This window comes from Sphaerodactylus townsendi, linkage group LG07, assembly GCF_021028975.2.
Source record: "Sphaerodactylus townsendi isolate TG3544 linkage group LG07, MPM_Stown_v2.3, whole genome shotgun sequence".
Classification (NCBI taxonomy): domain Eukaryota; kingdom Metazoa; phylum Chordata; class Lepidosauria; order Squamata; family Sphaerodactylidae; genus Sphaerodactylus; species Sphaerodactylus townsendi.
The window spans coordinates 70902969-70963916 of record NC_059431.1 but is presented as its reverse complement, the minus strand read 5'-3'; the positions used below and the strand labels follow the sequence as shown (position 1 = coordinate 70963916).

The 60948-nt window shown below is 40.5% G+C and overlaps 3 protein-coding genes and 1 pseudogene across 5 annotated transcripts in view; 1 reads left to right on the top strand and 3 right to left on the bottom strand.

The window, feature by feature from the left end:
• Window positions 1–6187: 6187 nt before the first annotated feature.
• On the bottom strand, window positions 6188–32294 carry LOC125437246 (F-box/LRR-repeat protein 20-like). The gene is made up of 8 exons (XM_048504708.1): window positions 32171–32294; window positions 28404–28558; window positions 26121–26198; window positions 22783–22972; window positions 19385–19512; window positions 17156–17272; window positions 9928–10038; window positions 6188–7067 (listed from the first exon to the last, which is right to left on the bottom strand). Exons 4-8 carry the CDS (start codon window positions 22906–22908, stop codon window positions 6941–6943), a joined length of 609 nt encoding a protein of 202 aa, XP_048360665.1. The 5' UTR covers window positions 22909–22972; window positions 26121–26198; window positions 28404–28558; window positions 32171–32294; the 3' UTR covers window positions 6188–6940.
• Window positions 32295–42026: 9732 nt separating this feature from the next.
• LOC125437245 lies at window positions 42027–43006 on the top strand (annotated as a pseudogene).
• A 2539-nt stretch (window positions 43007–45545) lies between these two features.
• On the bottom strand, window positions 45546–55447 carry LOC125436999. The gene is made up of 2 exons (XM_048504372.1): window positions 53542–55447; window positions 45546–45687 (listed from the first exon to the last, which is right to left on the bottom strand). The coding sequence occupies exons 1-2, from the start codon at window positions 55445–55447 to the stop codon at window positions 45575–45577; spliced, it is 2019 nt and encodes a 672-aa protein (XP_048360329.1). The 3' UTR covers window positions 45546–45574.
• A 4456-nt stretch (window positions 55448–59903) lies between these two features.
• The window catches only part of FRMD3 (FERM domain containing 3), a 178454-nt gene continuing 177409 nt past the window's right edge, over window positions 59904–60948 (bottom strand). For all 3 annotated transcript variants that reach the window (XM_048504705.1, XM_048504706.1, XM_048504707.1), the window contains one exon: window positions 59904–60948. This exon is cut by the window's right edge and continues 2789 nt beyond it. The gene's annotated coding sequence lies outside the window, so the exon portion shown is untranslated.

Below are 60948 nucleotides of genomic sequence, written 5' to 3'. Positions count from 1 at the left end.
CTTCCTGCCATCTCACCCCCACTTCCTGCCATCACCACCACCTCGCTGCTTTCCGCTGCTTCTGCTACCTCACTGTGGGCGGGACCAGAGCACCAACTGGGCACAGAGGCAGGGAAGAACCAAGCTTCTGGGCTGGCTCCTTTGGGCTTCAGAACGGAACTGGCTGATGTTCTTTTGGGAGCCCCTAGACATATCAGGATTCAAATATCACAGGACTTCTCACCCACAAGTGCTCAAGGTTTATTGGAGTTGGGCGGGGGTTGGCTGGAGCAGTGGTGTGGCACAGGAAATGGGACAGAGGGAGTTCAACTGGGGTAGGGGCTGGGCACCACTTTGTAGCAATACGCCACTGTGGGCAGAGTGATTTTTGAAGGCCAACCTGTAATACCAGCACTACATTTGATTCATGCTTTCCTGGCACAAATTCAACATTATTAGGTGATAATCTAGTACTCATATTAAAAAAATTATATTATTCAGGCTCATTTTACAGCTTTTCAACAAAGGTGGTGGGGTGGAAGGGATTTCTGAAGGCCAACCTGTAATACCAGAACTATTTTTGAATCCATGCTTTTCATGAACAAATTGAACATTATTATGTGCCACTCTAGTACTAGAATCCAGGCAATTTGTATTGATGTTTATGCTTGTGATATTAATTGCAACCTTTTTAAGATCCCGAGACCATGTGCTTAGTATCGGAGCATGCTGTACAGGAAAAGGGAAGAGGTTATTGGAAATCAGTATTCCACGGGAATGAGACAGAAATCCACTTTGTTAAATACCAGTTAATTGGCTGCACTCTAGCCAAGACAGGGTGCCCTGACCAGAAAAGCTGCAGAGTGTTCAGCTCATGGGCTGCAGACAAAAGATTCAGTTTTTTGGCGGCCAAGGCACAAGTGAAATTTGCTTATTGGATTGTTACAGAAAAGTCTCATTACAGTCACTTTTGGTTGCTTATAGAGAAAAACCTTGTTGACAGTACAATTGCTGCTTGAATCATGTTCATCAGAGTCATTTAGGTGAGCTGAAGAAGGCAGAAGTCTAAGGGCTAGATAAGTATGCTCAGGGAACTAAGAGAGCATTGATGGCTTTCTACAGCAAGTGCCTCTGAGTAATTAATGGCAAGTAGAGTGAATGAGTCATAGCTGCAGCCGGCTGTTTCTGTAGTTCAAGATGGAGTCCAGGTTCAAAACATTATCCAAGAGAATTAGAGCAATATCTTAGTGGATAGATCAGCAGGCTTCCACGCTTACTGATATCAGTAACGTTATACTGCAGTTTCAACATACTGCTGCATTTTGAACTGATGCACTGACATAGCAATTGGAGTACACCAGTGACGCCTCGGGATTTGGCTGCAAGAGAACCACAAGACAGGACTTCTATTTGTTTTGCAGCGGCCTAACTGTGATTTCTGACTTTTTTGTGGGTTGATTCATAAGCTAAAGCATGCTTACATTTAGTGCAGTCACAGAGGAGGTGTAACCTACAAAACAGATGACACCTGTGATATTTTGCAGACAGCCCATTTCAACCTCAGCAGGCTTGGCACCTATGTAGCAGCCACAGGTGCCACCCATGCTATTCAAACAGTTGGCACTGAAAAACACCACACAAAAGATGATTTATTTTTATGAGCCTTAGCAGTGGGTGTTGAAGACAGAGCTTCCATCTTTAAATGGCAAAACAAGGCTTTGTTCTGAAATGTCTTACGCATTTGTTGTTTGAAGAGATTACCAATTTGAATGCAGCTATACTTAACATTAAATCTTTAAAATACAGCCAATTAGCTCCTTTTAAGTATACACTGTATTTGAATTCAGTAACTGATATGATAGTATGATCTTACCAGACCTTAATGTAACCAAGGCTGTTTCCACACAGCACAATTATACCAGGTTACAATTGATATCTTACAATCCAGGTCTATTTTATCCCAGTTTCTCCCTTCGCATAGCTGCTTGTTTCTGTGAAGGAATTGAGTGAAGACCAGGAGGAAATACTCCAGCTTGTTTCGCATGAGCCTGAGTCTTTTGTATTTATACCGCAAACTTATTTGCGTATGTGCAAACATCCCCAGTGTTCCGCATTCTGATTGGCTGTTGTTTTGGGGTGGTAGCAGGGAAAAACAAAGCCCTCCTTTTTTCCAGTTCTGGATAGGGCCCGGCGCAGCCCTCAACACAGCAAGTGGAAGCAAGAAACAATGGAGCACAGCATCACATCACATTCCCACTCACATTCTCATATTTTTGTGGAAAATAAAATAACACACACACACCCCCGATATGCCCACTAACATTCAGCCCAAAGTGCGCCTCTCCATAGCTATGCGTTCCAAGCAACCAGTACATGTACAGAAAAGAAAACAGGGACACGTGCAGGTCATTCAAACTCTCTTTGTGTCTGTTTTGTACCACATAGAGAGCCCATATGCAACCAATGCTCTTCCAGCTGAACTGGCTCCAGATTACATATTTGATCAGGTTCAAGGTTCACCTTCACAGCCTTAGAAGGTATGGGACCATTTTATCTTCAGGAACACCTCTACCCATATATCCTCAGAGGGCATTAAGCTCCACTGGAAATAACCTTCTAGTGATTTCTGGCCCTAAGATCATCCAGCTGACTTTAACCAGAGCCTGGGACTTTTCAGCCCTGGCCCTGGTATGTGGAACTCTTTGTCTGGTGAGTCTAGGACTTAGCACAATCCTGTAAGATTTAGCCCAATCCCCCAGGGCCTGCAAGACAGACATTTTCTGCCAGGCCTATGGTTGAGGACAGCAATGGAAATGCATCTCAACCTGGTCTCCCTTCCCTTTTTTATTCTCCTCTTTCCTTCCCTTTGCTTTTTTCTTTCAATTCCTTCCATTTCCCCAAAACAGAGAGAGAGAGGGAGAGAGAGTTTGAATGGCCTGCACATATGGGAGTTTCCCTTTCCTTTGTCCTACTGCCCATCTCTTTGAAAGAATGAAATTAAGGTTGGTTGTTGGGGTCCCCTATTGTCATTCCCGACTTCACTGTTGTTTGCTGGAATATTCTAAGGTAAAACATATATTAGTTTTACATATATTAATATATTAGTTTAATTTTATGATTTTAATGATATGCTAAAGCTTTTTATTTGTATATGTGTGTGTTGTCAATCAACCTGCGTCCAGTTTATGGAACATAGTATTGAGCAGATACATCGGATATCATGTCAGCAGCCAAGTCCAAGCACTGTAAAAATGTGTTCCAGATTTCCCACTCCCCCCGACCAGCCACAGATTATTTGTGTGCAAGCCACCATTCTAAAAACTTGCTGTTCCTAACATTCATTTTTGAATTTCAGGGCTTTGGGGCTTTGGACAGCCGCAGAGCATCACCTTTCCATTCAGAAGTTCCCAAATTCGGTCCCTGTCATCTCCAGTTAAAACAAGTGGTAGTCACCGGGATATCTCCAACTAAGACTCTGGAAAGCTGCTGCTAGTCAAAGTGAATAATACTGGCTCAGACAGGCCAATGATCTGTTCCCTATAAGATACTATCAGACGTTCATGCATTGGTTTTCTGAACCTAGTAGTTCAACAATTGGGGCAGCAATCCAGAATCAATTCTGCAAAAAGCCAACAAGTGTTCACTGCTATCTTAAGGTAGCAATTCCAGTTCCGTATTCCAAGCAGCAAGAGAGCTTATGATAAAATTCATTTATTTAGCCACTTCTGGCCAAAAATCTCTCCGAACCCTTGAGGACTACATGAGTGAGATGAGCCATTATCACATTTGCAAAAAATTGAGTAATGAGTCACAGGGGAATAATAAGATAAAGTTTGTTCTGTGTCACCGAAGTTAATGCAGATATTACATACATACATAAAACCTTTATTAGGCATAATACCCAATATAACAACCAGCATTATCCAGGCAAATGTTCCATACATATAACCATCACAGGTGTTATTCCAAAGTTCCTAAAAGGAACCTAGCTACAGAATTTAAAATCACAGAAGAAGAGTTGTTTAGTAGGAATGCAACCTTCCCGGCAACAGAGTATTCCTTAAACTTAGCAGGAAGAAGAGTCAAAAGCCTGGTCCTAGCTTCTTCGTATTTGGGGCAGTTAAGCATTATATGTTCCATGGATTGCACCACTATAGTACAGTGGGGGCATTTCCGCTCTTGCGAGTCAGTTTTAAGAAACCTCCCATGGATTACAGAACAAGGGAAGGAATTACAACGAGCCCTTGTGTATATCCATCTAAGCTTGGGCTCTTGGAGTATACTCAGATAGTCTGCCATCAGATTGGTTTTGAATTTGATGTTGAAAAAGAAGGGGGAACAGTTACTTCATGCTTGGTCTTGTAGAACTTGTAGCTCCTGGTCAAGGAGTCACCTTTTTAGTTGAAAAAAGAGTTTGGAAGGAGGTAGCATTTGCAAAGAATCCCAGGAGAATCCCAGGGAAAGTATTTTAATTTCAACTGCCAGCCACCACTTAGATCCATGGAGCTGGGGGAGGATATGATTGATAAGGCTACCAGTGTCCGAATTAAAGCACAGGCAAACCCAGAACTTAAGGGTGGCCAGCCAAGCTTTCATAACCAGAAGATGTTGTCCTGCTTCCAAACAGAGTGCAACATAAGGAATGCAATGTGGCACTCCGAATATTTTGTATAAGAAGGCTGACTGAATCCTTTCAACTTTTTGGCTCCAAGCATTAATCCAGAAGGGGATTCCATAGAGCAATTGAGGAATTGCTTTCATGTTAAAGACTCTAACTGCAGCAGGGATAAACCTATTGCCTTTTGTAAAGAAAAAGTTCTCCACACCCACCACAGTAGCCCTACAAGCTGTCATGGCTAGGTCTCTGTGTTTATACCAACAGGCTTTATGATGGAAAACGATTCCTAAATATTTGCAGAACTTGACTTGCTCAACCAATGCACCATCTAACATCCATCTACTGGGTTTATAAGTGTTAGCAAATACAACCACCTTAGATTTAGCAGGGTTGATGGATAAAGAATTCCGTGTACAATAATCACTGCATTTGGATAACAAGGAATTTAAGCCCCTCTTCGTTCTAGAGAGTAATAACGCATCATCTTCAAATAGAAGTAGTGATAGGGTCACATTACCAAAGCTGGGGCAAGGTGAGTTGACCGATTTTAGATCAGGGGACAGATCATTAATGAACAGATTGAATAACAAGGGGGCCAAAACGCAGCCTTGTTTAACACCTTTAAAGGATTGAATTTTTGGCGTTAATTTTCCCGATGGGTCACATCTCACTTGGAGGGTGGTATTTGTATATAAAGCCTTGATAAGAGCAAGCAGCCTACCATCGATACCCATTACCGTAAGTTTTTCCCATAAGAGTTCTCTGTTCACTGAATCGAATGCCCCTTTGAGATCCAAGAAGGCAACATACAAAGGGGATTTACCCCTTGTAACAGACTTGGCTATCATTGTATTCAGGAGAATGGCATGATTTAGTGTAGATTTCCCTTTGATAAACCCAATTTGTTCCGGTCCAATGATCTTATTCTCGTTGGCCCATAAGGTCAGTTTGTTCAATAGATATTTAGTATATAATTTACCTGCAATAGATAACAAACTAATGGGCCTATAATTAGAGGGAATGGTTGGGTCGCCCTTTTTATAAATAGGGACAAGGATGGCATTAGTCCAAGCATCAGATATTTTAACTATATTATTCACAGTAGTGAAAAGCAAAGCTAATAGGGGTGCCCACCATTCAGCGAAGCATTTGTAAACCTCAGGTGGTAGGGCATCTGGGCCAGGAGCCTTCCTAGATTTGAGCTGTTCAATTAGGGTTGTGATCTCATTTGCCGAGACGGGGTCCCAGCAAGGTAAGGTTGTGAGAGTTTCGGACCGGGCTAAGTCTATAGAATCCTTATCTACGGTATAAAGGTCTTGGAAGTAACTAGAGCAGGATCGGGGATCTACCGTTACAGCTGGAGTAGTTGCACGTGTGTGGCTAGCAACTATGGCCCAGAATCCTTTATTATCCTTCGTTTGGATAGAATGAAAAAGTTTGTCCCAGTTAGCCTTAGCAGTAGCCTCTCATTTTTCCTGTAAGAGCTGGGTAAGGTTCCTTTTAAAATCAAAGTAAATATTGGGGACAAAATCAATTTCACCCCTCTTGAATTTACTAAACAACTGTCTAAGTTGTCTTTTTAAAGCACTAAGTTCTCGTAGTCTGTGTCTATCAAAAGTTTTGGGCTTCCAATACTCAACAATGCAAGTTTGCTTTGAAAGAGCATCGGCGATGTAATGCAGATATTTACGTTTCTGTCCTTTTTAAATCAACTGGACTTAGAAATGGTTTATAAATTAAATATCACAGTAGACTACCAGCATTTTATATTACAAAGACTTTGACCAGTTTACCCTTATTCTCCTGCATATCTGTTAAAGAAGTTAGCAGGGGATGGGGAATATGTTTAAACTGTATCTTGAATTTCTAATGAACGTGTGTATATGTTTGCATTTTTGCTTATATAATTTCATCATTCTTCACGTTTGTTCTGATTGCGACTAATGCTATACTAAACAATTCATGATTTAAGTTACATATAGCAGTCAATTGTTGAAGGATTTCATGGCTGGAATCAACTGGCTGTTGTGAGTTTCAGCCTGTGTGGCCATGGTCCGGTAGTTTTTGCTCCTACTTTTTCACCAACTACAGTCTAGAAAACCCACAACAGCCAGCTTACGTAAAGCAGGTTTATTTTCACATGTGAAACTGTACTTCTTGCAGAGACCTGCAAATGAGACCTTTTTGTTTCTATTTTACAGATGTTCGAAATTATTACTGAGACAGTAAAAAATATCAGCAGACATAAATCTTGCCCAAATTAAAGTGTATACATCTTTTTAAATAAAGCAATAAAATAGGTACCAATAAACTAATATAACATCTTTTAGCAAAAGAAGTTCCTCACTCAGATGAGAGTTTAGCAGCTGGTATAGGCAGATCATGAAACACTTCAACATTTTTATTGATTTTTTTAATGGACTCTAGATCAGGCATGAAACTGCAGCCGTATAAATGAAGTATCTTCAGTCTGATGGAAGGAAAACAGAACATTAGTAAAATAAACAAATGTGGTATCCTCCAATCCCTGGCAACAGCAGAATAAATCCTTGAAATTCAGTTGCTTTTTAAAAGTGTCTGAGAGTCTTATGGCCCCGCCCAAAAGAGGAAGAATCTAATAGGAAGCCTCTATGGGACCGACGGGGCAGCACCACAGCCCACCGCCTCTGGTTTAGATGCGACTGCCCATTACTAAGTCCTGCAGGACCTCTGGACAGACAGGATAGAGAAATAAATGAAGGTGCAGTCTGTGGCAAAATCCTTTCTGTAGAGGAATATTACTTTCAGCCCTGACCAAAATTGTAACTTTGGCCACAAGTTTGGCTAGAGTCTCATGAACCTTAAAGGCTGGGAATAGTTTCCTGATGGTCTGAACTTCAATTTTTGGTTGGTAACATTATACAGAACAAGGACAATCTGAGAAACAGTTTGAAGCCAGTTTGCCAGTTTTAACTTTAGAAACACAGAATGCTATGAATTGGCTGAAGGTGAAACATCTTAAGGAGGAAGGGCTGTTCTTGGGAATTTGATTCAGGGTCGGTGGATTTTCTGCAAACCTTAGCAGTGCCAATTGGCTTTCACTGTGTGCTGATTATATATCTGTAATAAACACACTCTATCTTCATTCCTTCCCATCCAAAGGAAATGAAATCCTGTCACACCACTCCTGAAACTGGATGGTTCAGAAAAATGAGAATAGCAGATTAGTCTGTCTCTGCCTTAGCAACCTGTTTAAGAATTTAGAGAAACAACTCCATCAGCACTTCGGCCAGGTTCTTGGGCATGTTTGTTGTATAACTAGGATGATATAATGAGACATATTAGATAGGGAAAGGAAAGTTCACTTTCATTTCTTTCCTGACAATATACTAGAATAATAAAAAGCATGTGATTCTGCAAAGTCCAAATGTCACTTCAGAAAGATGAGAGTGAAATTCAGTGAAAGAAGTTTAGAATTTTTCTTCCTATGAGCAGCCACCTGGCCAGTTTTTGACATTCTTAATTTTTCTCCCCCACAGACATCAAATCTAGTCCACAACAGAAATGAAATTTGACTGACTCATATGACTAGATCTGCTACCACACTGTTCTTACGCTGGCTTTGAACAAAACACGTTTTAATATTGCAAAGGGGAAAATGCCAGACATCTGGAATGTTCCTACAACTGAATACTACTGAGGGCCGTGAACTTGTCCTTATTTACAACCAAGCAGTAACAGAACCACAGCATAGTGAGAAAAATATGAAGTCAGGACACCATTACTCCATCTCTAAAGAATGCATTAAATGAGGAAGTGTTTAAGGCAGGTTGAGCCATTCATTTACCTGAAAGGAGACTAAAGGTTATTTTACCCATAACTACAAAGTAAAGCAAACAATAAGGCTGTGGGATGTGAATTCCTTTGGGATGTAATATAACACTCCACATTCACTGGTCTTAATTTTAAGTACAAAACCAATACCTGAACATTCACAGATTCTTAACTCACGTTTGTTTTTTAAAAAACCTATAGCAATTGTATTTGATTCTTTTCTTGTGGCAAGAAAGCTTTTTTGTGTATTTGTTTCTACAGTATAGATGGGGCCTCCTAATTACTTATGTTTTCAAAGGTTCATATGAATTTCCTAAACACTGACACATGAAATAATAGCATTATGCTGCTCCCATGCAAGTAACAATCTAAATGTATGTTTGCAAAACTCCAAGCGCAAGTTAATTTTTAAAATAATAATAGTTTTCACATCATCCAAAAGAAGAGGGAGCAGATTTATAGTAATTAACTTAGAAAGAATTTTAGAGTTGTTCTTTAATGCTGGAATTTCAATTCACCCTGTCCCAGATACTTGGGGAATGGGATAAAGAAGTGGAGGTTACAATGCATTCATACCTATTATTTTCACTGACTGTTCAAGCAATATTTTAGGCATACTGATAAACCAAGAGAGTAACTCCAAGATCCCTCACCAGCTCACAAATGATGCCAGGGTCCATATTGTGGATCACATGATGCAGGCACTTGGATGGCAACTCCTCTCGAGCTGTTTTTCCCCCCAGTGAGCTTCAAGGCAGAGCACTCTTAACCTGTCCTTTCTAACGAGCGTATCCAAACAGCTCCTGTTCCATTTCTCCCAAAAGTGCTGCTGGAACAGCTATGTGTCATCTTCTTTGCTTTAATTTTCACCTTTTCCCCCATTTTGATACAGTGTTCCAGAAATGCATGGCATTCACAGCAGAAATATTGCCTTCTTATTTACAAAAAATGAAAATAAATTACCTATGCTTCCTGCTCTATGCCCGCAATTAGTCTGAGCTATTATGCTGAGAAACAGAATTATCTGTGCTTACTCTGTTTCATTCATTGAAATCCTAATACAGGATTATGTCCACATCTGCACAGCTAATTACGTCTAAAACCTTAAAAATACAGCATGATAAAATACACCTCGTGATCGGAAGCTTAAAATATCCACCAAAAAGTTAACTGTATAAATAACATTTGTTTTATACTGCAAATAATTGTACAACCTTGATTTGACCCTTATAAGATGGGGAGGGGAAGAATTTAAGTGATAGTATTATGTGTATTGAAACAAATGTTTGTCTCCAGTATTACTTGTTCAATGTACTTCCCTTTCCAATACATTTGTACTTTATACCATACTTATACTAATCATATATACTACTCGTGTATATCATGCATTTCCACATGTACAGGATATATATTTTAATTGGGTTTCTTCATCTTACCAGAATACTGTTAAGTCCATGAAATCTTCGTCAAACAGATACTAGAATTAATAAAATGGTATTATCATTAGCTGTACTCACCTTTTACAGTTTTTACATAGTTTTGCAACAGCATCTGAGGTTATAGCCTTGCAGAAACTAATCTTCACACATTCCAGAGTTCTGAAGCAGAAGCTAGCCAACAAACAAACTCTAAAACCCAAGAATGAGATGCAAATTACTTCCTTCTTTTGCCAAAACATTTGATAAGCAGTTTAGTTCTACAAAGCCAACTGTCACACTGAACATACAATGAATTTAAACGATCCAAGGAGATGAATAAACCCATCACACTTCAAAGGTAGAGGTAATTCACACTTCAAAGATCAATGTTGAATGTAATAACAGTCAGCCATTAATATTACCGTATGTACTGTATAGTACATAAGACTTTGCTAACTGATCTGATTAGTTTGTTTCCATGTCTGTCATTCATATGCAACTCTTATCTAACCTGTATAGGTATCTCTGCTATCATAGTGCAGGGGTTCTGATGCAGCCTAGCAAGCCCAAACGTCCTCTATCACAACTTACACACAAAGGGAAGAGCCTTGACTAACTCTAATAAAAGTAGCTGAAAGTTCATACCAGGAAAATTCTGAATGATCATTATCGGTAGCAGAATGATCTTCGGTATCTGTTCTTTTTATTTTATAAAGGTTTTGAAAGAGCAGAGTCGCCAAATTGGGGTAGGGGGCTTAAAGGACAGAATTTCTAAGGTCCAAGTCAGCTGGAGGGGCCCCAGGAGTCAGTATCAAGCTGCACTCTGCCAAATGCCTTTCCATATATTTTACTTCTTAATGCAGTTCTGGCTTCAGCTACTAAGGGCACAGGGAAGTCTGAGCTCAGTAAAAGCCACTCTGACCATCAGTTAGACTCACCTTTCCACCAGACTGGAGAAAACTTCCTAACAGACCATGCCAGCCACAGATGCAGGCAAAACATCAGGAGAGAATGCTACTAGAACACAGCCATACAGCCCGGAAACTACACAGCACCCAAGTGATTCCGGCCGTGAAAGCATTCGACAACACAGACCATGGAAAGCCTATCAACCAAGCTAACACTGGAGAAATACAAGCTAGCAGTGCTGATGTAATTACAGTCTGCACCCTGTTAAAAGGTTGTAGTCCCCACCAGACTATTCTTTCCCTCTTCCTTTACTTGCATCCAGCTTTCTTTGCACCCAGTTTTGCCTGCCTTGCTAGATCTTGCAAGGGGATAGATCTAGCTAGATCAATGGTGGCGAACCTATGGCACGCGTACCAGAGGTGGCACTCAGAGCCCTCTCTGTGGGCATGCACACACAGAGTTCATCATGTGGGGGGGGCAGAAAATTCCCCCCACACACACACACACACATCTAGGCTTGTCTGGGCCGCTGGGCACGATGTGAGCGCACCGCAGTGAGCAGGGAGGACTTGACTGGCGGGCCTGGTGCCTGTGCTCTGGGTGGCTGCTGCCCAAAGTGGGGGCAGAGGCAGAGGAGGCGGAGGTGCCAGAGAGGTGCAGAGCGGAGCCAACCATTTTTTCTAAACTAAAACGTCAATATTCCGGTTAAATTGCTGTGTTGGCACTTTGCGATAAATAAGTGGATTTTGGGTTGCAGTTTGGGCACTTGGTCTCAAAAAGGTTCGCTATCACTGAGGTAGGTCTATCCCCCACTGTAGGGATAGAGAGGAATCACCAGCTAAAGTTCTTTCCCTCCACTGTGCCATTCAACCAGACCAGGAAGAGCTAGCAGAGGACAGGATACTCTGGAATAATTCAGCAGAAAGCAGACCTAGGACCATTACTAATGGAACACTTACTTCAGGCCTTTTAGCTGCAAAGTGGGAATGAAGTGTGGTCTTCTCACATTTCTCTTTTAACAAGTGAGGAGGCAGCCTAGTTCCCACCCCTGCAACTAATCTCAACAGGCCTGTTCCCTGGTTTTCTTAACTCTGCTCCTCTTAAAGGCACATAATAACACTTAATAGTTCCAATATTATAGAGCTGATATTCTCTCTCCCCCAATATCTTCCACTCCTCTCTCTCTCTCTTCCCCCCCACCCCCCGCCTCTCTTACATTGCTGCTGTGGTAGAGAGATTTGTTTTTAAAAAGAGAGTTGTCTGGAAAACAGCTTTTACAAGCTTCTCAATCATCAGTGAGGCCAAAACCAGGGTAGGTGGGCTGAAGCAGAAACAGACCTTGTGCTGTTCCTTGCAAATTCAACTCTGTTATACTGATATATCGAAATGAGTATTAGAGAAGCACCATGGAATGGGTCAAGGGGGTGTTAGAATTTACAGCCTTGCTTGCATGCAACAGCACAGAATTCTGGGAGATCTCTATGAACATTCTAAAGGTGACAGTTGGAAACAGTTGCTCCCTGACTGTTGCTGAGGAAAGATGTTATGTGTTCTGTTTAACCAAAAGGCTCTGACTGAAATATTTAATATTGTAGACTATACTTGAAATTGTAACCAAACAATGAACTGTAAATGTATCGATGTATATATAAGTGATACTTTGTTTATATATATAGTCTATTTCTCTCAGTTTAAGTAAAGCTCTCTTATGTTTAATGATTTCTGAAATAAAAAGGCTGGTCTTTAGCAAGATAACTGTTCATATCATAAAGTGCTACACAAAGCTACATTTTGCTCGTTACTCTGCTAACAGGACCATATAGAAATATACCTGTTGTACTTCAGGAGGAAGGATGGCAGAGTAAAGAGTGGGAGGGGTGCAGCTAGGAAGGCTGGCCTTTGGGTGGAGGGAAGAGGTCTGGGCAAAGCTGTACTCACTGGCAAATCTCCCTGATCTGGTGATGAAGCAAAATCAAATTCGTGCTACAAGTGGTCTCGCTTGCTGCAGGGAGACTAAAAAGTGGAAGTGGGGCTTGAGGAAATCTGCCCGAACAAGAATGTTGCTCTGATAGCCATTTGCCCCTGTTGCACACCATATGCCTTGTGTGTAATTGGCCCTACACAGTAAGAAACTGTCAGCTAGAATGTCTTCAGGTCAGCTCATGGTTTCAGTGGCATACCAGACCTAAATGGCGCCTGGAAGTATGACCGGCTCCCTGCGCCCACCCACACCTGCCCGGCTCCTCGCACCCCACTTATGGGAGCCAGAAGAGAAGTCGGGGAGGGTGGGGCTCAGGGAAAGGGCAGAAGCCAGCCTGCAGGGAGCCAGGGAGTATGGGGCACCACAGTGGGCAGCTCAGGCAGGCGCTGCCACCTGCTGCAGAACCCTGCCCCTCCCCCCACATCCCTGCAGGCCGGCTCCTTCTCTTCCCAGGCTCTGGGGAGGGTAGAAGCTGACTGGCAGGGAGCCTGGGAGGGCGAGGTACTGCAGCAAGCAGCCCAGGTGGGTGCTGTGGAGCCCCATCCCCACCCCCCGCATCCCTGCAGGCTGGCTCTTGCTTTCTCCAGGGCTTGTGGAGGGCAGAAGCCAAGCTGCAGGGAGCCCGGGACAGGGGCAGGGCACCTTGGTGGGCGGCTCTGGCACATGGCGTTTTGTCACATGAGGGGGGTGCCTAGCACCTCCCCATGTGACAAAACAATGTGTGCCTGGGGGACATGGGATACCCCATGTCCCCATAAGTGGTATGCCTCTGCATGGTTTGCCTTCCTCTGAAGTCTATAATATGCATGACTCATCTAAAGCCAATTGTACCAGGTCTTTCAGTATTCAACTGTGCTCAGGTTGTGGCGCATTATTGTCTAGTGCGAATATTGTTTGGAAGAAGGCTGATCAATAGATGACAAAGCCTTGTAACAGAAGGAGGACATAGATAATGCTAAAATGATGGATGTACCAGAGGCCATATCTGAAAGTCTTTTATTTCATGAAATGATACTACGAGATAATGATCTTCAGACAACCATTAGAAATGGAGGGCAATAAGAATCAAGGATGTCCATTAAAATTATTGCAGTAATTTATGTAATTGTACGGCTGTCTAAATAACTGCAATGCAAACATATTTCAGTACAGTGACATTTAAATCCATCTAATGATAGAAAAAATTGCCATATGAGAATCAGTTGGAAACTTCACTTAAAATAATGGAGTAAAAGATAAATGGACTAGACTACACAGATGCAGTCAAGATAGCCCAGCAGCACTATACTGTATTAAAAGAACACAGAAGCCCACAATTATGGATGTTACCATAGCTACCTGGGAAATGCTATCTTAATGCCCTACAATTCAGAAAGGGACATTGAAAATGTACTGGGGAAGAAAGCTGTTATAGCATTTTGTCTCTTCTCTAGTCTGTATCTTAATTAGCAGACCCTTCTGAAAAACTCCAGCGGTGATGCAGAAAGCGCTCAACACTGGCAACTGTCGTGTTATTATGGAAGCCTGTAGCCATAGCCACTGGCACACTTTAAAATACTCCAGCAAGAAATATGCCTCCATTGGAAATAACCTACTAATTAAAAATATTTTAGTTTGTCACAACAGCCATATGAAAGTCTGTCAGTAATGAGAATGTATATGTTGCTAAATTCAAGTCCAATTGCAAAGATTTGCAGGGTATAAGCTTTCAAGAGCCAAACTCCCTTCATCAGAGATGAAGCGTTGACCCTTGAAAGCTTATACCCTGGAAATCTTGCTGCTCTTTAAGGCACTACTAGACTGAAATTTAGCAGACTATGGCTATCTATGTAAAATTCATCCCTGATATTGTGTTAGGCCATTGATCCATTTCATTCAGTATTGTTTACTCCGACTGGCAGAAGTTTTCCAGAGCTTTAGACAAAGAAAGGGCATTCCAGATACCTGCTAATTGCAATTCTTTATCTGAAGATGTGAGATCAAACCTGGGGTCTTCTGCATACAAAGCACATGCTCTATCATTGAGCCACAGTCTCTTATCTAGGAAACGCAGGTTATATGGTCTTAAGGAAATAATGTGGAAAAAAGGACACAGCCTTTTAATCCCTATGAATTTGTTTTGAAATTATTCATCTCAAGGTGTGAAAATGTTGCACTTATTGGAACTCATGAAATAACATTTAGTTATATCTATTTTTAAGTTTATGAAACAAAACAAGGCCATTTCAATCACTATTTCATGGGCAGTTACTTTTAAAGACCAGATTGAACTACATCACTGGCAGGGTTGTCTGAAGCATTAATTGTCCTTTACTTGGATCAGCCCCTATTTAATTCTGCTCAAAGCATTCCTCACAGGGAGATTTTTTTTGGCAAAAATTTCTTTGAATTTCCTCTCCTCACTGTGGTCTATTCTTTCCACAAATCCTCTTGCTCTACTCAGAGTTTAAAGAAGAGCTTGGATTTATACCCCGCTCCCTTTCTGTTAGGAGACTCAAAGGGGCTTGTAAGCTCCTTTCCCTTCCTCTTCATATATCAGACACCTTGTGAAGTGGGTGGGATTGACTAGTCCAGGATCACCCAGCAGGCATCATGTAGAGGAGCAGGAAAACTATTAAGTTCACCAGATAAAACTCTCCAGATTAGAGTTCATGGTTCTTAGCCACTACATCAAACTGGCTCTGTAGCAGTGGCGTAGGAGGTTAAGAGCTCATGTATCTAATCTGGAGGAACCGGGTTTGATTCCCAGCTCTGCCTCCTGAGCTGTGGAGGCTTATCTGGGGAATTCAGATTAGCCTGTACACTCCCACACACGCCAGCTGGGTGACCTTGGGCTAGTCACAGCTTCTCGGAGCTCTCTCAGCCCCACCCACCTCACAGGGTGTTTGTTGTGAGGGGGGAAGGGCAAGGAGATTGTAAGCCCCTTTGAGTCTCCTGCAGGAGAGAAAGGGGGGATATAAATCCAAACTCTTCTTCTTCTTCTGTAGTAACCATCAACTGTCTTTGTTTGGGATGGAAGTAGCATGACACTTTGAAGAGACTCACATCATATTTTGATTGACACAAATTATTAATAATAATTCAAGGTATTATTCCTTTATTCTGTAAAACTATCAATTAATTAACGGGGGGACACCATTTTACATGCGATCAGCAGGGGAAAACAATGTTAGCTAATGTTTCCGCATGTATTACTAAGAAATTTGTAATGAATTTAATGAGCAGATCTCCTCAAAAGCACCAAGAACATGATACATGGGAAATTTCTTTGGCACCATTCCCAAATACACTAATGGAAATAAGTGTTGCTTTTGTGCACATCTCATTGTTTCAAGAAAACTTCTCCATAAATTAGATCTTTAGTCTCTGTGTTTGCTGAGCTGTAGTTTATACTGTCTAATACTAAGAATGAATTTAAACGCTGCTCTGCAGACAGCAGTTCACACTGTGAAAGTTAAACTAATTCATCCTATTTATGAAAACAAGAGCAGAGACATTGGCATTTTCCACGTGGTTCAAATATCCTGGGATGGGGCAGTGACTTTTCCTGGTTTGTGCAAGATTTTCACACGGTTCCCAGTTCTAATTCAGGGGTGCCCCGGGGCATTTCCCTTATCCAGGGATTTCAAAAAATCGCCAAATTGGTGGTTCTTTTCATATATCCCATGCTGATCCTGCTGCCATGCGAACACTGCAGCAGCTGGGCCGATTTATTTTTCCCGCCTTGCCTCCTGATCTGCCCACCCCAGCAGCCCACTGCCCTAGCTTCCCTTTCTGACATCACGTTCTTCTCTCCCATTGACCGTTGCAGCCCATCCTACCCCGACATGTCCCCCCAAGCACATTTCCCGCTCAAGACAGCGGCCTGCCGACATTCCTCCTCGGTTAATGGGGAGTGCGGGTCCAAAATTTCCCCGTTCCCTCCTTTTTGCATTCTGCGTGCTCAAGAGGCTGTGCTTGGAAACCACACTCGTACAAAAGAAATGTGAGTATTTAATCCTGGTCTTAACTCAATTCCTACATGGAAACGTGCAGCAGTGCGAAGGGAGGAGCCAGGATAATATTGACCCAGAATTTACAATCCCTGTTGTACCCTGGTGTAATTATGCCATGCGGAAAATGCCATTCTATTACTAACTATGACAATATAGTTGGCCAGACTTAATTTTTGCTGCATATGTTCTCAAAACAGAAGCAGTGTTGTATGGTGGTTACAGAGCTGGATTAGGATCTCGGATACCTAGATTCAAATCCCCACTGCCATGGAAGCTTGGTGGGTGACTTTGAGCCAGTCACAGTCTAAACTACCTCACAGGTTATTATGAAGATAAAATGGAGGAGAGGATGATTAGATAAGCTTTTCTGAGTCCCACTGCAGAAAAAGAAGTAAAATAAATAAATCTTTAAAATTGTATTCTGAATGTTCAAAAATCTTACCCTCTTTTGCTTATTGCTGTAGAACTCAAATCAAGGTGAAACAGTTTCCAACAACTTCCTGCCAAAGCTTGAACGCCAGTGTCAGTCACCCCTTTACAGCCACTAACATCAAGATACCTAGATTTTTTTTAAAGCATTCAACATGGCAAGATCACAAAGTAATCCACAAATAGATGTGGCAGCATTATGAACACTGTTAAGTATGCAAATGATCTACTGTCATAACAGACTGCATCAGAAAATGATCATTTAGGAAGGGTATCTGAACAATACATTTACAACAATTTGAGGCAGGAAATAAAACGTTTCCTCCATGGAGTTCCACATTGTTTTTACCCCTAAATGTTTTATTTTCAGCTTCAAAATGTTTTAAATGAATCCCCTTTTAAAACGATTACCTGGCTGAAACATTTTTAAAATGTCTTCAGTTGCTGTGCAATCTATTGCTTATGTTTTCCACGCTTCCCTACTTCCTTCAACTTCCTCCTAGGCTTCATTTTCTGAGTTCACTCAGTTGTCCGTTATCTATTTATTTGCAGCATTTCTCTGTTTGTTCTTTTATTTGGGGGGGGGGGGTGAAGTCTTCAAAGCATTGCATGTACAAGGAGTATAGAATGCAGCCCAGGGCTGTGAAGCATTGATTCAACACAGAACTCAAAAAAAGTGGAGGGGAATCACATAATGGCAGCCAGGGTTAGTTTTGAGGAGGTGGGTGCAGACAAAAAGGGGGGATTGAAAATGTTTTACGTTTTACAAACGTTTTAGGAGATCTGTGCAGAAAGGGCCATAGTCAGTCACAGTCCAAACATCTCATGTAAAATGAGCTGTGTTTTGTGTTGCTTTTGATTATTCAACAGGCTGCTTCTATACTTTGGACTTGCATGGCTTTTGAAGTTGCAGAGTATCTACTATAAACGCTGCATAATAAAATAATGGGGATACAATTTCACTTGAAGTAATAGTAGGTTGGTTCCAAACTGCTGTGAACAGAAGGAATGGTGCAGGATGTGTTTTTAAGAACAGAAGTCAAAAGAAGGCATCGGTGAAAATAACCTACTCTTTTTGCAGAAATTCTTACAAAAAGTGCAAGAGATCTATACAAATGTGGGGCATTTTTCGCCCTGTACCCCTCTTCCCATTGCAATAATACACCCTTCTTCCGATGTAGTTCCTGAGGGACCTTAATTTCAAAAGCAGCAAGAGCTAAAAGGAAGATCTGTAAAGATCCTTCCACCAACTGCTTTTCATTTACAATAGCTTATATCCAAATGATTAATTAAATACTTATAAGAACATAAGAACAAGCCAGCTGGATCAGACCAAAGTCCATCTAGTCCAGCTCTCTGCTACTCGCAGTGGCCCACCAGGTGCCTTTGGGAACTCACATGTAGGATGTGAACGCAATGACCTTCTGCGGCTATTGCTCCCAATCACCTGGTCTGTTAAGGCATTTGCAATCTCAGATCAAGGAGGATCAAGATTGGTAGCCATAAATCGACTTCTCCTCCATAAATCTGTCCAAGCCCCTTTTAAAGCTATCCAGGTTAGTGGCCATCACCACCTCCTGTGGCAGCATATTCCAAACACCAATCACATGTTGCGTGAAGAAGTGTTTCCTTTTATTAGTCCTAATTCTTCCCCCCAGCATTTTCAATGAATGCCCCCTGGTTCTAGTATTGTGAGAAAGAGAGAAAAATTTCTCTCTAAAGAGTCCCAAACGCTGCAGCCTCTCCTCATAGGGAAGAGTCCCAAACGCTGCAGCCTCTCCTCATAGGGAAGGTGCTCCAGTCCCTCAATCATCCTTGTTGCCCTTCTCTGCACTTTTTCTATCTCCTCAATATCCTTTTTGAGATGCGGCGACCAGAACTGGACACAGCACTCCAAGTGTGGTCGCACCACTGCTTTATATAAGGGCATGACAATCTTTGCAGTTTTATTCTCAATTCCTTTCCTAATGATCCCCAGCATAGAGTTTGCCTTTTTTACAGCTGCCATGCATTGAGTTGACATTCCCATGGAACTATCAACTAAGACGCCTAAATCCCTTTCCTGGTCTGTGACTGATAGCACTGACCCCTGTAGCGTGTATGTGAAGTTTGGATTTTTTGCTCCTATGTGCATCACTTTACATTTTGCTACATTGAACTGCATTTGCCTTAATTAAGATTATTAAATACTTAAATACTTAACAAAGAGATGTACAATAATTCTCTTTTTCTTCAATCATACCTGATTGTTGGGAGGTACGTACTTATTTCTATTAAACTGAGATCAGTTACTTGAGAGCAAGAGTTGAGAACTAGACATTCTAGTTCAGGACACTTCATTGCAATAAAGCGAACTACACAGTCCTTCACCTGCAACACAGTGGAAATGAAAATGTGAAGATTTGGATGATAGTCCTTTGAATAATATAACCAATCCATTTATGAATTGCTAAAATAAATGCTTTGCCTCACACAACACACAATAAGGAAAATTGCTCCAATATATCAAAACACAAATCATGTTAATGTCCAAAATCTGTTAGGAAAGCAATTAGGTAGTAAAAAGATAAAATCCATCTTGCATCTCAGCTACTGTCTTGATAGAACTATCTATATCCTGTAAAATTTAAAATATGTTCTGCCATAACAATTACCATATATGTAGCTGCAGAAGCACCAAATACACACAGAACCAAGCTTTATCTTCCCACTCTTTACTTAAGTACCTTAAAAATGCTGCAATACAAAAATACTGCAATACTTTTGACTTCTTCAGTGGAGTTATATGTATTTTACAGCTTTAGATGACTCATCACATGACCATTCTTTGTTATAGTGTGATGAAGTATCCCCTTCAGGGATAGGTGGTGTACTAAATTTAATAAATAATAATAATAATAACCATAATTTTCAGTGTAGCATAAAATTCTTCAGGAGTTCATTGTAGGATTCAGGAGATTCTATACATTTCTCAGTGCACTAAAGAAATGGCAGGTCAATGTACAAGTCTGTACTCCACTCTCAATTAAAAGAGGGTCGGTCTTACAGAGGTTTTTTTTGCTACATCAAGCACAGGCTGAATGGAAAACAAAAAGGACATTGATTTTAGCTTCTTAATAGGGCTTGATTAAATTCCAGAATTGATAAACTAATTCTATACTTCACTGTAAATTTGCCTGAACAAGATAAAAGTAAATGAAATTGGTTTTCTGTGCAGTCTACATAACTATTACATTTGGACATAATGACAGTTGTTTTGTGTTTACAGATCTTTCATTCATCTTTCCATATTATTTCTTATCACTTAATTACCACACTTTTCACTATAATCATCTTGTGTGTATAAGCCTGATGGAGTATTTTAAAAGAACAATCCCCAGTTTTATGGTGGATCAATAGAACATTGCCTCCCACCAATTATACTTGGAAAAAAATATATTTCTGAGATCAGAACCGAAACATCAGCTATTGTTGATCTTTTAGGGGTCCAATATGGGATAGAGCTGGATTCTCATAAGACTCCCAGTAAGTTTATACAAAGAAAACAGATGGAAAAATGTTACAAAGTTCTGCTCCTATTTCATGCTTCATTGAAATGAATAGAATTGTTCTCAGGATCCCTATCAGTTCACCTTTGTCCTACAATTCCAGTCAAGTTCACTGATATCCAGCTGCTAGTAGACACAGGGGGCACTATTTGAGAAAAACCGCATGTTCCCTGGGATACATGTGGGCTTCCACAACAGGACCAATAGCACCCCTATCCCAGGGGCTACTCAGGAGGGTGTAACACGGTTTACAATTATACTGTTATTCTGTTGTTGAAATCAAACCCTTCTAAGTACAAAATGTTCTAATACACCTAACCCAAATGTCGGCTGTAAAAGCCACGAGAATGCATAGCCATAATTTTTAAATAGCTTCCTATAAAGGAGTGCTTGTGCGGGGGTGAAGTCTCTCTGTGTTTACAGGACTCTCAGTTTTTACAATGACTTCTGCCTTATACAAATAAAATCACCCCAACGTCAAAGCTCCTCAAGGTTTCAGCATAAATAAAAACACCAGAAAAAGTTCATCAGTCAGGTCAATATAAATTACTTTTTGACTATACCCTTTTCCACCAAAAGATCTTAGTGCATTTGTGCGTGTTGTGGTAAAAGTGACAGGAGAGTCTTTCCACGGTTGAAAATAGTCCTGATCCTCTATTAGCATTTTAAAAATTGTCTTTAAGCGCAACCTTTGTCAAAACCATAATTCTGTGCACTACTGAACATTTTACTTTGATAAGAGCATTTCTAGTGCCTCAAACAACTATTGGCAAAACTTGCCTTGTTCTGTAGTAGTGCCCACTATGTTCTGCCAGGTTCAGGAACCTCAGTGCTGTTGCAGCCATTTTCAGACTGGCTCCAGGAGTTTCCACTGCTTGCAATTCATCCAGTGGCCATTTCCATGTAAAACGTAGGAGAATAATTTTTGTTTATCCCGGTGACCCCATGCATGTGAGGTTTTTTCTTTTCTTTTGTTTACAGGGAAGTGTCTTTGTGCTTCACACAGTGTATATCTGAATAGCAGTTGCTCAGAGGACAGGTCTACCTCCTATTAAGAAGCACTGGGAAAACCTGGCCTCTGCAGGTCTACCTGCAATTGAAATGCTTTTTAAAAGTCCTCCAAACAGCTGTTACTATGTGAAGCTGCAAAGACACCTCCCTCAAAACAAAAAAGAAAAAAACCAGATCGCCAGGATAAACAAACTTTCTTCTACTACTTTTTACATGGAAATGGCCACTGGATGTGCTGCAAGCAGAGGAAACAACTGGGGACAATCTTAAAAATTACCACAACAGCAGGAGATTCCTGAACCTGGCAGAAAATGGCAGGCACTACTATAGAACAAGGCAAGTTTTGCCAATAGTTGTTTGAGGCAATATAAATATAAATGATCAAAGTAAAATGTAGTTCACAGAATAATGGTTTTGACGAAGGCTTAAAAATTATTCTTTAACATTCATAATCATTCAGGGTGGGAAGCAAAACTAGGTAGGCACTAGGACCATTAAGAAGCATTCCACTGAAAAGAAGGTCCAAGAAGAAGTGGTGAATTAATTCACAATTGAGCTTAGATCTTTCGGTGGAAAGGGGTATGAGTGGTGTTAAAATGATTCACAAACCTTGAACTTGAACACGGTGGAAGTTATGTCACATTTGGACAATGTATGGCACTGACTTTGGAAATAGGATTGTTTTGGAATTACCTCAATTTATTACAACCTTTGATATAGGATCTTTCATCCATGGAATACCAAAAGATGGTTCCAGTCACCTTTGCAAGTGTCTTTTTTGTCGCTGTCACAATTGTCTTTTTCAATTTTAGGAATTCCATGTGCACATAATTTGAAAGTAAAATTTTAGTTTTCTCTCAGATTGTTTTGCCATATCATTTTCAAACTTAGTTCCATAATACTACAAGTTTATTTAAGAACAAACAAACCTTGGCTTATCAGTATTCCAGTGAGAGCCCACGTCTAATCTAATTTATGCCTGACCACCCTAGGAAATAAATATTCTTACACTACCCATTTCTGACATATAAAAAATAATCTGTGATACATGAATAGAGAACAAAGTGCTAAATGGCCTTACCATATTAAGCCCTGTAATGTCAAGACAAATTAGCTTTTTCATATTATTCACAACTTGGGCCAAGCAGTCTGCTGTAACCTTGTGGATTCTCCCAATATTCAGTACCTTCATATTTGGACATTTCATGGCAACATATCTTATGTATTTTTCAGTAACAGCATGGCAACCAAGTATTTCCAGTTTCCTGAGACTGGAGAAAGAGAAATAAGAAAGTTAACATCATAGTCTATATTCAGTATACTACTTATGCTTGTCATCTAGACAAGATAAGAACTATGCTGGTTGGGAAGACAAAGTAACAAACAACAACAACCTTTATTTGGCATTTAAGGGAAGGCAAAGTATTTAGCAGGTATTAATTCACAAGCCTTAGATGTGATTATAAACGTCAGATTGGACTACTGTAACATGCTCTGCTAAAAGCATCTCAGAAGGTTCAGTTGGTACAAAATGCAGCAGCAAAACTCCTTGTCTGAGGTTAGCTGCTCAAAAATACAGCAACTCTTGGAACTGTGTGTATAGCAAGTCAAAGGATTTTTCTGTGGCAGGTCTAGTCCTCTGGAGTGGCTTTCTTCAGAATACATGGAGGGTACTTACACATTCCACTTTCAGGATGACATATCAAATGGTTTTATTTCAGAGTGCATGCGGTGGGGGGTGAACTATTTAGGCAGGCCTGGCTCTGTTTTTATCTTGTGAATTTTTATTTTGTGGGCTGTTACATTGTTTTTATCGTCTTGCAAATTACTACATTGAAAGCCACCTTGAATCTAAAGTGACAAGGTAAGACATACAATAGTTAAAGAAAGAAAAAGGACCTGCATTTTGATATTATAAATTTATAAATTCCTGATTTCCCATACAAAAAAATATAGAAGCAGTTATTAAAATTACTGGCTTAATAAAAAAATGCAATTGAAATATTCTAAGCATATTAATCATTAGTTATGCCACAAATTCAGTGAACCTCTCTGGCAGACAAACTGACCTTGTTCAAAACTCACAACCAGACTTTTTCTTGCTTTTTGTTTGCAAGCTTGACAAGTCTTAATTTAATTTTTTTTTTAAAAAACCTCACAACAAGACTAACCCATTAAAGATATGTTCAGACTGCACTGAGCAACCTGAACATCTGCCAAACACTAAGTTTGCAGTTACTCTTAAGCAGAAGCCAACTTGCGGCTGATCTTCATTCTTATGTACTCCCTTTTCACCTCTGCAAGTTGTTGGGGGCAAAAGCAATACTTTTGATCTTGGAATTGCACAAGGAAGAGAAAAAACTTGTTTCTCTTCTCTCCCTTCCAAGATGGGTGGGGACAGATGCAATACTTTTAATCTAGTCTCAAAGACCTGGCAGCTCGGGGAAAAGGAAACGGCACACTTCCTGGAGTAACAGCAAATGCTGGCAAGAAGGAGCAGCCAAGGGTATATTCAACTTGACAACTTAGGGCTTGCCTCCAGGGAGGTCTTGGCCAGAAATCAGGGATGTGCATACTTCTGTATCAGATCAAATGCCTGCACTGCAAACATCAGTATGGTTATGTACCCTTGGACACTGTAAATATTGGTCTGATGTAAAATTAATAAAATTGACAATTTTCTCATCCCAGCTAGTGGTGGAATAAGATACACCAAATTCTTCCCCTTTTGTGGGATGGAAGCTTGTAGAGAACGGCTGCCAGCCAATGTCACCCAACTGCTAGATTATCACAGAGCACCATCCAGAATATATGTGGATGATTAATTATAAATCAGCCCTAAGAACTCTGACTGGTTGAGTGGTGCCAAGAAGATGTAGTCCTAATTACTTCCAGGATAAAGCTAAACTGTTTTTCCACTTTGTTTTCAAATGCAAAAGATTTCACTCCAAAGACCAGGAGATGCAACTCTATGTCTATTAGCCTTTTCCCACCAGTATCAATTGCTCAAAAAAATTGCTTCCATCCTTCTTCAACCAACCTCTGGCTAAGTTATTAACCAATGAGAAAGGTTTTTGCAATCACTGGCACAAATAATTTCACATCCAAACATTTTAGAAGGAAACAGGAAGTTCTTGTTGCAAGGCAATGAGGTTGCCACGGAGTCCTTTATCTTCAAACAGTGGGATACACATCATGATTTCTACAGAATAAAATTTCCTTTAAGAAAAAAGGTGAGCTGGTATTATCCTGAACAGAATAATTTCAGCACTGTGTCTTTTTCATGCATTCTTTGCCAATTCATAAGTCGTAGGCTGTATTCCCAAACAACCAATTAACATACAGGGTCAAACCGCTGAAAATTGATGCAAAGTGCTTGATTGATGACAATATTATTAACATAAAGTAAGGCAGCCTGCAAGCAAAATCCTACCAGTCTTTCAAAGCCCAAGAACGTACTTGAAATCTTACACACTAGGTAATAGCAAGCATTCTTTTTATAGGCTGATTCTGTTATTAATCTGATTAACAAAGGTGCAGAAAGAATATACTGTACGTGTATTTTACTAACAGACCTCACAAGTTAAAAAATTACAATGATTGCTATTCTTGAAACTCTGATCATAAAAAGCATAATGACATACTACTTAATAACTTGTGATTTTTTTAAGTCTTAGCTAAAATAAATAATTCATTTCCCTCCATACAAAAAACAACTTCTTTAAAAATAAGCTACAATAAAGGATTTTGTTACTGGGAGTTACAGCAGTGTTAGGCAAAAGAAAACATTTGTTATTCACAAACTATTCTGTTCATAAACTACAGATTTCTTAAACTTAAACCTCCAAGCAGGTCACACAGAAGCAAGGTCCATTCAGGAAAGCACAACTTTAGCATAGTGTGTGAAATGCACCAGGAGGGGCTGGAGCCTATATCTGTGATTAATGGGTTCGGCTTTCAAGTTTCAAGATTTGAATGCCAATCATATCTAATCACTGCTTCATCTCATGTTCCCAATTATATAATGTTTTGAATAATGTCTTGGACATTCTTTCTTTTTGTTTCCAGAAAGTGACACTTGCAGACTGACAACCAATATGGTATAGTGTTTTAAGTGCCAAACTAGGATCTGGGAAACCCATGTCTGAATACCTGCTCTGCCATCAAAGCTTGCTGGATAACTTTGAGCCAGTCATATTCTTTGAGCCAAACTTACTCCCATAGAATTGTTGTGATAATAAAATGGATGGGAGAAGAACTACGTAAGCCACTTTGGGTCCACACTACAGAGAAAAGCACAGTTTAAATATCTAAACAAATGTACACGTAGAACCTTGTAAATAACATGAAATGGTGGTGATGGAACAGGGACTTGATGCTGAAATTTTGGTAGACAGATTGTGTTGAAATATGAATTACCTTTTCCCATGCTTTTCAACTAAAGCAGCAATCGCATAATCTGTAATCTGGCATCCATTAGCCGAAAGACACTGCAGACTAAAGCACAAAACAACAATTCTTTACATGTCTTTAAACAATTAATCAATGTATAGTTCAGATGAGGGAAGACTGTGACCCTTTCCGCACAACCAAAATAAAACATTTTGAGGTGGGAAATAAGAGTTCCATGTAGTTTTTAGCCCAACATGTTTTATGTTCAGCCGCAAAACATTTTATATGTATTTTAGCAATTCTTTTTGTGAAAATGTTTTCAAAACATTTTCACTTGCTGTGCAAATCTCTTTAAAATGTTTTACAAGCCTCTCTGCAGTCCCCAGACTTTCTTCTCAGTGCCATTTTCTGAATTTGCTCCATCATCTCACCTGTTTATTTCCATAATTGTTTTTTTTTAAGTGTGGAGTTATATCTTCAAAGCTATGAAGAATCACAGCTATGGAGAATCAAAGCATGAGGCTTTGAAGCATTAAAGCTACAAATTCACGGAGAAGACAAAATAAAATGGGAAAATCACAAAACGGTAGGCAGGAAGCATTTTGAGAGGGGTGACTGCAAACAAATGAGCAGGATTGAAAATATTTTGAAAACATTTTCAGTGAATTGTATGGAAATGGCCACTTTTGTATGGTGTGCTCTTGTCTACCCCAGACAAAATACATATGAATGATTGCATAAGTGCTTTTTCTGCTATGGACATACTGGACAGCCAACATATAACTTCATCTATGCACACACACCCCAACAAATTTTCAATCCACCATTCACAGAATATAAAGGAAACCTCTCCTTTTAAGAAAACTAAGAAATGGACAATTTTATGGCAGAAATGGTGGAGTTCCCAGACTCCAGGAGCATGATAAGTGAATCCTGTCATAATGTAGTTGTGAATTTCCTGTGATGTGCAGGGGGTGTTCTAGATAATCCTTGAGGTCCTTTCCAGCTCTATGTTTTTATCCACAGAAAAGACAAGCTGGAAAGTACCCCCACACAACTGGGAAAATTAGTAAATGAGACCATCAAGTCCGGTCACTGCTAATGTACAGTCCAAGTTGAAATAGTTATGACTTTATCTGAAAAGTATTTATAGCAAATTGATTGCAGTGGGTTGCAAAGCAGTCTCCCTCCTCCTGTGGGCCAGAACCCAATGGGGCCCTGATGACCTGGAACAATTCCATAGGTCTACACTGTGCAGACATATGACAGAGAAACATTGTTTCTTCACTGCAATCATCATCATAGAGTAGGTTTTAAAATTAGCTCTAGTCTGTGGCTTGTTGGATTCCTCCTGAGTCTTTCTCCATGGCTGCTATAGCTGTATCTCTTGTCGTTTCATCATCCACAGCTACTCTGTGTGACCTGCCAGCAGCTGAAGGGCAGGAAACTGCGAAATCAACTTACGTGAAGGAAGGGGTCTATTAAGGAGCCTGGCTCCATAAGAAAATAATGCCAACAGAAATTAAGGACGGTGGCCAGCAGGAGACTTAAGTCTGGACGGAACAGCAATAGTTGAAAAGTATCTGCTCATCCTGGTCAGGAAATGGCTTTGGTACCTGGGACTTACACCTAGCCATCAAAAGTACAACTCTACTGGCCCATCCCAACTATGGCATCTGATTGGGGGGTGGGGTGGAACTGGGCCACTGAAGACAGAGATGGCTCAATTCATGCCTCTGCAGCTGAAACAATGAGAACAAGGGAAGGAGGCTAATAAGAATATGGAGTAGAGAAGGAGGAGGCAGAACAGGAGACTGGATCAGGCAATGGAAGCAGCGGTCATGGTATAAAAGTGAGCTCCAGGTATGAGGAGTGAGGAGATATAAGAAAGAGTGACAGAAAAGAAGAAAAAAGCAAAGCCAAGGGAGGAATAAGAAAAGAAAAAGTGGAGAGGGTCATGTCTTACCCCAGGAATATGGAGGAAGGCAATATGGAAGGTTTTTTCCCTTGTAGAAGGAAGATGGCCTGCTCCTTACAGAGGCATCTTAGAAGGAACTCTAAGATGGTGAAGAGAATTATGCCTGAGGCCATGCAAGAGTCGCCAATAAAACATTTAGCACCTCAAACCCTGTGTGAGTCATGTAGAGGATCAATGTGCCTCTCCCCCCCACCCCGACTCTATTACACTTTCACTTATTCTCTAATTAATTAACCAATTATTATTCACTTGTTTCTGCAGATCTGTCATACAAAATGATGATGTAAACACTCAACAGCAGAAGAATGGGATTTGGCATTTGCTATGTGTACCTTTCAGAAGAAGTTACTAGGCTGATTATTCCACAATCAGTTGATCCTGTCCAGCTTACATCTATAGTAGTCAAAAGATTACAGAAAAGACTTGCATGAAAAAGAACTGTGTCCCCTCTTAATCCAAGGCCACTGCAGTTTTTTATATTCAATTCCTGGATAAAAAGAGAAACAAATAAAATTTTCTACAGAATATTTTCCTTCTCAAATAATACCAACCAAACTTTCCATATTAACAGTGAGAAAATCAATATATAATGTTCCTCAGAATATCTGGAATTCTGTTTTGTTCACCCTTTTGTTCTGAATTGAATTTTTGTTGTTTGAATTCTTTTGTTCACCCTTTTAGGAATCTACTTCTATGTTTATTGTCTTGGGCTCCCTTCCTTCAGATTGAGTTCCTTTCCTATCATCCTCCCAGTCCTAAACCTTCCGTCAAATTTCTTGCAAGTGTATCTTTTTTCACCAATATTATTTAGTTCTTATTGACCCTTGACCTGGTGTAAGGATTACTGCTCAACCACACCTCTTTTTTATTTCCTTCATGGGTTGTTGTATCCTAGTGAAAAGATCCTCATGATCCATAAGAGATGGGCCAACTTCCCCTCTTGCAGCATCCCTCTAGCTTCACCCGCGTGTCCCTTGACTCCTAGGAACAGCATTTTAGGGGGGCTTTGGGGAGATGAAAAGTCACCTCTATACATGGAGTGTAGAAATGATCCATTGTTTGCCAGCACTCTATGATAGTCCATAGTTTTTTGGTAGACTCTTGTAAACATTTCACGATAGGATGTCAGCAATGGCCAGGTGCAAGTGCAAGCCACAAGCAACAGCTGACAGCTCATTGTAGCCTAGTTATCCACAACCCTGCCCTCATTTTTTAAACAACATTAAATATTCACAGACAGAACTCAGAAATGGGACAAATTTTAAGAAAACAGTAAAAGATCTCAAACAGATAGCTTTTATAACATGTTGTTAACCTAGACACACAAAGATTCAAATTAGGAATAAATTCCCTGAAGTTAACACAATGACTGTGAATAAAGCTGCTATGAATGAGAAAAGAAAATAGCTTACTGTGGACCTAAAACTCCGCAGTTCATTGTAATACAAAGATATTATCTATGTCCAATAAGATTCCCGGCACTGTAACTACTACTATGCTTGTGCATCCAGTTCCTCAAATATGTAGAGCTCCAGTCATATTATTAGAAAGAACTATTACTAAATCAACTAGATCAACAAAGCAAAAGTCTTGCCAAGAAAAACACACAATCTTGCATGAATTGAGAAGGGTGGCTTTGACATTCTTAGTTTGCTGCATGAATGCAAGCACCACAATGAGGCCATTATACCTTTCTGATAGTAGAAAATAATTAAATCTTTCAAAAGTCAGTAAGATTCAGTATGCATAGGAAGATCAGAGTATGTGAACATTCCCCATTAAATATGTTAATAGCTAAACTGTTTATAAGTGAACGATTATGACTTTTGCAGTTTACATCAACATACAGGGCTGTATGTGAACACCTGTTAATTCATTGAACTCATCAACAGTTTCTTTGCTAATCACTTCCCAGCAGAGCTCACACCACTAGCTGAAGGTCAGAAATGCTTTGTGATGTGTCACAGGGGACTAAAATTTAAAAAGAAAATTGGCAAAAACTGCCTCTTCCAATTTTTGAATGTTTTATTCCATGAGCTCAGCAAGAAAAAAATTGAGAGTGACCAATTCCCCTTCCTGGTGTAGCCCTAGTGCTCATCTCACATCATTCACAAGGTTACCTGACCCTTAGGAGTAGCTGGGGAGTAAGCAGAATACTGTGAGCTAAAGATATTTAGTTAAGCAGAACTATTAACTTGAACAGAATGCCTGTCTCCAGGGAAGAGCCTTTCCCTGGACCACCAGAAATCAAGGGAGTTATCTGCAGGGGCATACTGTCAATGGGGACAAGGGGTATCCCATGTCCCTGGGTGAACACCATTTTGTCACATGAGGGGGGCCGGCTGGGTCATGCCGTGGGATCCAGCCAGCACCTGGTGGTTCCTGTCCTACCCACCCTCAGGGAACCCAGGAAGGGTAGGAGCCAACCTGCTACTAAGCCACACACATACCCAGCCTCCCTGCAGGCCGATCCCTGCCCTTCCCAGGGAGACCAGGGAGGGCAGGGTCTTATGGCATGTGGTCACCACAGCAGCAGGCCAGCCCCTGGAAGATAGGAGCTGGCCTGCCACCTGTTACCCAGTTTAACAGTAGAAGAACATATTTTAAGAAATCTCCACCAGCTGCTAAGAGTGTAACAGCACACAAATATCTTAAAATGGCAATGGGGAAAATCAGCTTGGCAATGCTTTGGGGAAACAGCTCACTTGGTAATGCGAGAGGCAGACTGGGAGGGGTGCATACAGGGAATATAGCATGAAGCAGAGTAACACGAGGAGTCCAAATTGAGTTTAAAATGTTTACATAAATTTGGTTTCAAACACACATACGGGAAGATATAGAGGCGCATACACACAAGTTCCTAGAGATATAAAAACGAGAGAAAAGAAGGTTTGGATGATAGAGAAGGAATTGGGAAGCAGCAGGGTGATATGTTACCTAATGGTTCCAGTGCAGCAGATGAAGTAGAAAACAGGGACTCTATGCCAGCACAGAGATCCAGTAGAAGGACGATATCGTGTCTCACACCAACTTGACCAAGGGAGGTTCAAGTTAGAAATGAGCAATGAGCTTAAGGTGAGCAGGGCTTTTATAGGGTGGATCACCAGTTTGACGGGAAAGGAGACCCTTTGCATTAAGTTTCGTTTCTTACAGCTGTGCTGGCTTGTAGGGGTTGAGCTAATCAATAGCTCTATCTATTGTCCTAAACCCAGGGGTTGGTAGCCAATTGTTTCCTTGATTACATTAGCAACACCTTGAATAGGTGGTTGGAAGAGTGAGTCTCTGGCTATTGTAATTTAGCTGAGGTAGCAAGATTAAATCAGGAATGGGAGCACTTAGGAGCTTTTAGGAACAGCTGAAGGGAAGGAAGGTTGCAGCATCTCAATTCAAGGGATATTTTACATTTGCAACTCTAATGATTGTAGCTCTGGCTTGGGTGTGGTCATCAAGGAGCAAATGAGTAGTTTTATTTCCTACTGATTGTTTGCTATTTCTTTGGGCTTGCTGTTAGCCCATTTTATCCTGCACCACACCATATATATTTGTTAGCCTTAATATCACTCAGCAATATATATATCTCACATATACTTTGTATTTATAAATATCCTGGCTTGGATGCGTGATTTAAAATGTGGGGTGTAAGGGGTACATAACACACCACAGTGCCCACCTGAGCCACCCGTCTAGGTCACCTGCTGCCATGCCCTGCCCTCCCTGGCCTCCCTGGGGTGGGCAGGAGCCGGCCTGCAGGGAGACTGGGGGCAGAGCTTGGTGTGCACCCCCCGCCCGCTCGATTGGAGGCCTCGCGGGCTCACGGCAGGCTCCCAAGCCACAAAGGTAAGTGGAACACAGAGATGGGGGGCATGGGGTGCCCAGAGCAGGTGTTGCCCCAGGCACCATTTCCCCCTGGGTACACCTCTGGTTATCTGCATCTATCAGCAGTTTCCACTGATAAACTTCTGGATCCAACCCAATAAGTTTACCTATGCTCATTTTGTATCATGTTTACATAGAGGGACATCATTAAATAAAAAGTCATTAGAACTATGTTGCTAATATAACAGCAAAAAGTCCAAGTCCCTTCTAAATGTAAAGTTACCTTGAGTGAGCCTTTACATTGTTGAAAGAACTGTTTCAGTCCCACCTCAGTAATCTTCTGGTTTTCACTGTGGCAATGATCAACAGTAAAACTCTGCGGAAGATGACTCCCCAAGTTGATCAACCAATCGTCATTTAGGCAGCGGCAGTTCACAATCTTGATGTCTTTCCCTGAAGAAAGACCACTCAGTTGCTTAATCTATAGACTGGATTTGGTATATCAGCAAATGACATGTATCAGCTTTCTACGGTTTATAAGAAAAATGCATGATGATAAGTAATAGTCATATTAGCATATTAATAGTCATATTAGCAGGTAGCATAGTAATAGTCATATTAGCAGGTAGCAAGTGAAACATGCTTTTTTTAAAAAGTGTTTGTGATATGTTGGAAATGTAGGAGCCAATGTATGTTGAACCTTCTCACCCATTATCCACATCTTGAACATTCTCCCTTCACTTATTACAGGTATTAATGGAATTAACTCATGTTTGGACTTGTGAGAAGAAAAACACTCTAGGGCAGATTCCGCATGAGCCAAAAACAGCAGTGTGAAAACAGTGTGAAAACTGTGTAAAAGGGTTTACACCATTTTCACACCGTTTTCACACCGCTGTTTTTGGCCCATGCGGAATCCGCCTAGCACTCAGTCTTCCTTACAGCTGAGGAGGCTTAAAAACACTGCGGGGCAGGGGGGAGAGAGAGAAGTCCTAGTGGCAGCAAAGATGAGGCATGGTGGTTGCCAGATAGTGGGGGAACAGCCAGAGACATGGGCATCTCCATCACCTATCAAGCACTTTTTTCCACCTTTGCTGCCTCCAGAGCTCCTGTTTCGCCCACCCGCACACACACATGCTTCTCAAGCCTTCTCAACAAGGGGAAGACTGCCTGAGTCTCTGCTCAGCTGGATTGCCATCAGATGGTCTTTCAGGATCGGGCCCTGAAATTGTTTTTCAAAGAAGAAAATCACAGCCTTAAAATGATGAGCCCTGAAATCACTTGGTTTAACTAGGGTTAACTCTGCTTAGGATGGCAATTATAATAAATGTGCTTAGGGTTTCTGCCATACCATAATAATATGAGGTAATATACACTACAAGGAAGTGTTTTGAAATCTTAACTAGAAAAACAAGGAGCACATGGAATGGACTAAATATCTTTGAGCTAGTATTAATTAGCATGACAGATTGACCATTCACAGGTTTATTTTGCAATGCATGAATGTGCACCAATGAATATATCCCAAGTCTAGTACTGGTATCTAATAATAATTAAATCACAAAAATTATATCAAGGCAGACAAAAGCCTTGGCCTCAAATTAAGAAATGAATACAAATAAAGAATAAAGCATGCCTAGAATCTTGTGTTCTTTACAGTGTTTATTAATAGCATTTGCTCTTTATGCCATTATCATCCCAAACGTCTGACTTCTGACTAAATACTTACTGATACCAATATGATATACATTTACTCTGAATCACAACTTTTCATGAAAGGGTTTGAATTAAAACCAGTTTTGTCTTGAGACAGCTGGTGACGATAGTATTTATGTCTCTTTTTATATTCAAAGCACTTCATATACATTATTTCAGTAATTTTTACAACAATTTTGTGAGGTAAACCACTACTACTATCCCTATATTGCAGATGAGGTAGTGATAGACAATGAATGGTCTAAGATCACCTAAACATTTATGATAAAGATTAGATTTGAAACAATCACCTCCCTATTTAGAGCTTATTCTGACATTAACTGGAGGCAACTGAGATATGCAAGATGTGATTTTGTAGTGCAAAATAACAAAACTAATACCACTAGCCCAGCCTCTCCCATTATACTATCACCATCACCTTATTCCTTATTGGCTGATACACCCTTACGGTAGAATTGACCATACACAGAGGTTCCACAGAAAAGAAAACCTAGACAAATAGAACAGCAAGTTTACTTTAGCAAATGTAGCAAACCGGGGCTCCCTGATAATTAAGACACTTGCTCTTGTTGGGTTCAGCTTTCCAATCAGAATAGATTGTGATCAGCCATAGCCTACTGCACCTAGAATCAGCCCATGCAATTCAGCTCTCTCACATCAACTTCCTCCACTGCCAATGAAGCAATGTTGCTGATGTCAGATAACTAGTTCTGCACTCCTTGAGTCTGTACACAAGACCTAGCTTATTAGGACAACTAATCCTTCAAAAGCATATAAATCAGAATATTTACATAGATTGCTCTAATATTTTTAAAAAGGTGTTCTTCAAAGTATGGTCTCCAAGGATTTAGTCTCAAAGCCATCTCTCCCCAGCCCTCCCGGCATTTAATCTTCAGCTGAAATGGATTTATCCCCCATGGTTTATCCCTTCTGAGACCTCTTTTATATCTTGGGGCCCCTTTCTTGTGTTTCAAGATACGTCTCATCCTACCCGACTGAGACAGGATACGTTAAGATACAGGTCACTGACTTGCAACCTCTGCAAGTAAAGTGAACAAAGGATTTGAGGGAAAAGACACAATCTTATCTTCTGAGTATGGTGGCAGAAGATCTGAAGAATTCACCTTGAATCAGATTTGCTTTAAAGCAGCAAAAAATGTGATTCCCACTGTCAGCAGAATGCCATAAACAGATATTTAATAAATGACTAAGAGACCAAGAAGTATTTGCAAAGAAAAGCTCTTCTTTTCCTTGAGTGTGTCCAGTTGTCACCACCCACTAGTGTACATAGCAATGGAATAAGCACTTGCTGGTGGATAAATTTTCAAACAGACTTAGTCACAAAACAGACAGTGTAACAAAAGGTACTTCACGCACTTTTATGTTGGTATACTGCTGTCACTTAAGATTAACTATCTGTACAGCAGAAACAACGCCCTGTGCTCCTTGGAGGAATGGCTAGCTAAAGATTTGAAATACAGATTTGAAAACTGGCTATTACTATGTTAAAATAAGATAGTATGGGCAATTAAATAATCCACCTCTTTTGTAAATTGAAATGTCAGTGGGTTGAATAACTATGAAGCAACACAGAATGTGCTAGGAAAGTCAGAGCTTTCCTGTCAAACCCTTCCCCATGTCCCTGCCTGAAAGGTGAGTCCAAAAACAATAGTCTTGCTTGGCCAAAAAGCCATGAAAAACAGGTGAATGCAGCAAAGAGAAACAGTAAAAATCATCCCTCCTCCTTCTTCTGTCAATGGGAAGTTTCTTGTGCTAGCAGAAAAAATGCATAGAATTCAAACCACTGCTTTGACTTCATATACACAGATGAGAAGGAGGATAAGGAATTTATAACTATAAATTTAACTGTATTTCATTAACTGTGTATTTCATTGGTCCATTCCGTACAACCCAAATAAAACATTTTCAGGCAGGAAACAAAATGTTTCCTTCATGGAGTTCTTCAACATTTTTAGCCCAAGGCATTTTATATCTCCCGCCTCAAATGATTTATCTGCATGCTGTTCCCTGACTATTCTTTTTCTGAAAATGATTTTAAAACGTTTTCACTTGCTGTGAGATCTTTGTAAGTCATTTCCTACACCTCCAGGACTTCCTTGTCAGCTCCATTTTGTGAGCATATGCTGGCAATCGCATTGTATTTCCATCTTTTTCTTTAATATCAGGGGGTTGTGTCTTTGAAGCTACAAAGACATGGTCCCTTGAAGCTGAGCAGATTGGATCCCTGGAGGTTTTTAAAAAATGGAATGACCACAAAATGGCAGCCAGGAATCATTTTGAGGGGGTGAGTGTGAACAAACAGGGCAGATTGAAAACGTTTTGTAAATGTTTTCAATGACTTGTGTAGAATGGGCCATTGCAAGAGATGAGGACATGGCTCACCAGTAGAAAAATTGTGTTGTGTGCAGAAAATTCCAGTTTCAGTCCCTGACATCTCGAGTTATTTATTTAGAAAAAAAATGCTTCCTCTCCAGGAACCTGCCCAAAGCAGTTTAAATAAAAATAAAACATTAAAATATATTAATTAAAATCCAGCAACAAAAACCAAGTGTAACATAAAAAACATAGACCATAAAAACAGACAATTAATCAGGTTCAATATCCTATGTTTAATGGCCTCCTACAGTTGTTGGTGGCTAAAGGAAAACATACTAGTCTGTTGGGATTAGATTGGTTTGGAAAATTGGGAATTGTTACTGGAATACATGGTGTGAGTGAATCAGCATGGGGACTGTTGTGTGAAGAATTCAAAGATATGTTTGCTGAGGGGTTGGGGCTGTATACAGGTCCTCCGGTATCATTAGTCATTGATCCAGCAGTGGTCCCAGTTTGAATGAAACCACGGTGGGTACCATTTGCATTGCGACCCAAGATCGATGCAGCATTAGACAAATTGTTAGAGCAAGGAATATTGAAATCAGTTTCACATGCTCGATGGGAAATTCCAATTGTAACGCTCCTGAAGGCTAATGGAGAGGTGTGGATTTGTGCTGACTATAAATGCACTATCAATAGGGCCCTGTAGCAACGCTCATACCCTGTACCCATGGTCAGTCAGTTACTGGCAACATTGCTAGTGAATGATGCCATAACAGAAGTTCAGACAATTGTGATCCATCGAGGGGCATTTAAAGTAAAGCACCTACAGTTTGGGGTCAGTGTGGCCCCTGGCATTTTCCAGAGTTCAATGTAAGAAATTTTGAAGAGTTTGCCAGGGGGTTAAACCATATTTTGATGAAGTTCTTGTTGTGGGTGCATCTGAGCCTCCTCTGAGCTAATAGCTCAGGTACAAAGCACATTGTAGCATTTCACAGAAGGGTTAAACATTATAAGTATGTATTTGGGAGCACATCAGATGGAGTTCCTGGGATATGTGATTGATGCAGATGGAATCCATTCAGTACCAGCAAAAGGGCAATTCATGATGCCCCAGTGCCATGTTCAAGACAGGAACTTCAGGCTTTCCTGGAACTCTTAACCTTTCCTCATTCATTTTTGAAGCATAAGGCCACCGTGGCAGAATCACTCCACCGCTTCTTGGAAAAGCAGGCTAGATGGCACTGGACCAGCCAGCATGATAAGGATTGCCGAGATGTGAAACAATTGTTGTCATCTGACAGTGTGCTCATGCATTTCAATGAACAGAAATCCTTGATCTTGACTTGTGATGCTTCCCCTTATGGATTGGGAGCTGTGTTAAGTCACCAGGTAGAGAATTCTCGTGAAGTGCCAATTGCATTCTCAGCCACTGAACAGAGTTATACACACATTGACAAAAAAACCCTAAGAAATTTCATAACTATGCGAATGGGCGCCCATTTGTTATCATGACTGATCATAAGCCATTGTTATCATGACTGATCATAAGCCATTGTTTACATCAGAGAGACAGACGCCTCAAATTTTGTCACCAAGGATGCTCAGATGGGCAATGTTTTTGAATGCTTATGATTATGTACTGCGGTACCAGCCAGGCAAGAGAATCAGTCATGTGGATACATTGATCTGACTACACGTGCTGACAGTAGAGGGGTATCACCCACCCCTGTTGGAAGTGCTAATGTTAGAATCATTGCCTGAGCCACCCCTGCATGCATCAGAAATAGTCGAGAGGTCATCGAAGGACCCCATCATTGCTTGGGTCCTAAACTGGGCATGGAAGGGGTGGCCAGTTAGGAAAGTGGATGAAAACTTTACACTATTTGTATCAAGGCAGCATGAGTTATCTGTGCATAAGGGCTGTCTATAGTGGGAAACATAGTGGTGATTTTGGCTGTCCTGAGGACACGCGTATTGGAGGCTCTATATATGGGTCATTCAGAGGTCGTGAGAATGAAGGCATTAGCATGCAGCTATGTGTGGTGGCCAAAGATGGACAATGCAATAGAGGGAAGGTTTGCAAGATGTGAGGAGTTCTAGGATTTACAGCCGGCACCACCACATGCCCCAGTTCAGCAGCGGGAATCAACAAAGACATTCAGTTACATATCGATTTTGTCGAACCCTTTCAGGGTCAGAATTTTCTAATCATAGTAGATTCATATTCAAAATGGTTAGAGGTGGTCCCTGTTGTATCAATGACATCCCGCACAGTGATCAAGGTGTTGCATCAACTGTTTGCTACGTATGGCCTCCCAGATGTTGTTGTGTTAGATAATGGGACACAATTTGTGTCAGAGGAGTTTTGTATATTTTTAGCCAATGGCCTTATTCGTTATGTCACATCAGCCCCCTTTCATCCATCTACAAATGGGCAAGCAATGAAAATGGTGAGGACAACAAAGGTTGCATTGAGGTGAATAATAGAGAGAGACTGGCATTGCTGTTTGCCCAACTTCTTGTTGACGCAACATATTATAACATGTACAGATGCTGGCAGAAGTCCCACAATGCTGCTTATGAACAGAAAGTTCACAACCCTGTTGGACCAGATGCATCCTGACTTGGTTGAGGAGTGATCATCTCAACGGACGATAGATCTGAAGGCACCACAGGTTTTTTTGAGCAAAATGACCAAGTCTACGTAAGAAATTATGGAGCTGGGCCATGCTGGATTCCAGCAGCACTGACACAGGCTACAGGGTCATTATCAAGTAAGGTGGAAACAGAAGATGGGTGTGTCCTTCTCTGACTTGTGGACCAAGTGAAGGAAGAGGGTATCAGCTCCTATGGTAACACCAGAGTGGAAGTGAGCAGATTGAACTTGAACTTGACTGGAAACGAGCAGCAAGAGGGTGAGGTTACAGTATCAGAGCAAGAGGGACTATTTCAGGAACAGGAAGTGGTAGAGAGTGAGTTAGACAAGGGAAAAGAGAATGAAGGGGGCATTTGAGGTTCTGGTATTAATGCAGGCGCAGGATGAGAGTTTACTGCAGAATCAGCAATCAGTGCAGGACTAGAGTACAGTGCAGAATAATAGATCGCCGCAACATAAGAGAGTTCGGTCAGACTTAGGGAAGGGGTATTGTGTATTGAGCTATTTAAGTTTCCGTAGTCAGCTGAGAACATGATATTTAAGTGAGTGTATGCATAGTTTCCCGCTCTCTGCCTGATGTATTATTGTGGAAGCCATCCATGTAAATAAACCTTGTTTTTTACCTTGCTGCTCGCCTGGTGATTGAGACATAACATAGCCATTGTTACCACCTGTAGTGTTTCTCCAAAGAGAATATTCTGCATAACACAGATCCTTCTTTCATAAAACAAACATACATGCTTTGCTTCTATAACATTTGCTCAGAGTTACTGAAACGCAACACTTGGCTGCATCTAATTGATAGCCTTTGTTTGTTCAAGGCGTTAAGTATTTATATTGGAATTCACTGTGGGAACATGACACAAGCTTAGATGGAACATCCTAAAGCAGGTGACCTTCAGCTTGTTTTCTTAGCCAGCCACAGCCCTAAACACAATCTTTTTTTAGAATTTCATTGCAGCAGATTGTTCACTCAAGTGCATTCTTTAAGCAATGACTGACTTTTACAGCTGCATTTGTTAAGAATTCCAAAAACTAAGCTAGAAACTTTATTTATTTTATTCAGAATTTTTAATGTCTTCAGGAACATGTCAGAGATGGTTCACAAAATAAACAAGAACAATAAAAACCAAACGGGAAAATATAATAATTAAAACCCAGTCTTAAAAATCAGTTCAGTTTAAAAAGAGTCCATAAAAACAAACTATTGGTAGCTTACTATAGCAATTTCCATACAAAAATAGTATTAAAGATTAATTAATCTTAATTAAAAGCTTGGGTGAATAGAAACATTTTGGCGTGGCACCTAAAACAAAGAAAACAGTGAGTTTTAAACAGAAGGTCAGTTGCCACTACAGGAAAAGCCCTATCAAAAATTCAAGCCCAATTTATCCCCTGGCAATAAGCAGCAGTAGATATGAACTATGTTCAGTAATATTCATCAAGACAATATGGAATCTGCTCTTTTGGAGAAAAAAAATGGGCTGAGATGCCAGCAATTTTTTCCCCATACAGTGGATCTTCTCTTATTACAAAGCAATAAAGAAAAAAACTCACTGATTATCAAATCTAACTTAATGTTGCGCTCTCAATTTTTAACCCACCGAACTGGAATCATTTCAGAAAGAAAACTGAGACATTTAGCTATAAAATAGTAAATTGAATTGTTGAAATAAAACAAGTATAGAATGGTTGATTACACTGAGAAAGTGCAGATGCTAGGGTTAAAGTGAGTTATTACCATTTTAGACAGGCTTCTTTGCCCATTTTCAATATTTGATGTCATCTTAGCAGCTTTGCCTACCTAAGGGGAACTGGATACCCATAAAATAAAATTTCCTTGCTTAACCAACTATCAGAATTAATATAGCAATGAATATGTGGGGAAACACGGTGAACTACTTCTTAAATGAAAATGCAGAACTTTCACAGAAAATCGATCTGACATAAGAATGGAAATATATCTACCAGGTTTTCTACTGAAAATATCAGAGCTCCTCTGTTTCTAACGGAGCCATAAATAAGACACAGAGGCTTCAACCCAGAGAACTGTGAATAGAATCTTGCTATATGTTCCCTAGTGTGGTTACTGGGTTCACATCTGTGGCAAAAACAAACAGAAAGCTTGTGGCACCTTAAAAACCGATTTACTCAAGCATAAGCTTTTATGGGCAAGATCCCACTCTGTCGGATGCATGAAATGTTCAGTTAACAAATGGGTGTGCTCATATACACATACACAAAGAAAAAGAGGAGAATGTTGTGAACAGCAGATCAAAAGGTCATGAAATTCAAGATGTGTAAGTTTATCATATTTCTGAGAAAACTCAGAAGTTGACAAGATAAGTACAGAGACCATTCTCAATAACTGCACCTGTTGATAACACAACACTGACCTATGGTGACTTGAGAGCTGTGAAAGAAATGACATCTTTTCTTACACCTTCAAGATTCATTTTGAGACTAAGGAGACTCCCATCTGGTTTGGCCCCTACTGTTTCTTTACTTTATTGTACTTACATAAAGATACATCTGCAGCAAGTTGATAAAAGCGATGACAGACTTGAGCAACCTGAGAAATATCTTTATGAGTCAGCAAGGAGAAAATGCACAACCATAGTTCATCAGGGAGCCATGACAAAACACTGTTGTCTCCATTACTTTTCTAAAATCAAAAGGACAAAAAGCAAATGCAAATACAGACTTGTACACAACAAACAACAAACACTTAGGCAAGACAATTAACAAAACAAGTCTGATCCAATTACAGAGCTATATTTTCTGGGTCCATAGGCAAGTATGAAGGTCAGCTAACAAGATAAAAACAGGGTGATTCCTGTTTTTAACAACGTGTATGCAGATTAACCTGATTTAAATGAGATGCCATCCATGTGTCCCTTCTTTGTTTCAGACCACAAAAGTTATTTTATATGTCCTGCATGAAAATTGGATCTGAATGATCAATGAGGTGGAGCTTGGGTGGCACAGCCAATAATAGTATAAAGCTAGGTCAGCAATCTTAATTTTGGTGGAAACTTGAGGCAGCTACTGGCCATGGTCTCAAAAAAGGGAGTTGTGGGAATCTGATTCTTGCCCTTGTGAAAGGTTTAGGGGTGTTCAGAGAAGGGTTTCACTAAAGGATGCAGCTGCATTGATGGTGAATAAGTATTATGATTTTTAGGTGACATCTTTCAGCCACTCTTTCTATGGCAAGTAAAGGCAGTCAGGCTGCGGTGGCATTGATCAAATTGTCGGACAGGATACCTTTAGAGAATGCTGATCATGCTGCCGGCATCCTGACATATTTGAATAAGACAAGGGCAGAGTTCATTCGTTTTTACCTTTTCACTCCATAAGCCCCCCGCAGCTTTCCACGCCGCTCTCGTACCCTTCATCTACTTCATAAAACCTTTGCCACGATAATAAAATGGTTGGATTCAAGCCCATGGACATCCCTCTGACAGCCATGGTGAAGTTTGTTGGGGCTGGGACACCCACTTGCATTGCAGATCTGGTCACCTTCCCAATGGACACTGTAAAAGTCAGATTGCAGATTCAAGGACAGAGCAAGCTGACCATCGTGGCAAATGCGGCCTAATACAAGGGTGTATTTGGCACCATTGCCACCATGGTGAAGAATGAAGGTCCCAAGAACCTGTACAATAGGTTGGTCGCTGGCCTCCAGAGGCAGATGAGATTTGCTTCCATCTGCATCAGGATGTATGACTCAATGAAGCAGTTCTACACCAAGGGTTTGGAGCATGCTGGTATTGCAAGTCGACTCCTTGCCAGCTGCACTATGGGGGCTTTGGCTGTCACTGTGACCCAGCCTACGGACATGGTGAAAGTGAGGTTCTAGGCACAAGCCCGAAAGGAAGGTGTTAAGAGGTACCAGGGGACATTGGATGCCTATAAGACCATTGCAAAGGAAGAGGGTGTCCGAGTACTCTGGAAAGGAATATCTCCTAATATCACCCACAATGCCCTTGTGAATTGTGTGGAGTTGGTGACCCATGATCTTATCAAGGATTCTCTTCTGAAATACAACTTCATGACTAATAATCTCCCCTACCACTTTACCTCGGCGTTCAGCACCAGGTTCTTTACAACCATTCTTTACACCCATTACAATTACAACCATCATTGCTTCCCCGGTTGATGTAGTGAAGACGAGATACATGAACTCTGCCCCCAGTCAATATGGAAGTGCCATGAACTGTGCTCTGACCATGCTCCACAAGGAGGGGCCCTTGGACTTCTACAAAGGCTTCACTCCCTCACTTTTGCAGCTGGGATCCTGGAACATGGTGATATTTGTGACCTACGAGCAGCTGAAATGGGCCGTGATGGCAGCCCGCAGATCTTTGGAGGCTCCTTTCTGAGCCAGTGACGAGTACAGTTTACAGAAAATCCACTGCTGGGGAGTTTTTCTGGCCTCTCTGCCTGTCAGTGAAATCTTCTCCTTCAGTCTTTATGTCTTTTTAAATTTATTAACTGCTTGTCTTTAACGCTTTGTGGCTTCTCTTGCTTGTCAATTGGTCTTGGGTGTCCAAGATGATCCAGAGCTCTTCCTCAGTACCTGCCAGGTGATGTGACGATGAGCCCATAGCTTTGAGTACGTTAAGCTGCTTCATTTTACTAATTTTTTTAAAAAAAAATACTGCTTCCCATTCTTACTGTATCTACCATTCTCTTCAACAAAATGTCCAGGAAACGGATCTTAAGTTCTGAAGAATGTTAGGCTTTAACTGATAAGTTCTGAACCTCTGAAAGCTACATGCAGTGTTCTTGTTCTGTTTGTTAATGGAGGCTGGTCATATAGGAACTTTTTCTTTTTTTCTTTTAAGGAACTGTTGAAATCTGGATTAGTATGGCTGCCTCACCCACATGTTCAGATTGTGCTTTAAATCAACCCCTCCCCCCCCCAAAAAAAATCCTGCTGTTGTACAGCTTTGGACAGTTTTGCATGGTCCAGTTTTGCATAGCTGGCCCTTAGATTCATGTTTTATGGAGTAGTCTGTAATCTAGTTAACTAACAAGTTGGGGCTTGGCCAGTCATGGCTCAGAGGCTCCCACCTCCTAATTCTCTAGCATCCCACCCACCTTTCTCTGAAGCTATTGCAGTCTATGGAGTCTGAGGGCATAGTGTGGACCGATCCAGTATGTGTAACACTTAGCTCAGAAGCCTCCGATTCTGCCTGCAAGGTTTTTTCTTGAGGGAAGGATACCTTTGTGACTCTTTTCTTTTAAAAAGCACAATTTCACAGCAGGACTATGTGCAGAAGACGCTATTAAATTTCATTAGAATTTTCCCCCGGTATAAAAATGGCCCTATTGCAAAGGTGCATGCAACCCCCATATCAAACACTCTAAAACAAAATCAAGGGAGAGCAATGACACTCATTGCCCTTAGGACAAACTGAATAGGGATAATAAAAGTGTTAGGGAAATAACATTGCAATCATGTGCAGGGGTACCCTGATTTAACCTGTTCATTTCTCTGAGTCTAGATTGGAGTAATTCTGCACAGGATCACACTGCAAGTACACAGTCTCTGGCTGGAGATTTCTTTCATTATAGAGTTCAGTGATATTGCTAATTATTCCCTACCAAATTAAATGATTATAGATTATAGATTATAGATTAAATTATAGATCCCCCGCCAAATTAAATGCAGAGGGACAGAACTGTGTGTGTATGCAACAGGAAGTGACTGGAAATGATGTCCAATTCTCAAACAATTTGTCTGCCTCTGACCATTAGCAGTGTCATAACTGGGATCTTCAGTTGGCTCCTCACCAATTGGCCTGCTGGCTACTGCAGCAAATAAACTACCCCCTTTAAACCAACCGGAGAACTCTGGCTTTATGCCAAATGAAACTTCATTCATGAAAACATCTGCATTGGAAGCAACGCTTCTGGCAACTGGTTCCAAGATACTCCCGAAACTATTTTACATCAAGATACTCCCGAACCTATTTTACATCAAGATACTCCCGAAACTATTTTACATCAAGGATGGAATACCAGACTTGAAAATTTGTATGGGTGTGTGGGGACAGTGGGATTTGCTTTTTGGGTACAGGATATGCCAAGGTGGAATCTGAATCTGATTGATTGTATAAAGCTAGAGCAAGTCAGCCCAACAGTTCAGTTTGATCCCGGCCTTAGCAAGGATTGGGTCTAGCTTTAAACTGCAGGCTGGAAACTTGAAGTTTAAAGCTGGACCCAGATGAGCTGAGACCAGCATCAAACAGGCCTGAACCGCTCCTGAACTCCACGTGAAGTTCTGGAGCCAGACAAGTCAGGTAAGCCTGGCTGGCCCAGCTCCTAAGTTCCTTGTGTAGTGTGGGAGAAAGTGAGCCCTGCTGGCTGGCTTTCAACTGTGGCCCTGTCCCGAATTCCACATGAAATTCAGGGATGGGGTGCAGTTGCAAGGGCACAGCTGTGGGCGGGTATAGGGTGAGTCATGGGAGCCATTTTACACAACTATGCCCCTGATGCCTACCCCGTTTCTCCGAAAATAAGACATCCCCTGAGAATAAGACGTAGTAGAGGTTTTGCTGAAGTGCTAAATATAAAACATCCCCTGAAAGTAAGATGTAGCAAAGTTTTTGTTTGGAAGCATGCCTGTCGAACAGAACACCAGAGCATGCAGCTGTGGAGCGGAAAAATAAGACATCCCCTGAAAATAAGACATAGCGCATCTTTGGGAGCAAAAATTAATATAAGACACTGTCTTATTTTCAGAGAAACACGGTAGGAAGTGAACCTTGAAACCAGTACAAAATGATGTGGTCAACAACAAAAAATTGGTTATGCTCAAGAGGCTCAAAGAAACATTCCTAACATATCCTTTCATATTTCAGCTATTTATTAATGTTCCATTTCAAAGGTTGATATCTTTTATACAGTCAAGATCAATTTGTGAAGAATTAGTTTTAAAAGATCATTACCGTTTTGCATATATTTCTTTCAAATTGATGCTATTAAAATCCAATTGCAGCTAGAAGGATGAAACATGCTTACCACATTCCTTTCCTCATCGCCTTGAAAGGTAGTTCCATGCTGCTGCCTGGAGTCTTTCCCTAGGAAAGAAACACATTTTCACTTGAATTTCCAAAACTGTTAATAATTAGGAGAGTACAGCAAACATCTTTGAAAACATTCAAGTCCAACAATTCACTATCAGACTGGTCAGTCATTACAGTTTACCATGCATATTGGGAGAATGTGCTACATGCAATACCCAGATACCTGCAATCTCCATTTTGTCTGACCGGAGCAACGCATACATGTTCAAATGCCATACACATCAACCAGAACCTGATCGAACACGATGAGTTATCCAGGAGGACCCCTAGTTGCTCCATCACCACCCTCTGAATTATCTTGACCAGAAAAGGTAGATCAGAGATATGGCAACAATTGATCACAACGTTCTTCTCATTCTTTCTTTTTGAAATAAGGCTGGATAACCATCTCCTTTAGCAATTGCAGAAAAACGCCAAGTCAGAGACTGGTTTCAACAGGTATTTGGGGCTTACTAATTCTGTGCTTGAAGGATTTGAATAACAAGGATGGACAGAGATCAACAATACAAGAAGCAACCTTTACAGCCCAAGATTCTGTCAAAGTGATCCATAAATGGGCTAATCGCTTCTATTGCTTGACATTTATTGCAACTAGTGACCAAACTGGAGCCTATTAGAGAAAGTCAGCAAAAAAGTTGCAGAAGTGTCATAATTAAATGTCAGTTCCTGGAAATTTAGGGACTCGGATCTAAGTTTGTAAGTTTGAGTTTGAAAACCCTCTTGAGCCTCCTTACAGGAGAGAAATGGTGAGTGTATCAATCCAAACTCCTCCTCTTCCTCCTCCTCCTCTTCTAAGAGTGAGGATATGCCAACCACAAACAGAACAGTAGACAAAAAGAATGATTTCATCTTTGCTGTCACTGTCACACAGTGACAAACCGCCTCTGCTACTCACTTGTTTTGAAAGCCCCTTGTTGAGGTCACAATAAGTCAGCTGCAGCTTGAAGGCACTTCACACACACGTCACTGTCACCTCATAACCTTTTAAATGACTTCAATAACTTGTCAGCTTCACCGATAATTTTTTACCAGTACTGTTCTAGTTGTCTCTCAGCCCCCCCAACATTGCAGTTAATCATGGCACCAGGTTTCACCTCAATGACTGGGGGGTCAGTCATAGTGACCCTAGGATGGGATAGAGACATTTCAATCTTTATGCATTTTAGTTAAGAGAATTGGCTGTGTTTCTATCTGTAAGATATACATATATGTAACAGAGGCCTTTATTGTGGGACCCTAGTTCACCTGAACTAACTTTTTTTGTGGTGGTGGTACCCCTTTTTACACCCCCCCTTTTTAGTCACAGAAATTTTTTGTCATGGTGATGGTGTCCTTTTTCACTTTTTGTGGTGCCCTCTTTCCTCTTGGTGCCCTAAGCATGTGCTTATTATGCTTAATGGTTAATCCAGGGCTGTCCTCAGACCCTGGGGAAGTGTACCCTGCATGGTGCTGGAGCTCAGAGGCTCAAAACAGGTAGATACTTTTTGGGGTAGGAAAAAGAAATAAGCTAGCAATTTCAGTGTAAATATGGTACAGCAAATCAATGTAACGGTTGACATTTCTCTCCATTTATTATGTGGAAAGAGCAACTAAGCACATCAAGGGAAACACTGAATTTGATATTCTAAAACATACAACTATGGCAAGAACCTCTGTAAGCAACAGTCCCAGACTTAACTGAGAACCACATTTGTGACCCAAGGCCAGGCTTAGCACTGGCAGCATCCACCATGTAGGGGTGGATGCCCCTCAACCCAGCTGCCAGAAAGCATTTTGGAAAGACTTGAGAGCCTAGGCAAGACGCCATATGTTCCCCCTACGCAAGCCACTCTACCCCTACCTTAGCTTAGCTGCAGCCAAGCCTTTCCATTCACTTGGTTCCGCCTTTTTTATTTCATATAATAGGCAACACAATTACTACCCTGCAATTCACCAGGCTCATATTGTAACTTCTATTAATTTCAGTCTTTTTGAAAGGTCATGTGTACCCCTTCTTAAAAAAATGAATGACTATTGCATTTGCTTAATCTGAAAGACTATGTAGCTGTTGCACTTATATCAAATTAAAAATATCCTCCACACATGAAAACAACTTCTTGTTTTTCCAGAAAGTATTACAGATTCTGAAGTGCCACCCATCATCCTATATTATTCAGTCACATCCATAAGGGGAAGTAAAAATGTCTGGCATGCTGAGCTATCCAAAAAGGCATTCTAATGTCACTCCTTGAACAGAAGAAATTGGTATGATTAAGTCAGCATGTGGGAAATGGTATCCTAGAGAGTTTTCTGTGGACAAAACCTCTTAATATGGTGTTACCAAGCATTTTTTTAAAAAACACAGTTTTAAATGAGCCCCTCGTCACACAATTTCTATCCCAGAAACCATTTCTGTAAATCAATATTATGAATAAACCATGAACCAGTTTTTGAGATCCCACTAAAAAAAATCCATGCAGCAAACAGTGCACTAGATGATAGAGCTTTATGAGCAACAGCTACCCCCAGTAAGCACCAACTGAACTTCTATGCTGCAATCCAAAGCCTTTGTTATAAGTACAAGACTATAATATGCATATAGAATACCCCCAGCTAATTCAAAGGAGATATATGATTTTTTCCCCTTGAAATACATGCAAAACCTTGTAATGCCATAGAGCTATGTAAGTTCCACAGTATGCATCGAATTCTTGTTTGTTATCAAACACCATGTAAGAAACATTGTACATTTTCTTAATATCTTACCCCAAACAATCTGGAAGATATATATGCATCAAATTTCAAACAAAGACTTTATTTGTTCAATTAACTTAAGCAACACTTTCATTAAAATATATAAGGCCAAAAAAGTATATAATGCAGATCACCTGAAGAAGGAAATTGTTATTTATTTAGTTATCTGTTCATTCAACTTTTACCCCACCTTTCCCAACACATCAGGCTCAGGGTGGCTTCTAATAAAAATTCTTAACAATTAAAATATATAAATAACATTAAAACCTTAATTAATACCATTTGATGCTTAAAACAACAGGAGACCAGTCAAACAAAAGGGTAGTGCAAATTAAAATTCTAATAGGAAAAAGAGCAAAACATAATGATAGATTTATTAACTGTATTAAATTTCTATACCATCCTTCCCCTCACAGTCTCAGGGCATATTAATAACACAAACATCACACAATATAAATCCATTTCCATGACTATAACAATTCTAAAAATCTACAGCAAGACTGAGACCATCACTTTATTCACCTCCATATTAGACTACTGTAACCAGGGATGTAGGTATGGATTTTTATGGGGGGGTTCAGGGGGTGGGCCAAGGCCCCCACCCACCCCTGGGGCATGGCCAGCCTCTCCAAGCCCCGCCCCAGCGTCAGTGCTTATAAAGGCAGCTCTCTGAGGCCAGGGACAGCAGACTCCCCTTCCCTCCCCTCCCCTGCCCTCCTCCGCCCCCCCTCACCAGCTGGGCCCCCAGCCAGCAGAGACATAGCTAGGGAAAATGGAGCCCAGTGCAAAATCTGAGTATTGCGCCTCCCCCCCAATGGGCAGCCGCTGTGATGCTTGAATCCACCCCCAAACAGCATCACTTTCAATGGTGTTTAAACTAGAGAGCCCAAATTCTCCTTTTAAATCCACCTTAAAGGAAGAATCTGGGGTCTCCAGTTAAAACAACATTGAAAGTGATGCTGTTTTGGGGTGGATTATCCCCATGTTTAAACTGGGGACCTCAGATTCTCCCTTTAAATCCATGCCGAAGGGGGTGGATTTAAAAGGAGAATCTGGGGAAATTTGGAGGGTGCCTGCTGTCAGGGGTGCAATTGTTAAGCTAGCAGCACCAAACTTTCAGGGTATCTTTAGGAGAATCTCCTAATGATACCACCCATGTTGGGTAAAGTTTGGTTCATGGGGTCCAAAGTTATGGACCATCAAAGGTGTAGCCCCGTCTTCTATTAGCTCCCATTGGAAACAATGGGAGATGGGGCACCCACTTTGGGAGTCCATAACTTTGGACCTCCCCTTTGGGAGTCCATAGCTTTGGACCCCCTTGACCAAACTTCACAAAGCCTGGGTGGTATCAGTAAGAGACTATCCTGATGAGACCACCCAGGTTTGGTGAATTTTGGTTCATGGGGTCCAAAGTTATGGACCCTCAAAGGTGTAGCCCTATCTTCTATTAGCTCCCATTGGAAACAATGGGAGATGGGGCACCCACTTTGGGAGTCCATAACTTTGGACCCCCTGAACCAAACCTGGGTAGTATCATCAGGACAGTTTTCCAACAAATCCCTGAAATTGTGGTGTTGCTAGCCTAAAGAATGCGCCTCTGCAGGCCAAAAACCAAAAAGCACTAAAAAAAATACAAAAATACACAAACGGGGCGGAGCTTCGGACATGCAATGGAGGGGTTGAACCCGAGAAACCCCCCCCCCTTACCTACGTTGTTAACTGTAACTCACTTTACACAGGGTTATCCTTGAGGCTGCTTGGAAACTCCAACTGGTCCAGAATGCAATGATGCAGGTCCTTATGGGGATTCTGTGGTGGGCACGCATTCAACCAGTGCTTTGCCAGCTGCACTGGCTCCAGTTGGGAGTTCCAAATCAGGATCAAAGTTTTGGTGGTGACTTTTAAAGAACTTAATTGTCTAGGACACTCATATATGATATGCCCCCCCAAAGAACACTCTTTGGAGAGTACCCTCTCTTGATATACTCCCCAAGTGGACTTGAGAGGCAGCGGGGCAGCCAGCAAAGTTGCATTCAGCTCTTTGGTGGGCATTCTTTGGGGTTCAGATTTTAAAGACCTGATTTTTAAAAAAATACTGTGGTTTGTAAACTGGTATTGCCCTCCCTGCTAGAGTTGCCAACTTTTCAATTGGACCGTCAAGTTGTCTTCTTAATATCAGTTTTGTCTCCAGCAATGATCAGTTATACTGTTTAGCTCCATGTAATGAAAAGCTTCCATTGAGGATTTCTAAGGACAGGATTATTTTCCTGGCTAGTTGGCAACCTTATTCCCTCCCACTGACTTTTCTCCACAATACAACCTCCCTGTTAGAACTCACCAAATAGCAGTGAGAGATCCAGACTCAGTAGAAGATTAAAAGGTAATGGGTCAAGAAGTGTGTTTAAATTATATACCAGCGTGGTGTAGTGGTTAAGAGCAGGTGGATTCTAATCTGAAGAACTGGGTTTGATTCCCCACTCCTCCACCTGAGTGGCAGAGACTTATCTGGTGAACCTGATGTTTTTTCCGTATTCCTACATTCCTGCTGGGTGCCCTTGGGCTAGTCACAGTTCTTCAGAACTCTCTCAGCCCCATCTATCTCACAAGGTGTCTGTTGTGGGGAGAGGAAGGGAAAGGAGATTGGAAGCCACCCTGTGTCTCCTTACAGGAGAGAGAGGTGGGCTATAAATTCAAACTCTTCTTCTTCTATTCAATGTGCCAGCATACACCATAGAAATTATGCCAATGAAATCACTGTTTCATTAAGAAATTCACAACCCACTTGATACCAAACATTACTGCTTGAACCCCCTCCCCTTTTATAATCCAAGAGAGAGTGAGTGAGGAATTTGACCATGTTTTTTGTCCCTTCTATCAAAAGCCTAGGCTAGGGAATGTAGCAAAAAGCAAGACAAAAAGGGGGAGAGAGGAGGGGGAAGAAATTGGATAGGCATAGGCTTCTTCCCCCTTTCCTCCTATAATTTATTGCATCTAGCCAATAGAAAAGTGCTGGTTATATAGTGAGACTTTCAACCCCATCCAAGAGCCTGGTGCCCAGCCAGGTTATCACCACAGTGCCCAGCTGCAGCTCCCAAAGAGCTTCCTGGTGGTATGGGGAGGCTTTGCAAGCATCACAAAAAGTATTTAGTTTTGATAATATGGATATATTTAATCTTATAGTGGATTCAGCCCTTGGAACAATTAGATAAATTGATAGACTCTCCTAATTCTTACATGTACTCACTCCAAAATAAGAAAGAAATTAAAGAACAAATCATAGCAATGCCCAAAAATTTTAATACACCAGGCCTCATTGAAGAAAACAATCTTCCCATGAACATTACAGTATTAATGACAAAATAATACATACAGGTGAGGAAGACTGCTACATCTAGTAACAGAGGTTCTTTAGCCTTCCAGTTCACATGGAACTACTTCTCAATTACCCTTCTAATTAAATGGAAAAACAGTGCAGAGAAAAGCATAATTAATCAGAGTTCCCTTTGTGGTTATGCTGCCTTTGCAAAACATTAATCCTGATGTCAAGTGAATTTAGCGCACATTCCTTTTATGCAGTTCTGATGACAGACCAGTCACTCCTCCTTAAAATTCCCTTTTCTCTGTATTTAAGAAGCAACAACTTATGGCTGTCACCAAACCCCCAGGGTGCTGCCATCTAGCTGGAAAGTTGAACTGTGAGGCAGATACATCCAGAGAGAAGTGACAGAGATGCTTCTTGTCTGATAGCTTCCATCATACAGCAGGGAAAAAACTATGAATGATTTCTACCACCGCTCCCTACATCTCCACATGACAATGTGAGGAGAACAGCAGCCACACTTCCCACTGGAATTAAGCCAGTGGGTGACTGGAAACAAGTTTTTCAAATAAACTAAAAATGAGATTGCGACAGGTGGACAAATTTCCTGTTTCCTTCTGTCAATCTCCTGGATGCCTGTCTGGCATGTACACAGAGCAGCTAACACCCAATCAGGACCCACAGAATGCTGGAGGAGCCAGATTTTGGAGGAGTGGGGGGAGTGATGAAGAAAATCCATAAAACTGTCAGTCAGATAGGATTTGTGCCTCTAGGGAGTTAGGCGGAGAGTGGGGAGTTGTTTCTCAGGTGACTTTCTCCTAGCTCAGAACCTGGCTCTTAATGAAAAAAGGCTAATTTGGGGAATGTTTTAGGAGGAACTACTGTTGTCTCAGACCCTAGCTTTTGGGTGAAGCTTGCTAAAGATCTGGAATTTCTAGGAGTTCACAATTATATTGTGCGATTCCTGAAGTTGTAGAAAAGTCAACAATCACTCAATTGTTTTAAAAGATTGACTGCTAATGGCTCTTTGCACCCAGTAATTTTAACTGCTAAATAATATGAACCCAGCAAAATGCCGTGTTATACTTGTTAATAGTTTCAAGTCAATTTTCTGAACATCCTTGTTACCCTGTCGCAGGATTTGTATGCCATCTGAGAAAGATGGGGTAAAAGTTACTGTTTGCTCCACTTTCTATCATGCCTCATATGAAGCCCTAGGGAGGAAGACCTTTCTAGAACATAACCCAGGCAGTACTAGAGAGAAGAACTCTAACCATAACTGTAATAGGCAGCAATACTAATTAGGCTGTAGCCAATTCCCTCACCTGTACTTGAATAACTGAAGAGTGTAGTCTCTACCCCAATCTTCACCTGACAGACCCCAGGTAGCTTCTAAAAGCAGGTGGGAAAAATAAAGTAGTTGAGCAACTGTGCTGTTCACTTGGGAGTTGGTTCAACCCAGAATTTTGTAAAAAGATTGTGATTTTGGCGATTTTTTAAAAACTCAGGTTGAGGGAAATATAACAATCAATCCTGCTTTGGGGGAGGGATCCATGGGATATTTCCCTTCATGAACCCATTATATTTCAACCATGCAGAATCCACCTATGCTAACTAAACTAAAAAAAGTGTGTTGTGTATATGTGTGTGAGAGGGAATTAAAAAGAGTGTGCCTATATTGTTTAAAGCCTATTCACAAATTTCAGGAGAACTTGTTTGTAATGATGGCCTTATTTAACTTTAAATGAAAGTAATTTATGTACACAGTAGACTTAGTAGAAAACATCTAACTTTACCTTTTGAACTGTGTAGAGTTCCAAGTTTCCCCTTGTCAGTCAATGCAAGATGAGGCATAGATCTGGGACTGCTGTTTGTAAAAACAGGTTTTGATTCCTGTTCTTCAGGAGGTTTTATAACCTCAGCTCTTTTATCCGTATGGCAATTCTTCCCACAAGGTCCAAAATCATGGTCAACAAGTTCAGGATCTGCATCCTTCATACTATTACTATTTTTAGAGAGACAGTGAATAGGAAGTGTTTCTTCTTGAGAAAAGTAATGAAGTTTTTCACAAGAAAATGAATGGTTGTCCTCTTCAAGTTGAGGTTTTTTAGACTGGCTGAGATAATTCAAGTAAAAATAATACTGAGCCAATACGTTATCATTATCGTGAGTATTAGATAAGACTTTATCATGCCCAGATAGCTTCTTAATGCTATCAACTTTTACTCTTGGGATGTGGAATTCCACTGAGCTATTTTTAGGACCTATTGGTGATTCGATAATGCCCTTGGACACATATTCATTGATATCATCTTGAACATTTATGGGGGCTGAATTCTGTATTACATTATCACCTTCAACACAGCCATGATTTTTATAATGACGGTCAAAACTATCTGGACTGACTTCCCAAGCAGTATTTCCCTGAGACTTCAATACAAAACTTGTACTCAAACTGTGAATTAGTATGGATGGATTTTTCTTCAGGGATAATTCTAATTCTGTTTCATCTCCAGTGTTATTTTCTCCTTTGAATGGATTATCAGTTTGTTCATTTCCTATACATTTATTTTCCTCAAACCTTTTATCCATCCCTGCCATATGCACAGATTTGGTTCCCTTTTTTTGAACTCTGGATTTCTTTTGAGAATGGAAACTTAGACAATTCAATCCATCTTTTTGTGACTCAGGATCAAAAAGGATATTTCTACTTCTAACCTGTTTAGTGGTGTTTTCAGCACCATCAATAAACCCACTGGAGTTGTCAAATTTTAAGGTCCATATGAAATCCTTGAACTTATTCTTTTCTCCAATCTCTGCTAGGTTCTCCGCTGCTAGAGTAATCTTTTCAAAGCTGGTAGCTCTTCTTGTGGAGGGAAGTCCATCTTCCAGCACAGATATACTAGTATGTATCATATGATTTGACTTTAAAAAGCTAGCACTGTTTTGAGAAGTTATGTGAGTCTTGGTCAACGTCTCTCTCTTTGCTTTTACAACATCTGTCCACTCTTCATCTGAACTATCATTAAGAGGAGGCCAAAAATAAGAGTCAAGACTTTCATGCAAATCTACTGTAGTAGAAAATGAATAATCTCTTTTGCACATGATATGAGAGTTTTTAATGCTGGTGCTGCATTTGTGACCTTCTACCTCACAATCTCCCCAAACTTTGGCCTCCCTTTGTTCCTGGAATTCCTGGTCATACTTGATTGTCTGAGCATGACTTATTTCCTCGCGAGAAGAGTCCGACAAACAAGTAGACCCTTTTTCAGTTTGTTCCGAGATATTTTCAGATATTTCAGAACTGCTTAATCCATTGGAAGCACCTGTATGTAATAATGTCAGATCCAAATATTCAGGCCTTTTATTTATGGTATCTCTGCTCTCTTGAATCACCTTTTTTTCACTGTCATGATCCAAGATAGCTCTTACAAATAACTGAGAAATTTCCTCCGGGCTGTCACCAGTATGATGCTCATCAAGAAGCAGTTCTCTCCAGCTGACAACATGATGGAGTTTCTGTGTTTCAAAAATGCTGATATCCTCAAATATCCTGTTAGCTAACTTAGAAGTACAGGTGCTGCTCAATTTTTTTCTGAAGGTTGGTTTATCTGTAATATTTATTTTCTGTCCTGTTCTTAGATGGTTCTGAACTGGATGTTTCCCTCCATTTACTGTGCCAGTGGATTTCTGAGGGCACATTTTAGTAACAGCTATGTAATGTGATGAGGAACTTTTAACCTTGACTGAATTTTGATTACTGCTATTATTAATGCAGTCAGACATTTTACTTCCGCAGAATGCTAAGCACTTACATCATAAGAACTGCAAGTTCTTAGTATCAGTTTCATCAAGAGTTTCTGCAGAGTGGGTCTAATGCTTTGTGACTCAAATGTTTTATCTGTAAAAGAAAACACAAAGAAAGCAATCCTAATATTCTAGATCGCAATTGTACTGAATATACACTAACTTAATAAACATTTTTATTAATATCCAGTGATGTACTGCAGTCAAAAGCCCAACTGCACACAATGCTGGCATGCTTACAAAAGCTGGACCACTGACATCCCACTGCATGCTCTATAACAGGACTTTTGCAAACAAGGACCTTCGCCATATTTAGAGAATTTGCCAACTTATATCTTTAGAATGGCATTAACCAATTTGAGATTCCAGGCCATACCAATGGCAGTGTATAGTGCATGATGTAGTAGTGTACTAGTACCTAACTACTGATGTATCTGTGGTTGTGACACAGTTGAGGACATTCTGCACTATGTTCTGAAGTGTCCCCTCTATGATAACATAAGAAACAAATACATTAAAAGACTTCTTCCAATTGCGAAGGACACCGATAACACTGGAAAATTGATCTGCCTATTATATATTACCAATCCAGTAGCACTTTTTGCTCATGCTGCAAGAAGAATCAAGTTAAGTATGGTGTAACGATGTTGTGTTGTATTATTTGATAGGGATATTTATATTAATACTAATTTAGTCTATTTTAACCATGTTGGTATACGTGGGATGTTTTTTGTGTATGCTTTCATTTTATGATGCTGTGTATGAGGAGTTTGTGAAGGCCTATGGCCAAGACAATAAACTTATTACTACTAGTAAAAAACAAAGACGGACAGAAACCAGGCAGAGCGTGGGTCTAAGGGGACTTCCACTGGGAATGAGTTGAGAAGTCACTGGAGAGATAGGGTGGGAGGCTTGCGTCCGAGCACGCAGCCGCTGCACAGCTCTCGGGGTGCCACAAATCTCTGGGTTAGTATCGGCTACTCTGCCAGAGCGCTCGACCAGGCTCACGAACCCACCTTATCAATTGCTCCAGATGCCCCTTCCAAGAAACCGGCACCGGTTCAGGCTCTCTCCCGCTGCAACTAGCGAGTGTATCATCAGGCCGTCCCCGTGGAAACCGCCGGGGTGGAGTCAGCGGAAGGATGACGGCCCCTCGAGACTGGCAGGGAAGCAGGAAGGCCTAGAAAGGGCTTCTCCGGGAGAGGACGACCCACCCCCGCGCCTCCTCCTGCTGCTTCTCGCTCGCTCGCTCGCTCGCTCGCTCGCCTTTTTACGCCGCTGCCGGGGCGCAGCATCCGAGATGTCTCTGCTGGGTGAAGTGGGGTGGCTGCCCGAAGCGCCGTCCAGCCTGCCGCTGCCATTGGTCTCCCCCTCCCCCGGTTCAGAGTCCCATACAACTGGTGAGCGCAGCCACATCTGGTGACATCTGGGTTTGGGTCAGTGGAACTGGGGTTGGGAAAATTCATTCCTCTGCTCGTGCGCTTCATCCCTGGTCTTCGAAGACTTTACTTTCTTCACAGGTAGGATTTTTAGAAATATTGTATTATCGTAAAGTAGATCTTGCTATTCGTAGACATAGTATACTCCTCTGGATACTTTACTCAGAGAGTTACTCTGTTTATGTCCACAACATTGCGTACTCCTCTAACGTGCACCGGAAAAAGTACAACGTATCAACTCGGGACACATTACTTCGCGGCAGCTCCTCCTGTACAGGCGTCCTAAATCCACTGGGAGGCGCCGTGGCACTGAGAAAAGCCCCCTCCTTCCATTCCGAAATGTTTCCCTTCAAAACAGAAAAAAATCAATTTTCCTCACTTGTCACAGTCACTAAGGAAGACTCCTGAGTACACTTTCGGAATAAGATACCAGAGCTTGATCTTCATTTTAGACGGATTTTACATAGTAGTACTTGGTAAACCTCTACATGAGACTCTGGTAAGTTAGATGAGACAATATTGGATTAATTTAAGAAGCGGTCACTGAGTCAGCAGGCAGATCCTATGTTCCATCAGAATACAATATGGAAGACACAAGAACTGTATTAGAAAGCAATCATAAGATGGCTGATTTGGGGTTTAACTGACCAACGCTATCTGCACTGAAAACCTGAGATCTTTGTAGCCTTAACACTTCTAGTTGTTTCATGTGAATGATTTCTAGGGGGGTGCATTCAGATATGTCAAATTGAGAAAAGAGGCACCATTTGAATGGAGCCAAAAAGGCAAAGCCAAAAAAAGGCCTATTTTTCTGGTCCTAACCCTTTGACTCCAATCAAGCAATTTATACAAGAGAATCAAGCTGGGACAAATTTTCCCACTATTCTTACGATCAGCAACATTGTACTGTTTGGGGAGTCTTTGTTGGTTCTGGGGGGCATTTTTAAAGGTAGATGCACTTGATTTGTAGTGTACCTGCTAGTATCTCTCCTTATAAGAACTCCCAGTTTGGTGAAGACTGGGTTAGGGTGTCCAATTTTATGAGCTATGGATGTGGCTTACAGAAATCTCCATCCTAATCATGAGAACTTCTTCGGGTTGTCTGGTTCTTGGTTTGTCTATACTAATTAATGTCCAAGCAAGACAAGATGGGGGTATGGGGGAGGGAATGTACCAGGGTACTTATCCTAAAATATAAAATGGCTATTGTTTTTTTAAAAAATGAGCATGTTTTGAGCAATTAAACCTGTGTACACATTTAATTGCTTTTAGAAAACAATGCACAAGTCCCCAAAGGCTCAAGATTAATATATTTTATTTTATTGCAACTACAGCTGGGAAAACTGCCAGCAATCCCTTTGGTATTTTTTTCAGAAAAAGTTTGCCATACATCATTACAATTTGTATTTCCAAATATATTTCTTCAAAAGAATGAATCTCTTTAATATTGCACTGAACTTTGTTTATGTCATACTCTGCCCTTAATATGACATTACTGATAACATACAAAATTCAGCATTATTAATATACTTTTTTTTCACAATTAATGAAAATGGTCCAATTCTGTCTAGAATCAAGATGTTTGCGAAGTGATCTTTCCTCAAAAGAAAAGATTCAAGGTCAAGAGGTTGAACCAAATTCTCCTTGTATTTTAAAATAATCACTTAGGAAACAAAGCTGTGTTATATCTACATTTTATGTTTGTAAAAATTACATACGGTATGTGTGAGGACATAACTCCCAAGAGATGTATGCCCTCGAATGACTAGCTAGTCTGGCCCTGTTTCCTCCTTTGTCTTTTCTATTACTGTTTTTATCCCATCCACCCTGATGGTAATCAGCACAGTTTGTTTATTTTCCACAAGCAAAACAAATTTGCTACTAGTAGAATGGGAAGAAAATTCTTCATGTGAGATCCCAGATTGATTTTATGAGAGGACATGATTCTTCCTTAATTCCACAGATTTTAAACACAAGCCTGGCAGACTAATACCAAAAAAATGAGATCTATGGTACCTGCCGCATGAACAAGTCCACTGCATACATGTAAAGAATCAGGGCAGCTCAAATTGTTTCCACAACAGCAAGAATGTTTTTGATGGTATTCCTTTATAGTACCTAGATTAAATTCTGATTCATTAAATCATCAATTCATTAAATCTTCACTGCATATTCATAAGAACTTGAAGGGTTTTTTTGAGAAATTATCAGATTTCCCAATTAATTATTTTTACGAAGTGCTTAAAAGTGCTTTAGATATTAACCACAAATTACTCTTAACTTTAGTGTCTACCATAAATATTGACTTAAAACTCTGAGATTACTGTTAAACATCAGCAGATGGCACTGTCTCATGATCTGCTGGCTTTACATACTTTCTGTGAGATGTTTTCTGGGAATGTAATTCCTAAAGTGAAATCAAAAGATTATTAGAACAATTGAACAACTGTGATTTTATAGTGTCACATCTGCAGTCACCTTTTCTTGACATGTTTTCAAGAAATAAGGAGGGAATATTATTAGGATCCCTTTAAAGCATACTTCATCTCATATGTAAATGGAAACAAACCCTCAAAAATAGGTTTCTAACTTTTAAAAAAGAAGTGTACAAGTTGGTTCTTCAAACACAAGGCATACAGTGAATCTCAAACATGAATAATAACAAACACAATATCGTGAACAATGTGGCTTATATAAAGATCTTTGTGTGTTCATTTCTCACATTCTGATTCTGAATACTTCCAGTGTATCTTCCTGTAGCCATCTTTCATCATAATATTTTGCTATAATATTCTGTTGTGACATTCAGTTCTAAACATTTTATGCTAGATTATCTAGTTTGAAGACTTGATCATTAATCAGTTCTTACTAAATTTCATGGTTATGATCAAATCAGCAATAACCCACGCTACTATTCTTTTAGCAAATAACTTTATTGTATAGTAAAAAGCATATAATTGCAGAGTGGTTTTTTCCAATGTATTTTTATTAGGGAGTCCTGTTATATTAACATATAAAACAATCAAGGTGTTGACATAGAAATATGAAATCACTTTACAAAGATAAGGCTTGAGTCTATTGGTACATTTCCCCCAAGGTTTTTGTATTCTTGTGTTGTTTGCATTTAAGTGAAATAAACCCTATTTAATTCTTCCCAGAGTTGTGTTTATAAATATTAGACAAATCACAAAAAAATTTCAAGTACATAATGCTTTACAATATATTCCAAGCACAGACAGAAACACACAATACTGTACCTATGAACTTTTCATACACCAGCTCTGTCATTTCCAGACCATTTTGGTCTATGCAGTACATGCTATAGATTATATACACCCTCCCCCCTCAGTTGATTCTAATTTCTGTTCTCTTGAAAAGATGTAATTTGTACTCATTATTCAATGGATATCACCTTAGGACAGTTCTAAAGGGCCAAAGGTGCGTATATACATCTATACATTCCATGTACATGCACTTGCATTGAACTCTACGTGTATTCTTATTGCAGTCCATTCCTTGACATAACTTGTCCCTCATGCAGTTCTCCCCCCACCCCTTCTCTCATCAACTTAAATCATACTCCTAATGATTTGGGAGCTCTATGACATGGACAAGACTACATTATAAAACTCCAGACCTAACTGTTTATAATTAAGGAGTAAATTATATAAGGGTTCAGAACAGAGCTTGACTTTTTTTAGTACAGCAAATCCAATGTTATCTATTTCTATAACAATTCCCTAAATGACTGTTCTTTTTGATTTGGAAACCAAAGATCTTCTTAATGGATTTTTGTTTCATAGGAAAAAATTCAACTAGAAGTTACCAATGAACTAAACATGCATCAAACTACTGATAAGCATTTATTCTCAAAAGGAATGGATATGTTACGAATGGCAAAATTTGAAGGTAAAACCACACCTTTTTTGGGGGACTCAGAAGAACAGCTCATAAGGT

Excerpts from the sequence above, each read along its gene's own strand:
- LOC125437246 (XM_048504708.1), bottom strand. The coding sequence starts at position 22,908 with ATGAAATGTCCAAATATGAAGGTACTGAATATTGGGAGAATCCACAAG. Across the intron at positions 10,039-17,155 it reads ACAGCAATAAGCAAAAGAGG|AGTTTGTTTGTTGGCTAGCT; the intron begins GTAAGATTTTTG and ends CTTGGGTTTTAG. Across the intron at positions 7,068-9,927 it reads CTATGTAAAAACTGTAAAAG|ACTGAAGATACTTCATTTAT; the intron begins GTGAGTACAGCT and ends TCCTTCCATCAG.
- LOC125436999 (XM_048504372.1), bottom strand. The coding sequence starts at position 55,447 with ATGTGCCCTCAGAAATCCACTGGCACAGTAAATGGAGGGAAACATCCA. Across the intron at positions 45,688-53,541 it reads AACTCTACACAGTTCAAAAG|GGAAAGACTCCAGGCAGCAG; the intron begins GTAAAGTTAGAT and ends TTTCTTTCCTAG.